Raw genomic sequence first — 72,089 nt, 5'->3', positions numbered from 1 at the left:
TTCTTCCTCCTAACCTTATTTAAAATATTTTCACATGTATCCCCCCTTAAAATTCTATCTTCTCTCTCTACAACCTTCTTAATGATACTAGCATTCTATTCTCCTGTTAAGCTCATTAATAATGAGGGTGAACAAGTAAAGGAAAAAGGACAAAGAGGAAGAAGAGGAGGGATTTTCAATAAGCTTAAATTTAAAGCTTATTTAGATTTACTACATGGCCTTACGTTTTACTTAGCACTTTATGTGACGAGACTTCCCTGGTGGCTCAGATGCATCTGTCTACAATGCGGGAGACCTGGGTTCCATCCCTGGATCGGGAAGACTTCCTGGAGAAGAAAATGGCAACCCTCTCCAGTACTCTTGCCTAAAAAATCCCATGGACAGAGGAGCTTGGTGCAGGCTACTGTCCATGGGGTTACAAAGAGTCGTGCATGACTGAACGACTTCACTTTCACTTTATGTGCATTACTATATTTAATCCTACTCAGTTCTCTGTTCTTTACCACTAAAACAGTTCATGGCTGTAAAGAAATCAAGCATATTAACTAGAGATTTTCAGCCCCCGGGATTTTCAGGCTCAATTCTGCTAGTAGTAGTGAACTAGGGGGAACCCTCCACTGTGAATCCCACTGATGCTGTTACTAAAGACAACGCTGTGCCATTTTCTGCCCGGACACATGTCAACAAAACAACTGTTCTGATATCAGCAGGGGGCTGATGTGGGATCAGCTGAGGAGAGAAGCCTGTTTAGGAACGTCATGTCTTCTTCCTTGTCTCTTTGTTGTAATATCATAAAGCAATTACTGATCTACAATCAATAGGAAGGACTCATCGATTCATTAATACGAATGAATCACTGGGTGACAATGATGTGGGCACAGGTGGAATCCCTCTTTCCTGGGTCAGGCACTGCAGCACATACTCACTTGCGTAAATACTTAGATTCTCTCTCGGAAATATACAAACACAAAAGAACTCACTGAGTGGTGGTAGAATTTCAGAAGTAAAAAGAAAATTCTTCATGTTATACATTAGAATGCATCAGAAGAATTAGTTCCTAAGATAACCTAGATGTTTAAAAATTCAGCAAAGTGTGAACTAATAGCTTGCATTTTATACTTTTGCAACTTTTACTACCTTCAAAAATCTCTGCATACACATAGGAATAACCAAGATTTTTAGGTCAGCTGCTCTGAGCAAAGACCACGTTACCAAAACCAGTGAATTATGATTTTTTTAATGAGATCATTTCTTCTGGTTGCTTAGAATGAAGACCTTAGTAAGTGGACACTCGTGTTACTGTACTCCTGGAATAATCCTCTGTATTATCTACTCCTGGAGCTTCGGAATATGAAAAATCTGTCAGAGGCTGTCATATCAAGTGCCATGGAGATTGAGAACATGTCAGAGAAACTTCAAGCATTCATTGAGAGTCAATTCAGGAAGGTGAGCATCCTGCAGAGGGCTTTCTTTCTTTGTTCATGAATGAAAGAGGTGACCACTGTAATGCATAAGGAGTTTGGAAATATCTCATTTTGTAAGAAAAAGATTCATGACTTCTATATGCTAGATGGCTACTACATAAAGCAGGAGCGTAGACATTCATAGTGATAGATTCTACCGTAAAGGAATCAGAATTTCACTGCAATTTTTGACATGTGCAGCCTTCCCTGCATTGCACACAGTTCCACCAACAGCTTGCCTCTTCCTGGGCACTGGTGGTTGTAATGTTTTCAAGAGTAGTAGTACTAGAGAACAGACTTTCCAAGATCAGCATTTTTCTAAAGTAACCCTGGACATCTGCTATTGAAGTTCCACTTGTCTTCTTTCTCTGTTCTCCTCAAATTAAAGGATGAGAGTGGGAACCCAGGAAGAAAAGAGAAAGTTAAAACTAAACTTGAGTTCCATATCTAGTTTTTAGATTTCTAGTAGTTTTCTCATAGGCTGGCTCCAAAATCCATGTCTGGAGAGTTTTCTATTCATATGTCTTCCTCATATCTTTATTTGATAATTAGAAGAAAAAAAGAGAAACAAGTACTAAGAGAATGCATGAGAAGTCATTATCATTTGGGTATTCAGATTATTGTTCCAGTCTTGAAGACGATACACGAGGTTAGCAACACCTGGTCAAGATTCTCATCCATGACGTTCAGCGATGAAGATAGGAGTATTTCTGAATATTATAACCTGCTCTACTGCCTGCGCAGGGATTCACGTAAAGTTGACATGTACATCAAGATCCTGACGTGCCGAACCCGCAAAACATGCTAAATCCACATCCATCCCATCCAGCTCTGAGATGGTCATAATCATCTATCCCATAGCGAGCTTCTTGAAATTTAGAGCTTTTTAATGCATGCTCTGTAATGGGTCTCCTCTTAAAAAAATAAACACAGATGCTTTAGAGATGTCAAAATCTAAGAGGGCAATTTGTTAACATTTCTTATCTTCATTTAAGAGTAAATCAAAAGAAAATCCACCCCTACAATTGAGAGAATGAAGCTCCTATTAAAATTAGTCACAAATAGCAAAAGCTGGCATTAGAAAGAAGACCATTAAGAGATTCCATAAGAATCACAGCCAGTGATTCTGGGTCAAGTTATTAGAATCAAAGAATTAGACAATTGTTCATGGTTCTGGTCATGCTACCAAGAAGGCTGGATTCTCAGGATTCTTTATGAAAGCCAGCCACGACTTTCAGCCAACTATCACAGTGTTACACCAGACAAGATAAATGCTTTGCACTTTTGTGTAAATAGCATGAGGTTTCCTGAACTGTCTAAAGATTGTTAGGGTGCTGTCTTAGTCCTTCTGGGATGTTATAACAAAATATCACAGGCTTAAAAACAATGGAAATGGATTTCCACAGCGGGGTCATGCAGGGTCCTTTCTGGTCACATAATTCCTACTGTATCCTCACACAGGGGAGGGCTCGGGAGCACTGTGTGTCTCTTGTATATAAAAGCACTCATCTCATTGAAGAGGGTCCATCCTTACAACTCCATCACCTCACAAAGACTGCACCTAGGGTTACCATAACCCTGGGAATCAGGATTTCATCATATGAAATTTCTGGGGGACACAAAGGCTGAGACTATAGCAGATACAAAGGTGAACCGGCTCCTCCTCCTGTAGGGGCTGTCGTCACCCACAGTCCACTGCATCCTCATTTCCAGCATCACCTTGCAGCCATTCCATACATTCTATCACTCTGGGTTTCACAAGTCCAGGTCAGTCAAGTGTCAGCTCCATCTCATATTCAGCCTATTCAATGTCTCCCTCTCCCCTGCTGAGGCCCAGGGGACCTACCAGAAAGTTCAGATGTGTCCATTTCTGCAACGTTCCTTCTCTCTCCCTCTCTGGATCTTCATTCCTTTGGCCATGTTGGAACTGGGAAGATGGTAATGAGATGGGAAAGTTCTGACATCACTGACTTACATGGTGCCCTTGTAGTCTTCTTTGGTCCAGACGGACTGATCTGAAATTGTCCCTAACAAGTATTTCTCTTGAGGGGTATCCTGGTGATTTTCCAGGACATTCACAAGTTGGGGATCCCCAAATTCATGGTTTCCTTTTTAATCAGGGGGAATGTTCTGGAACCACAGCTCCCCACCTGCAGTATTCTCCACAGCCTCTCTGTTTCCCTCACTCTGCAAGCACCATCTGCAGAAAATTAAGCAGCCCATAGTCGCTGCCTACTAACTGACCCACAGGAACCCCATGTATAATAAACACTCTGATCAATTGAATGGCAGAAATAGTGGTGTGCATCTGTCCACCACCTGAGGCCTCTGGGCAATTGTCCAACTGGTCACGTAGACACTGAGTAGATCAGAAAGCTGGATTCAAAAACACATTTATCTGAAAAGTGAGATATCATTCTGTCTTCCTTTTAGAGTAACTATCCTTGCCGTTAATTATTTGCCATGCAAACATGCCCTAGTAGGTCCCTGAATTATAAAATTCTCCAAATAGACTGAGTCTCTACTGAGGCTGGAGCAATGTGACTGGATTAGGGATGCTCAACTTGTTCAACAGCCTCCAAACAACCTGGGATGAGGGCCAATCACTTGATGGTCTCTCCTAAGAAGTCAGTACCTAGAAGTCAGTCACTTAGGGAGATAGTGGCTCTTCCTAAGAAGAGGCTGGTTTTGCAGCATCTTTAGGGCTTTAGCAGTAATTCCTGGTAAAGAAAATGGGAAAAAACAAAGTAGAAGGGAAAGGGGGATGAATAAGAGAGAAGCAGAGTAAGACAGAAGGAAGGAAAAGCAGCAAAGGGAAAGTGATTCTAAGACTTGGGTAGTGAAGGATGAAATGCTGTTAGAACACTTTATTTTGAAGGACCCAAATGTATATGCTTTTTTTTAATATCTCAAGAGCAAATATCTCATATTCCCTTTCCATGAAAAAACCTTGTAAGCACTTTCTAAGTCATTTACTGCCCTAAACATCTAATTCTATTTTGTTACTTGCTTAACTTTCTTTTGTTCAGTGTCTCGATATTTCCAGCAGAGAGGATGGTATTTATTAGAGGGAAAATTTGGCAGTAAGGGGGACAATGCCATTGGAGGAAATATACACACACCAATAGACCACACACATCCTCATGTATTTGTCTCTTATAAAATTTATTTCAAGCATAAATTTAGGACTTTAGATCAACAACAGAAGTGGTGACATTCAGAGCGCTCTCCTTGCTTGACTGTGACATATAAAGTGAATACTGTAGGTTTCAGACAATATTGAACAGAGCCATAGATATACTATAGAGTCAGTCAGGAATAGCCAAAGCAGGGATATTTGGACAGGATTTAAGAATCACTCCCTTGCCATCCAGAAAGCGTTGATTTTCCCAACTTTTACAGATTTCCACATAAAATTACATTTGAAGAAATGGCCCTATTATATCAAGAATAGTAGCCGTGGTTCCCGAAAAGAAACAAATGAAGAATCTTTGAAGTTCACTGACCTTATAGGTTAGTAAGTCACATGTCATGGATACAATGAGGACTTAAACTGAGGTTTAAAAAAATCTCTCTTGTCCCAAAGCAGGTCTGCAAGTTGTGAAGAAGGAGAGGGTGATATAAACACACAAACTGCTATATTGCATGGTAGCGTGAAAAAGAATAAGATGTGGAGCCACCACGGGGCTACAGTGGATTGAAGTAAAGCTAGGAGCCATCTGAGTGTGTCATAGGAGTGACTCAAATGGGATAGCTTTATGATGGAGTTTTGAGAAGTTGATGGGATATTGATGTGCAAAAGTAGGAAAACAGTATATCTGTCAATTCATGTATGATCATCTTATGAAGTAAGGATCTCTGACATCCTAGATCAAGGCAACTGAGATATTAATACACATAGCATTATAAGGTATCATTGAATAATCAAGTCTGACAAAAACACAAGAAATGTTCATTTTATACCATTCATGTTGTATCTCTCATGGTTATGCTCCCACGATATATTGCATATATTATTGTATGGTTAGAATGGGGAAATACTTGTATGGATTTTTATGCACTAGGGAGAATCATATATTGCAAAATGTAGAGTTTGTCTTTATTCTACAATGCAACAGGAAACCAAGAACATTCAGTCCAAGAGAGCACTATGTCCAGAATTAGATAAGAGAAAATTTAATGTGGATTGAGGAGTTATGTTTATGGGGCTGGCAGAGAAAAAGAGACCAGAAAGAGCTGGGAATATTATGACACTAAAAATCAAAGAGGGCTCTGCCAAGTAAAAAGTCGCAAAGCATGTGAGAGTTACAGGAAATGAAATAGACCTTGACCACATGCAAGGAATGAGGCAGACAGAAGAGCCAAAAAAGGCATCCAGCAACATGGGACTAGCTGAGTCAATAAGTGACTGAAAAGTCAGAGAGAAGGGAGGAGATAAATTAGGGTTTTATCCAAAAGCACCTGAGCTCTATTGTCCTGTATGTCATCAACTTAGTACCAGAAATCACCAAAAAATGTTAAGGTTCCGCAGCAAATGATAGAAATAAGTAGTCTAAGGTGCCTCTGCTAGAGCCTATGGAATCCCAGAACCAAAGCAGGACTACCCAGTGATAACAAGCAGTGAGTCACTAGTCGCTTTCAACACTTAAATAAGACATACATTGTAAAGCATAGAGGATGAATGGAAATCAAATGGAAACAACCCATACCTTTACAGACCCAGCCTGCTGCTGCTCCTGCTAAGTCACTTCAGTCCTGTCCGACTCTGTGTGACCCCATAGACAGCAGCCCACCAGGCTCTCCTGTCCCTGGGATTCTCCAGGCAAGAACACTGGAGTGGCTTGCCATTTCCTTCTCCAATGCATGAAAGTGAAAAGTGAAAGTGAAGTGGTGCAGTCGTGTCCGAACCTCAGTGACCCCATGGACTGCAGCCTTCCAGGGTCCTCCGTCCATGGGATTTTCCAGGCAAGGGTACTGGAGTGGGTGCCATTGTCTTCTCCAAGAGCCAGCCTAAACAAAACCTGAAACCTACACCAAATAGAGGTAATGGTCTCCTTAATCATGTGTCCAATTTCTCCAAGAGTTTCTCATTCCTTTTGCCTGAATCCTCCGTTGTTTATTAATCCTTCATTGCCTTACTCTCAGCCGACAGTCAGCTAATCACTAATCAAATAAATAATTAACCAGTGTTCACTCCTGAGACATATTTGTATTGATGGACTCCTCAAATGAAAGGCTTTCTAATCCCCTGAAAGTAAAATGCTAATGCTGGAAGGACTCCTTCCCAGCCTCTTTCCAAAATGTACACTGGGCAGCAATTGCAAGACTAGCTACTTAGACTATTCTGCCATAATTATAACCTCTTTGGATAATGAAGACAGGAGACAGATGAAGCACTGAAAGATGTGGAGAAAGAAATGCATGTTTGCCAAAACCCAGTATGAAGTTCCTCTCTATGTATTTGCCCATTTCTCTATTATCTAAGAGGTTTTTTTTTTTAACATTTTTCATATATTTTACACATTTACATACGTATGTGTCCTTTTCACGTTATGTGTATTGCAAAATATCATCTCCCAGCTTCTTAACTTGCCTTTTCTTTTTTTTTTTTTTTTTTGAAGTTTTATTTTATTTTTATTTATTTATTTATTTTTTAATTTTATTTTATTTTTAAACTTTACATAATTGTATTAGTTTTGCCAAATATCAAAATGAATCTGCCACAGGTATACATGTGTTACCCATCCTGAACCCTCCTCCCTCCTGCCTCCCCATACCATCCCTCTGGGTCGTCCCAGTGCACTAGCCCCAAGCATCCAGTATGGTGCATCGAACCTGGACTGGCACCTCATTTCTTACATGATATTTTACATGTTTCAATGTCATTCTCCCAAATCTTCCCACCCTCTCCCTCTCCCACTCCCACAGAGTCCATAAGACTGTTCTATACATCAGTGTCTCTTTTGCTGTCTCGTAAAGATGGGGACCAAGCAAAACTCTCATATCCTGCTGGTGTGTGTGTAATTTGGTAAAAACCACTTTGGAAAACTGTTTAGCATATCAATAAAAGTAGAATAGATTTATACCCAAGGAGCCAGCAACTTCACTTCTTAAAAGATTAAATTGATAGATACCTACTAGGAAGACTGATTAAGAAAATACACTAGCCATTATTATAATGAAAAAGGAGACATCACTAAAGATATTCCAGAAATTGAAATTAGGATCCAGAATATTTAAAAAAGAATTTATGCCAAAAAATGAAAATTGAAGGAAAAATGGACAATTTTCTATAACAAGACAACTTTTCAAAACTCGTATTAAGAAGAAATAAAAAATCAGAATAGTCCTGTAATTACTAAAGATATTAAATCTGTAGTTAAAAACTTCCACTCAAACAAAAGTCTATGTCTGTATGGCACCACCATTGAATTCTACCAAACATTTATCTTAAACAATGAATAAAATTGAGGAAACCACTTGACCTTACACAATGCTAGTAGATTCTTGTTTCAGGCAAATGACACTGTGAGCTTTGAACAAGGGAGAAGGAATTTGGTCCTAGAATAAAAAATAATTTTACAACCATGAAAAAAAAAAAAAAAAGAAATGCACGGACAAGTGGAAAAGATACCATAAGCCTTAAACACCGATCTATGCCTGCACACCATACCATTGTGATGGGAGCCAGGTGGGCCTAATGAGGGATGGATTTTTCAAGACAGCTCTATATGAGTTGGCACTGAGAAGTTTGATTCAACTCAACTGTTTCAACATGATTCTTTGATTCTAATACTCAGCGCCACTGTCTCATTTCACTGCATTAAGTCAAAAAGGGAATATACTTATTGCCTAATTGAACACTGCCAAGAGATCGTAAATGTTTTCATCACAAGGAGAAAATTGTAACTATTTCTTATGAGGGATGTTCACCAGACTTATTGCAGAGATTATTTCGCAATATATATCAAATTACTATATTGTACACCTGAAACCAAATACCATTATATGTCAATATTATCTACATACAATGATACCTAAAACTGAAATAGCATATTTGTCAATGTGACTTATATAATGACTTATATAATATAATGATCATATAATCATTATATCTATGTATAATGATACCTGAAACTGAAATAGCATATTTGTCAATGTGACTTATAATGACTTATATGATATAATGATCATATAATCATTATATTATGGACATAGCACATATGCATGCCTTCGATTTACTTCAGTCACTCAGTCATATCCAACTGTTTGAGACCTCACGGACTCAGATCAGGCTCCCCTGTCCTCCACCATCTCCTGGAGCTTGCTCAAACTCATGCCCATCGAGTCAGTGATGCCATGTAACCATCTCATCCTCTGCCATCACCTTCTCCTTCTGCCATCATGTTTCCCAGTACCAGGGTCTTTTCCAATAAGTCAATTCTTTGCATCAGGTGGCCAAAGTATTGGAGCTTCCGCTTCAGTATCAGTCCTTTCAATGAATATTCAGGGCTGATTTCCTTATTATGGGCCGGTTTGATCCTGCAGTCCTAGGGACTCTCAAGAGTCTTCTCCAACACTGCAGTTCAAAAGCACTAACGCATATATATGGAATTTAGAAAGATGGTAACAATAACCTGGTGTACGAGACAGCAAAAGAGACACTGATGTATAGAACAGTCTTATGGACTCTGTGGGAGAGGGAGAGGGTGGGAAGATTTGGGAGAGTGACACTGAAACATGTAGAATATCATGTAAGAAACGAGTTGCCAGTCCAGGTTCGATGCGCGATACTGGATGCTTGGGGCTGGTGCACTGGGACGACCCAGAGGGATGGTGTGGGGAGGGAGGAGGGAGGAGGGTTCAGGATGGGGAACACATGTATGCCTGTGGCGGATTCATTTTGATATTTGGCAAAACTAATACAATTATGTAAAGTTTAAAAATAAAATAAAATTAAAAAAAAAAATATTTCACACCAAAAAAAAATAAAAAATAAAAAGCATCAATTCCTTGGTGCTCAGTTTCTTTATGGTCCAGCTATCACATCCATAGTGACTACTGGGAAAACCATAACTTTGAATAGATGGAATTTTATTTATATATATAAACGTATAGGTACACACACCTATGTAAGGAAAAGGTTTTGAAAAGGAATATAATTATATCTTGGATAAAGAAAACAAACTAGTATAATTTTTTTTCAAATGTGCATTTTTGCTATCATGTTTGATTTAAAACTTTCTCTTTAAATATAGTTTATGTTTATGCTGATAATAGATACAGAAACATGTCTTAACCTTGTAACATTAACTGTAGAACAGTTTATTTACAATAGCTAATTAAAGTCACAAAATTTTGAAACCTATACGCCTGCCCAGTACTCTGCTATTGGTCATTTAACCAATTTATTATTGACTTAATTCCTCCTTGACTCAGAAACTCTTATAGGTGCTTTGTTTACATCAATACACAAAGTGGTAGACACTTATCCTCATGGAACTGATATTCTAGCTGGGGGAAGACAGATAATCTGCAATAAACATGAATCCAGGTACATTTTATTGTATGTTAACAGGTGATCTGTACTATTGGAAAAGAACTAGTAAAGCAGAGGACGGGATTTAGGGAATAAAGGTGAAGAAAGGGAGGTGATTTAAAGAAAAACAACTTAGACCACACTGAGGGGAGCAAACCTGCTCTTGCATTCAGGATTGACGTTTTCCCCTGTCCAGTCAGGTCTCTTGGTGTTCCTCTGCTGCTGCTGCTAAGTCGCTTCAGTCGTGTCCGACTCTGTGTGACCCCATAGAAGGCAGCCCACCAGGCTCCCCCATCCCTGGGATTCTCCAGGTAAGAATACTGTAGTGGGTTGCCATTTCCTTCTCCAATGCACGAATGTGAAAATTGAAAGTGAAGTCACTCAGTCGCGTCCGACTCTTAGCAACCCCATGGACTACCCAACTTCAAAAATTTTTCCGTCTTTGAGTCTCTATGCAAACTCATGCAAATATGCGTGTTCTGAACATTCTGCCTCTCTTCAGTTGAACTGGTTTCATAAAAAATTGTTGGTAAACTCCCCCAAATTAAGTAACATTTTATGCAGCACATTTGATAATTTTCTGATTCCTGAAGAACTAATCTCCAAAGTATTTCCATTTTTCAACAGACTGTCAGTGACATAATTATATTATGTAAAAGTATTTTATATGCATTGGTATTCTAATATATTATGACATTAATAAAATATACACAAAATATAAACTAAATGACACTGAGATAAATAGAAATAGAAATGGAAATAGTAACATTTTCTTCCAGGGGATGAGGACACTCATTTTTATGGTTACTGGACTAATAGATTCGGAATGTACACACATAATTATAACAGTTATTTAACTATCATGATAAAGTAATTTCTTTTACATATAGTTTCAATCAAAATTCTCAGAATACCACAAGGGGCCAGGAATACAATTGTATGTGAATAACTCTCTTCATATGCATATATAAAATTGTGTGAACTCAATTAAGTAATCATCTTTAGTTCTTTTGTTAATCCATCAATTCATCTACTGTCAAATAATCCAAACTCTACAATAGATATCTTTTTTTCAGGGTTTAAATTTCAAGTCATAATAAAAGCGGAGCAATGGCCTAGAAGGATGAATAAAATGTCATATGGATATCACTATATATATGCATTTGTAAAGAAAATTATGAAAAAATACAGACTTACAGTTTTCTGAAACATAAAGTGTACTCACTTAGGGCCTGAATAATGGAAGAGCAACACAGCAGCACCTAAGAGAAGACAAGCCAGGCCCAGCATTCCTGACCTCCAACCTAGTGTCAGAAGGCAGCCTGAGTAGGGCTGTTCCTCCCAAAGAATAAATGTGAAGGAACATCAGGTGGTGGTTTAGTTGCTAAGCTGTGCCTGACTCTGTGTGACCCATGGAATAGAGGCCACCAGGTTCCTCTGTCCACAGAATTCCCCAGGCAAGATTATGGATTCGCATGTCTTCCTCCAGGGGATCTTCCCAGCCCAGGGGTTGAATCCAGGTCTTCACAAGGCAAGTGGATTCCTTACTGTCTGAGCCACCAGGAAAGCCCAAGAAACTAAATAATCGCATGGATATTTGGAAAATAAAAGGATAAAAGCATATGTTATTATTAGATAAAGTAGAGTTGAGAGCAAAGAAAATTTCCAAAGACAAAGGAATATAAGGACATTACATAAAAAATAAAGAGATGAAGATCTCCTGGAGGAGGGCATGGCAATCCACCTTAACATTCTTTCCTGGATAATCCCCATGGACAGAAGAGCCTGGCAGGCTATATAGTCCATGAGGTCACAAAGAGTTGGAGATGACTGAAGTCACTTAGCACACATGTAAGATAGTAAAACTTAAAAGTCCTCACCAAAAAGATCTTGAAAGGTAAATATGTGAGGTGATATTAATAGATATGTTAATTAAATCAATGAGGGAATCCATTAATAATGTATACCTATTTAAATTGCCATGTATTCTTTAAATATCTTGCCATTTTATCTGGAAAATATATTTTAAAAAATTAGCTTCCAATTAAAATAAATAAATTTGAATTTAATAAAAAAAAACTGAAAAAAAAATAGCAAGAATTTCAATGCTTTTTATATAATTTATTTCAGATATTACACTTGGTATGTAAAGGGTTTTTTTTTTTTTTCCCCCAGATAATAATCAGTGGGATTCATTGGATATTCAGAAAAGTAAGAAACCTTGGACATTATCTAGGCAATCCTCCCATATTAAGAATATATAAGTAAATCCAAGAATGATTATGTCACTTATCTAAACTTATAAAACTCGATCCAAAAGTAGCAATAGAAACCAGGTTTCCTAGGTTTAAGTGAATCTTTACCGAATTACCCCGGCAAATGGAAATATCTCCTTGCTCTGCAAAGCTTGATTCTTATGTCTTTCACAGAACTGATCATATTCTACCTTGTATTCATTGTCCTGTTAGGGTTAAGTTTTACCAAGCAAATTAAATTCCTTGAAGGTTCAGTCCTGGCATGTCAGTTCTTCTCACTCTATATTCTCACATATGGCTAAAGCTCTTTATAAATGCCTTCTTCTCCCTGGAACACCCTCTCTCTCTTACATGATTACCTCCTCGACATCTTTCAGATCTCAGTAAAAACCAGTTCCTCCAAACAGCGTTTCCTGACTCTGACACAGCTCAGGTCTCCTTGTTATGTGGACATAGGGCATTCTGTGCTTTTCCCTCTGGACACGTGTCCCAGTTGTGGTGCAACATTTAACTTTGAAATTCACCTCATTCCTGTTTTTTTGTTAAAATTTACGTCCTAATTCATAAAGTCCACATGTGTGCCCTTCACTGCTGTCCATTCTTTGCATCCAACAGGCCTTCATTAGGTGTTTGTTCAATGAAACACTTTTATTCATGCAGCATAAAATTTCAATGAATTTTTGATGCTGGTCTCACAGCATACAGTGAACTAAAACCTGTTCAGTCTTTCATTCCACATACACTATCCCTCACTGTTTCATGTCCTAAGATAATGTGATAATCTACCACTGACAAAAAGGTTGAAAAGGACAGAATCTTAACTGCTCTTTCAGATAAAAGTTCCTTTTGTGTTATTTTTTGTTTGTTTCAGAAAGAACTTGGATTCTAGATTGCTTTCAGGTGAATATAAACGGGACTGATATGTTAACTGAAAAAAAAAAAAAACCCTGTTGCAATAAACAAAAGTAGACAAATCACGCATCTTCTGTATATGTCCAGACTCATTTTATTGGGAGCTGTTGGCTCACACAGTAGAGTCCCCCTGCAGTACAGGAGACCTGGATTTCATCCCTAGTCAGGAAGATTCCTGGAAGAAGGCACGTCAAACCACTCTAGTATTCTTGCCTAGAGAATCCCTATGGACTGAGGAGCCTGGTGGGTCATCAGACCATGGAGTCGTAAAGTGTTGGACTTGACTGAGCAACTCCACATAGAAAAATTCCTCAAGGTGACATACTGACATTTAGAAACAATTTCTCTCACTAGTGTGCTTAACTACAAGTCCAGCTTTTCAATGAAAGACCAAAGATAAAAGTAATATTTCATAACAATCAAGTAATTATTTCTATCAAGGAATTTTCCTTAAGGCTAGCTAGAGAAATACACCGTGAGATAGAGCAGATAATGCGAAGTAGAAGAGATCCAAACATGGAAGCTTCATGACCAATCGATAATTTTCTTTTCACGAAAAAGGATAAAACCTCAGTTTGGGATCATGTTTTATACAGAGATATGCATATTCTTTTGAAATGTAAGAAAATTTCTACTCTAATCTCCTTGTTTAGTTGAGAAAACCAAGGCCTAGAGAAGTGAAGATAAGTTTTCTAAGTCAAAGAGCAATTAAGTTAGGATTCTATGACAGTCCAGTGACAGGCCTTAGGGTCCAGTTGCTTCATCCTTAGGCAGATGGGCTGGTGATTGGGGTACCAGTAATGGTGCAGTCTTCAGGCTGAATTGCTTTTACTTTGGGAAAGCTCTATCTTTGCTCTTAACACCCTCAACTGATCCCATAAAATCCAAAATCTAATAGTTTAAATCTTAATTACATCTAAGAAAATATCTTCCCAGATGAGCATGTTAAAGAACTACAATTTGAAAGAAATTTACAATTCTATGGAGTATGTTATCACGTGACACTGGAATTGAATATCTATGCTACCCTTTCCACATTTATGACCTAGGAAGGGAAAACAAGATTGACAACATTTTATTTTTTTTCCCACTTAATCATGTCTAGTGTTTTAGTGCATGCAGGATGCTATTACAAAATGCCAGAGGCTGGGTGGTTTATAAACGATGTTACTTATCACAGTTCTGGAGGCTAGAAGCCCAACATCAGGGAGCCAGCATGGTTGAGTGAGTGAGGGCCTCTTCCAGGACATATCCCTAAATAGAAGGGATGAGCAAGTATTTCAGGCCTCTTTCACAAGAGCCCTAATCCCATTCATGTGGGCTCTGCCTTCATGTGGGTTCTGAACTCATGACCTAATTATTTTCTAATGGTCCCACCATCTAAAATTGTCACTTTGGGGATTAGATTTTCAACATATGAATTTTGGGAGAACATAAGCATTAGACCATGGCACTCAACAAGGAGACTGACTTGTCTAAGGTAACCCAAAACCTCATCCGTACTGAATGCTCTGTGGTGCTGATATGAAGCCAAGGACTAAGGAATTATAGATTTCTCCTAGCATATACCCAGGGGATTGCAGAGTCTTGAAAGATACAGATAAAAAACTGCCCAGATTAAAAATTGTTTTATTTAGAGGAAAAATTGTCTATTCTGGAAAAAATAGCATGCATTTTGTATACTGTATTTGAATATATAAAACTCAGTTACCTATCCACACACCAAAACACATTACAGAAATACAAATAATCACATTTACAATTGCATCAAAAAACAAAATACTTAAATAAATTAAAGCAAGGTGTTGAAAGATATATGTATGAAAACATTCAAGAAACTCATGAAGGAAATGTTTAAAACAGACAAAAGGAGCATACTTCATATTTATTGACTGGAAGAATTAATATTGTTAATACATCCATTCTACCCACAGCTATCTACATATCACTGCAGTCTCTTTCAAAATTTCAAAACTTTTCACAAAACAAACAAAAAAATTCTACAACTTGTATAAAACTGTTGTTGTTGTTCATGTCTGACTCTTACTGACTCCATAGACTGCAGAGTGCCAGACTTCCCTGTCCCTTACCATCTTCTAGAATTTGCCCAAGTTCATGCCCATTGAATTGGTGATGCTATTCAACCATCTCATCCTCTATCAGCCTCTTTTTCTTCTGCCTTCAATCTTTCCCAGCATCAGGGTCTTTTCCAATAAGTCAGCTATTCACATTAGGTGGCCAATGTATTGGAGCTTCAGCTTCAGCCTCAGTCCTTCCGAAGGGTACATGGGGTTGATTTCCTTTAAGATTGACTGGTTTCGAACTCCTTGGTGCCCCAGGGACTCTCAAGAGTCTTCTACACCAGCACAGTTCGAAAACATCAGTTCTTCAGCACTCTGTCTTCTTTATTGTCTGTCCAGCTCTTACATGTGTACATGACTACTGGAAAGAGCACAGCCTTGACTATACAGACCTCTGTCGGCAAAGTGATGTCTTTGCTTTTAACACACTGTCTAGGTTTGTCACAGCTTTCCAGCCAAGAAGCAATCGTCTTCTAATTTCGTGGCTGCAGTCACCATCCACAGTGACTTTAGAGCCCAGGAAGAGGAAATCTGTCACTGCTTCCACCTTTTTTCCCTTCTATTTGCATGTAAATGATGGGACGAGATGCTATGGTCTTAGCTTTTTTGATATTGAGTTTTAAGCCAGCTTTTTCACTCTCCTCTTTCACTCTCATCGGAGGTTCTTTAGTTCCTCTTTGCTTTCTGCCATTAACGTGGTATCATTCACATATCTGAGGTTGTTGATATTTCTCCCAGCAATCTCGATTCCAGCCTTTAGGACTCATCCAGTCCAGCATTTCGCATGACATGCTCTGAATACAAGTTAAATCAGCAGGGTGACAATATTCAGCCTTGACGGATGCCTTCATCAATTTTGAACCAGTTTATTTTTCCTTGTCTGCTTCTAACTGTTGCTTTTTGAACTGCATACAAGTTTCTCAGAAGACAGGTAAGGTTCGTCTGGTATTCCCATCTCATTAAGAATTTTCCACTGTGTTATGATCCACACAGTTTGGTGAGATCAATGAAGCAGATGATTTTCTGGAATTCCTTTGCTTTCTCTATGTTCCAGCAAATGTTGCCAATTTGATCTCTGGTTCGTCTCCCTTTTCTACACCCAGCTTGAACATCTGGAAGTTCTAGGTTCACATAATGCTGAAGCCTAGCCTGGAAGATTTTGATCATAACCTTACTAGCCCTGGAGATGAGTGCACCTGTTCAGTGGCTTGAACATTCTTTAACAATGTCTTTCTTGGGAACTGGGATGAGGATTGACCTTTTCCAGTCCTCTGGTCACTGCTGGCTCTTCCAAATTTTCTGAGATATTAAGTGGACCACTTTAATAGCACCATCTTTCAGGATTTTAAATAGCTTTGTTGGAATTCTATCACCTCCACTAGCTTTGTTGGCAGCAATGCTTTTTAAGACCCACTGGAGTTCACATTCCAGAATTTCTGGCTCTGAGTGAGAAACTACACCATTGTGATTATCTGGGTCATTAAGATATTTTTTTGTATAGTTCTTCTGTGTACTTTTTCCATCTCTTCTTGGTCTATTCTGCTGTATTAAGTCACAAAGCACCAAAGATAAAAGTGTTCTTGAAAAAGAAGAACAAAGTTCAAGACTAGGGTTGTTGATTTCAAATTGTATTAGAAAGCTATAGTAATCAAAACAGAATGATTTGCTTCTGGCACAAACACAGACACATAGATCAACAGAGCAGAACAGCGAAGCCGGAAAGAAACGCACACCCGTATATTGTCGGTTAGCTTATGAAAACGGAACCAAGACTATCCAGTGGGGAAAGGACAAGCTTGTCAAAAATGGCACTGGGAAAACTGGATAGTCTTATGAAAAAATGGAACTGTACCCCTGTCTTTTACCATGCACAAAAATCAAATTAAAATGGATTAAAAATTTGAACATAAGACTTTAAGCGATTAAACTCTTAGAGGAAGACATTGAGGAAATGTTCTTGCCATCGGTCTTTGCAACTGTTTTTTGGGTTTCACACCAAAAGGAAAGGCAACAACTGCAAAAACAAACTAGTGGGACCACATCAAACTCCAAACAAAGGAACATCAGCAAAATCAAATGGCAACATACAGATTGACAGAAGACATTCTAAATCATATATTTGGTATGGGCTTAACATCCAAAAATGCATGAGACATTCAACTCAAGAGCAAAAAAAACCCCAAATAATCCAAAAATTTAATGGAGCATAATAAAAGTAAGAGTTTCAATAAACCTGAAGATTAGACTGTAGATGAGAGACAAGCAAGGTTTTCCTTCTAGATCAACAAAAGCCTGTGCATTCCTGGCATTACTTTCCTCATCTCCACTCACTTGTTTGACAATTACAGTTCACAGTGTACATTCTTCAATCAATAGCAATCACCACACAGTGAGCTATAATGTGTACTAAGAACAGCCCCACTGGGAAAAAAAAAACACCCTAATATTTGTATTCTTACTAATGAGGCATATCAAAAGGAAAGTAATTTCCAGAGTTTACCATTTCATTGTTTTCTATATTTCATTTCAAAGTTGAGCCACCTAGTAAGGAAAATGAGTTAAGAGCTCAATAATACATAGATAGAACATCAGTTTTAAATGGGAGCATTAATGGATTATAATTTGGGGGTAATTTATTATTATTGCTGTAACTCTATTCCTTTTGATTCTCTACTGCATCAGGTTAATAATTTATCATAAGTATTAATACCAATAGGAAAACCTACTGTTAAGTTTATAGTGAGTAGAGAAAGAATGAATATATTAGGCAAGAAGTGAAAGTATGGGAAGTCAACATTGGCAGTAAAGTAAAGGTCAGTATGGCCTTGAGAGGAAGGAAGATTCTGAAAGTTTCTTGAAACACCAACAAGAGTCAGATGTGAGGAACTAGCTTAATTTGTTAACCAGAAACTCTACCAGAAGAAATTTAAGTTCATAAAAATATTATGATGCTTAAACCCAAAACTTAGACAGAGAATAGGGTAGACATTCAAAATTCTCCATTGCTTAGTGCATCAGGCACTCAAGGGCCACCCTCACTGAAGTCTTTCTCTATTGCTCATCCTACAGGTACCAGCATGGAGAAAGAGATAGCTCTACTCCATAGGCAGTTGAACCCTACTTTTATGGCCTCATGGCTTTCCTTAAGAAGCATTCCATGCAGCACATTTCCTCCACCCCATCCCATCAGGCTGACTCCCCTTGGTCAACAGGAGTCCTCACCCTGGGATCATTCTGCAATCCCCATGGCTCCAGCTCCCAGCTTCCGTGGACACCGGTGGACTTACAACCCTGTCCGAGGTATGAAAGGCTGCAGCATGGCTTGTCTATGTGGTTCTCACTCTGTTCAGACTGTCACAGATTAGTTAGCTCACTCCCCAACTGCTTCAACTGCCTCCCCCGTCCCAGTGGACGGCCATGGATGTGGGGATCTCTCCCCTGCACTTCAGCTCCCTCTCCCCCAGGTGCAGGCTGGTCCCACTTGCTCTCCTTCTTTCACCTTCCTCCTTGTTCCTTCTTTCCTTTGTCCTACTGAGTTCTGTATGGATCCAGATATTCCTGGTCTTCTGTGAGAACTGCTGTGTCTTTAGACGTTCTTGATGCATCAGTGGAGAGAGGTGTACCCCACTTCCACCTATCCCTCCATCATCTTGTCCACCCCATTTGTGCATGGATTAGAAACGAGTTTCCCTTTCTATTAAGTAACATTGCCATCACCACCCATGTTTAACTTCTGCTTTTTGAAGAGAACACAGGAAAGTTCCACTCTTTTCAGTTGAGTCAGTCATCCAGGCGTGGCTGACTCTTTGAGACCCCATGGACTGCAACATGCTAGGCTTCCCTGTCCATCCCCAACTCCCAGAGCTTACTCAAACTCATGTCAATCGAGTCAGTGATACCACTTGATAATATCCACTCTCTCAGACAATTTAAAAATACAACACAATCTTATTAGTTGCAGTAACCATGCTATACATCAGATCCTCAGTTCAGTTCAGTTGCTCATTCATTTCCGACTCTTTGTGGCCCCCTGGACTGCAGCAGCACAGGCTTCCCTATCCATAATCAACTCCTAGAGCTTGCTCAAACTCATGATTAGATCTCATGATTAGATGATGAAGCTAAAATTTAGATCTTCAGACATTATTAATTTTTTATATATGAAAGTGTGTAACCTTTAAAAATCTCTCCCTATTTCCCCTATCCTTCAGTCTTTAGCAATCATTTTTCTACTCTGAGTTCCATCTTTTTTTCTTTTTTTGAGATTCCTTATGATTGATATCATATGGTATTTGTCTTTCTATGACTGAGTCCACTTAACGTAATGCCCTCCAGTTACATCCACGTTGCCACAAATGTGAGGATTTCTTTCTTTTTCTAATGGCTAAATAATATTAACCTATATATGTCACATCACATTGTCTTAATCCATTCACCTGTTGAAAGATTGTTGTTTCTATAACAAGGCTACTGTGAATAATGCTGCAATGAACATGGGAATACAGATCTCTCTTTGAGACAATGACTTCATTTCCTTTGACTATATATCCAGAAGTGAGATAATGCATCACATAACAGTTCTCTTAAACTTCTTGAGGAACCTCCACAGTATGTTTCCATGGGAGTTGCACCAGTATACATCCTTACCAACAGTGCATAAGCACTCCTTTTTCTCCTCAGCCTCAATAACATTTGTCATTTCTTACATTTTGGTACTAGCCTTTCAAACAGGTAAGAGGTGATATCTGTTGTGCTTTTGATCTGCATTTCCTTTGATTATTAGTGATGTTGAGCATCTTGTCATATACCTCTTGATCATCTATATGTCTTATTTGTGGGAAAATGTCTATTCTTAAAAGATGGAGCATACATTATGTTTACTATATTCCAATATACGAAACTCAGTTGCCTACCTATATATCAACAACAAGCTATCAGAAAGTGGAATAAAGAAAACAATCCCATTTGCTATTGCATCTAAAAAAGATAAAACACTTAGAAATAAACTTAAGCAAGGTGTTGAAAGATTTTATGCAAAACCTTTAAGACATTGATAAGAGAAATTTTAAAAGAGCTAAAGATATGTAAAGTTAGATTGTCAATTCAAGGTGATTCTTGAGGTAGGATTTGTATTTCTATAAACCTCCCTCTTAGAACTGCTTTTGTTGCATCCTCTAGGTTTTAGATCATCATGTTTTCATTGTTCCTTGTTTCTAGGTATGTTTTGATTTCCCTTATTTCTTCAGTAACCTGTTCATTATTTGGAAATGTTTTGCTTAATGTCCATGTGGTTGTGTTCTTTACAGTTTTTTTCCCCATATAATCGATATCTAGTCTCATAGTGTTGTGGTCAGAGAAAATGGTTAATATAATTTCAATTTCCTTAAATTTACTGAGGTTTGATTTGTGACCCAAGATGAGGAAAATGTTCCATGTGCACTTGAGAAGAAAGTGTATTCTTCTGCATTTGGATGGAATGTGCTGAGATATCAATTAGGTCTGTTGGCTCTAATATTTCCTTTTAGGCTTATGTTTCCTTATTAATTTTCTGTTTTGATTATCTGTCCATTGGTATAGGTGCAGTGAAAACATGCCTACTATTATTGTGTTACTGTCAATTTCCCCTTTTATGTCAGTTCGTGTTTACCTTATGTATTGAGGTGCTCTATTGTGGGTAAATGATATTTAAAATTGCTATGTCTTTTCTTGCATCAATCCCTTAATCATTTGTTAGTGTCCTTCTTTAACTCTTATAATAGTTTTCAATTAAGGTCTATTTTCTCTGATATGAGAATTGCCAATCTGGCTTTCTTTTGATTTGCATTTGCATGGAATATCTTTTTCTATCCTCTCACTTTCAGTCTGTATGTGTCATTTAAAACTGGGAGCATTACTGGATTATAATTTGGGGGACTGTATTATTCCTAATACTATTGTAATTTTATTCCCTTTAATTCTATGTTATACTAGGTTGATGTTGACTTAAAATAGTAATACCAACATAGAGGCACATGGTACTCAAGTTAAAGTAGATTGAGAAAGACAAAGCTTATGAGGCAGGAAGGGAAATCACAGAAAATTAGCAATGGTATCACAACAAGGGGCCTTATCCTAGAAAGAAAGCAGAGTTCTCTAATTTTTTGGAGACAACACAAACAAGCTAGATGTGAGCCAACCAGCTTAAGCTGTATACCAGAAACTGCACCAGAAGGAAAATGAAGTTCATAAAACTATGCTGATGCTAAATGACAACATTCAGACAGTAAGAAAATAGGGTAGGGTTTATGTAGATGCTGAATACTACTCAGAGAGGTAGACATGGAAGCAAATACACTAAAGAGCATCAGAAAAATCAAAGCACAAAAGGGTCTGAAAAATAAATCATAAAGAGACTTGGTAGTCTGGTCAAAAGAATAAGAGAAGCAAATTAAAAAAACAAAATATAAAGACTTGTGCACGTGATAGACCCAGAGAATGCTCAGCAGAGAAAATTTCAGCCTTAGTGACCAGCGAACAGAAGCCTCCAGCATCAGGAACAAAAACCCTGGGCAGGACTCACGACTGTGCGCTTCTGGAAACAGCCTCAGTTTCAAAGTTTGGACACTACACCACCTAAAAGCGAAGGCAGACAAGGATTATAGCTTGCTATGACACTGAGTCGGAGAAGGCAATGGCGCCCCACTCCAGTACTCTTGGCTGGAAAATCCCATGGATGGAGGAGCCTAGTAGGCTGCAGTCCATGGGGTCGCTAAGAGTCAGACACGGCTGAGCGACTTCACTTTCACTTTTCACTTTCATGCATTGGAAAAGGAAATGGCAACCTGCTCCAGTGTTCTTGCCTGGAGAATCCCAGGGACGGTGGAGCCTGATTGGCTGCTGTCTATGGGGTCGCACAGAGTCGGACACGACTGAAGCGGCAGCAGCAGCAGCATTCAACTATAAAGTTAATGAATCACTAACCAATGATAATTGACACCATCAGTTTCCAGTCAGACCCTCTTTAGTCATACAATGGATATCTGAACCTGTTATATGATCCCCAATAACAGTTTTTATAATTGAATTTATTGATGTTTAATCGAAGGGTATTTGCTTTACAATACTGTACTGCTTTCGGCCAAACATCAACATGAATCAGCCATAGGTATACCTATATCCCCTCGCTCTTGAACCTCCTCCCCACCATCCTTCCAGTCTCACCTCTTGAAGTTATAGAAAAATATGGAAGGCTTCACAAATTTGTGTGTCATCCTTGGCAGAGGCCATGCTAATCTTCTCAGTATTATTCCAGTTTTTTAATATATGTGCTACCAAAGCAAACACATGAATAAAAATTTAACAGAAAAAAAAATCATATAGTTAGTCATCTACCAATAAATGATCGATTACATTAGAAATTAGGGTATTCTGCTATATTTACCGCCTCTTATAAAATCAAATTTTATAAGGTCCAAAGTTCCATGAAGGAATTAAGCATATATTTATGCAAAACATATGTATACATGCACAGAAATATATGCACACAAATACGTCTATGTTATTCAAGGTATTATTGTCCTTTCCTGTCACAACAAGCTCTTTAGCTGATGAGTGAAGTGAAGTGAAGTCGCTCAGTCGTGTCCGACTCTTTGCGACCCCATGGACTGTAGCCTACCAGGCTCCATCCATGAGATTTTCCAGGCAAGAATACTGGAGTGGGTTGCCATTTCCTTCTCCAGCGGATCTTCCTGATCGAGGGAACGAACCTGGGTCTCCCGCATTGCAGGCAGACGCTTTACCGTCTGAGCCACCAGGGAAGCCTTCTCCAACTTATATGTCTTCCTTTTGAGAACCACTTCTTTTATTTTCCTTTTTTTTTGCAATTTTATTTTATTTTTTTGCAGTCTTTTCTCCCCATACTTTGAACTTATTATTTTGTATTGGGGTACAGCTGATTAACAATATTGTGATAGTTTCAGGTAAATGGTGAAGGGACTCAGCTATACATAAATATGTATCCATTCTTCCACAAATTCCCCTCCTATCCAGGCTGCCACATAATTGAACAGAGTTCCATATGCTATACAATAGGTCCTTGTTGTTATCCATTTTAAATGTATCAGTGTGCACATGACCATCCCAAACTACCTAACTATCCCTTCCCTCAAGCAGCCATAAGTTCGTTTTTTACTCTGTGAGTCTCCTTCTGCTTTGCAAGTTAAGTTCATTTGTATCATTTCTTTTCAGATACCACCTGTAAGGAATATTGTATGATATTTCTCCTTCTCTGTCTGACTTAGTCTACTCAGCATGACTCTCTAGGTCCATCTATGGTCCTAGCATATGCAGCAATCTATGTTGCTGCAAATGGCATTATTTCATTCTTTTCAATGAATGAGTAGTACTCTGCTGTATACATGTACCACATCTTCTTTTTTGTTGTTTATATGTATCTATTTATTAATATTTACCACTTAATAGAGACACCATTTCCTTCCTGCATCGTTGTTGTTGTTGTTGTTGTTTTTTTTGCTGTATCAATTTATTTATTTTTTTAATATAAATTTATTTATTTTAATTGGAGGCTAATTACTTTACAATATTGTATTAGTTTTGCCATACATCAACATGAATCTGCCACAGGTGTACATGTGTTTCCTATCCTGAACCCCTCTCCCACCTCCCTCACCATCCCATCCCTCTAGGTCATCTCAGTGCACCAGCCCCAAGCATCCTGCATCATGCATGGAACCTGGACCAGCGATTCATTTCACATATGATATTATACATGTTTCAATGCCATTCGCCCAAATCATCCCACCCTCATCCTCTCCCATAGAGTCCAAAAGACTGTTCTATACATCTGTGTCTCTTTTGCTGTCTCACATACAGGGTTATCGTTACCATCTTTCTAAATTCCATACATATGCATTAGGATACTGTATTGGTGTTTTTCTTTCTGGCTTACTTCACTCTGTATAATAGGATCCAGTTTCATCCACCTCGTTAGAACTGATTCAAATGTATCCTTTTTAATGGCTGAGTAATACTCCATTGTGTATATGTACCACTGCTTTCTTGTCCACTCATTGCTGATGGACATCTAGGTTGCTTCCATGTCCTGGCTATTATAAACAGTGCTGTGATGAACATTGGGGTACATGTGTTTCTTTCAATTCTGGTTTCCTCGGTGTGTATGCCCACAGTGGGATTGCTGGGTCATATGGCAGTTCTATTTCCAGTTTTTTAAGGAATCTCCACACTGTTCTCCATAGTGGCTGTACTAGTTTGCATTCTCACCAACAGTGTAAGAGGGTTCCCTTTTCTCCACACCCTCTCCAGCATTTATTGCTTGTAGACTTTTGGATAGCAGCCATTCTGACTGGCGTGAAATGGTACCTCAGAGTGGTTTTGATTTGCATTTCTCTGATAATGAGTAATGTTGAACATCTTTTCATGTGTTTGTTAGCCATCTGTATGTCTTCTTTGGAAAAATGTCAGTTTAGTTCTTTGGCACATTTTTTGATTGGGTCATTTATTTTTCTGGAATTGAGCTGTAGGAGATGCTTGTATATTTTTGAGATTAGTTATTTGTCCGTTGCTTCATTTGCTATTATTTTCTCCCACTCAGAAGGCTATCTACTCACCTTGCTTATAGTTTCCTTTGTTGTGCAGAAGCTTTTAATTTTAATTAGGTCCCATTTGTTTATTTTTGCTTTTATTTCCAATATTCTGGGAGGTGGGTCATAGAGGATCCTGCTGTGATTTATGTTGGAGAGTGTTTTGCCTATGTTCTCCTCTAGGAGTTTTGTAGTTTCTGGTCTTATGTTTAGATCTTTAATCCATCCTGAGTTTATTTGTGTGTATGGTGTTAGAAAGTGTATTTCCATCACCTAATTTTAAATAACCATTTTATTCTTAGATACCATTCCCCTTTAAACTAACTAAGAGCAGAGAAAACCTAGTAAATGCTGATATCTTATCCTTAATTAAATTACCACTCTTCTGGTAAATTGGAAAAAGAATCATGTTCAGATCTCATTCACTAGGATAAAATCTCTATTTTATCAGTTCTGTTGTCCAAACTCAAGTCTTGCTAACTTCAGTCTTAAAATCTGCTTACTTACAAAGAATGGACAGGAAAAGTAATATTAAAATCACGCTTGCAAGGGTCTATGCTTCTGTTGCCCAAAGGTAGGGCCAGGAATAATTTCTGAAATATTACAATACATCATGGAAGCATGAAGGTCTAGTTCTAGTATCAAAGAGGAGATGTTTGGAGATGGTTCAAAAACTAAGCTCCATGGGATGTCATCTGAGTTAAATTCACCCATTCCAGTCCGTTTTAGTTCGCTGATTCCTAGAATGTCAACATTCACTCTTGCCGTCTCCTGTTTGACCATATCCAATTTGCTTTGATTCACAGACCTGACATTCCAGGGTCCTATGCAATATTGCTCTTTACAGCATCAGACCTTGCTTCTATCACCAGTCACGTCCACAACTGGGTATTGTTTTTGCTTTGGCTCCATCCCTTCATTCTTTCTGGAGTTATTTCTCCACTGATCTCCAGTAGCATATTGGGCCCCTACTGACATGGGGAGTTCCTCTTTCAGTATCCTATCATTTTGCCTTTTCAAACTGTTCATGGGGTTCTCAAGGCAAGAATACTGAAGTGGTTTGCCATTCCCTCCTCCAGTGGACCACATTCTGTCAGACCTCTCCAAGATGACCCACCCATCTTGGGTTGCCCCACGGGCATGGCTTAGTTTCATTGAGTTAGACAAGGCTGTGGTCCTAGTGTGATTAGATTGACCAGTTTTCTGTGAGTATGGTTTCAGTGTGTCTGCCCTCTGATGCCCTCTTGCAACACCTACCATCTTACTTGGGTTTCTCTTACCTTGGACATGGGGTATCTCTTCACGAATGCTCCAGCAAACTGCAGTTGCTGCTCCTTACCTTGGACATGGGGTATTTCCTCACTGCTGCCCCTTCTGACCTTGAACATGGAATAGCTCCTCTAGGCCCTCCTGCACCTGCGTAGCCATCACTTCTTTTACCCTCCAAGCTCACTGTACTCGTTGCATGACAGGCCAATGAATCCAAGACAAGGTGTTGAGGCAAGGAATATTTATTCTTAATATTAACTTTATTCGAAGAGCCAACAGATCAAGAAGGCATTTTCCCTGGATCATGAACTTCCAGATGTTTTAGCTGGTTTTAGAAAAGGCAGAGGAACCAGAGACCAAATTGCCAACATCTGCTGGATCATCGAAAAAGCAAGAAAGTTCCAGAAAAATATCTATTTCTAGTTTACTGATAATGCCAAAGTCTTTGACTGTGTGGATCACAATAAACTGTGGAAAATTCTGAAAGAGTTGGAAATACCAGACCACCTGACTTGCCTCTTGAGAAATTTGTATCCAGGTCAGGAAGCAACAGTTAGAACTGGACATGGAACAGACTGGTTCCAAATAGGAAAAGGAGGACGTCAAGGCTGTATATTGTCACCCTGCTTATTTAATTTATATGCAGAGTACATCATGAGAAAATCTGGGCTGGATGAAGCACAAGGTGGAATCAAGATTGCTGGGAGTAATATCAATAACCTCCGATATGCAGATGACACCACCCTTATGGCAGAAAGTGAAGAGGAACTAAAAAGCCTCTTGATGAAGGTGAAAGAGAAGAGTGAAAAAGTGGGCTTAAAACTCAAAATTCAGAAAACAAAGATCATGGCATCTGGTCCCATCACTTCATGGGAAAAAGATGAGGAAACAGTGGAAACAGTGTCAGATTTCATTTTTGGGGCTCCAAAATCACTGTGGATGGTGACTGCAGCCATGAAATTAAAAGATGCTTACTCCTTGGAAAGAAAGTTATGAGCAACCTAAATAGCATATTCAAAAGCAGAGACATTACTTTGCCAACAAAGGTCCGTCTAGTCAAGGCTATGGTTTTTCCAGTGGTCATGTATGGATGTGAGAGTTGGACTGTGAAGAAGGCTGAACGCCGAGGAATTGATGCTTTTGAACTGTGGTGTTGGAGAAGACTCTTGAGAGTCCCTTGGACTGCAAGGAGATCCAACCAGTCCATTCTGAAGGAGATCAGCCCTGGGATTTCTTTGGAAGGAATGATGCTAAAGCTGAAACTCCAGTACTTTGGCCACCTCATGCAAAGAGTTGATTGATTGGAAAAGACTCTGATGCTGTGAGGGATTGGGGGCAGGAGGAGAAGGGGACGACAGAGGATGAGATGGCTGGATGTCATCACTGACTCGACGGACGTGAGTCTGAGTGGACTCCAGGAGATGGTGATGGACAGGGAGGCCTGGCATGCTGTGATTCATGGGGTCACAAAGAGTCGGACACGACTGAGCGACTGAACTGAACTGATGGGATGTCAGGAGGTACTCCGAACCACACAGGTAAATTTGGTCCCTAAAAAGTCAAATTCAGGAAAAGGCAGGCCTTGTTCGCAGAGCTGATGACATTGTCTTGGGAGCTGACCAGGTAATATTCTTGTATTACCATTTGGATATTTATTTGCTATTTTATAAAAAAAAAAATGTAACCAGAGGATTAAAGATGCATAAAAGTAGACGAGTTGTCAAGGTGCCTAGAAGAAAAGTTGCCAGGAGAACCAGGCCCCCACACTGATAATTGTCAAAGACTTTAACAGTGAGTGTTTTATAGACAGAGCAGAACAAGTGGATAAAACCAATGTTCTAGGGTCACTGCTGTTTTGCAGTCAAAAACAAAATATTTTTCTCTTTAAGCAGAGTCATCATAGCTCCTGATGTGTTCCTGGTTACACACATGCAGACCGAGGGCCACAGGCATGTGTGATGTGACATCAGGAAGTGAACAGATGACTGTTTTGGTGCCCAGTGACCTGCATTTGCTAATAATGGGACGTGGGGAAAATTACTTGCCCTCTCCAAGTCATTGCGTCTTTATTACCATAACTTGATGATCTTAGTGAAAATTAAGGCTATCTCACAGGGTTCCTGTGAAACACAAATTTTAAGATGTTTTAAAGCTTCTGGGAAAGTATCAGAGACATGCATGGGGTTACTAAGGAGAGTGAGCAGATCCAAGGTACAGTATCTTTTTCTCTTAGTATTCTCTCTATACTCAACAGTAGCAATCAGTCAGTCATGTGTTTACTCTTACCCCAGTGTGATGGTAAACCACACAGATCGACTGGACTTTTCTTGTCGTTTCAGTGTCTAAAATTCAAGCATTAGTCAATGTAGAGTGAAAAAATTACAAACTCCTTGAGGGCCACCCTGTCCGAGTCTGCAGAGTCCCAACATTCAGATCACACCAGATCAGTCGCTCAGTGGTGTCCGACTATTTGCGACCCCATGAATCGCAGCGCGCCAGGCCTCCCTGTCCATCACCACTCCCGGAGTTGCTTTTTCCATGATCCAGCGGATGTTGGCAATTTGACCTCTGGTTCCTTTGCCTTTTCTAAAACCAGCTTGAACATCTGGAAGTTCACGGTTCACATATTGCTGAAGCCTGGCTTGGAGAATTTTGAGCATTACTTTACTAGCCTGTGAGATGAGTGCAATTGTGCGGTAGTTAGAACATTCTTTGGCATTGCCTTTCTTTGGGATTGGAATGAAAACTGACCTTTTCCAGTCCTGTGGCCACTGCTGAGCTTTCCAAATTTGCTGGCATATTGAGTGCAGCACTTTCACAGCATCATCTTTCAGGATTTGGAATAGCTCAACTGGAATTCCATCACCTCCACTAGCTTTGTTTGTAGTGATGCGTTCTAAGGCCTACTTGACTTCACATTCCAGGATGTCTGGCTCTAGGTCAGTGATCACACTATTGTGATTATCTGGGTCGTGAAGATCTTTTTTGTACAGTTCTTCTGTGTATTATTGCCATCTCTTCTTAATATCTTCTGCTTCTGTTAGGTCCATACCATTTCTGTCCTTTATCGAGCTCATCTTTGCATGAAATTTTCCTTTGGTATCTCTGATTTTCTTGAAGAGATCCCTAGTCTTTCCCGTTCTGTTGTTTTCCTCTATTTCTTTGCATTGATCGCTGAAGAAGGCTTTCTTATCTCTTTTTGCTATTCTTTGGAACTCTGCATTCAGATGTTTATATCTTTCCTTTTCTCCTTTGCTTTTCACTTCTCTTCTTTTCACAGCTATTTGTAAGCCCTCCCCAGACAGCCATTTTGCTCTTTTGCATTTCTTTTCTATGGGAATGGTCTTGATCCCTGTCTCCTGTACAATGTCACGAACCTCATTCCATAGTTCATCAGGCACTCTGTCTATCAGATCTAGGCCCTTAAATCTATTTCTCACTTCCACTGTATAATCATAAGGGATTTGATTTAGGTCATACCTGAATGGTCTAGTGGTTTTCCCTACCTTCTTCCATTTAAGTCTGAATTGGCAATAAGGAGTTCATGGTCTGAGCCACAGTCAGCTCCTGGTCTTGTTTTTGCTGACTGTATAGAGCTTCTCCATCTTTGGCTGCAAAGAATATAATCAGTCTGATTTTGGTGTTGCCCATCTGGTGATGTCCATGTATAGAGTCTTCTCTTGTTTTGTTGAAAGAGGGTGTTTGTTATGACCAGTGCATTTTCTTGGCAAAACTCTATTAGTCTTTGCCCTGCTTCATTCCGTATTCCAAGGCCAAATTTGCCTGTTACTCCAGGTGTTTCTTGACTTCCTACTTTTGCATTCCAGTCCCCTATAATGAAAAGGACATCTCTTTTGGGTGTTAGTTCTAAAAGGTCTTGTAGGTCTTCATAGAACCGTTCAACTTCAGCTTCTTCAGTGTTACTGGTTGGGGCATAGACTTGGATTACTGTGATATTTAATGGTTTGCCTTGGAAATGAAAAGAGATCATTCTGTTGTTTTTGAGATTGCATCCAAGTACTGCATTTCGAACTCTTTTGTTGACCATGATGGCTACTCCATTTCTTCTAAGGGATTCCTGCCTGCAGAAGTAGATATAATGCTCATCTGAGTTAAATTCATCCATTCCAGTCCCAACATTAAACTGTCTTTAAAAAATGGCCTAAGCACTCTGGCTCAGAATTAAGTTCCAAATGTTTGTAGAGCACAGAAGTTCTTCTGGGAGCAATAGAAAAACGCAGGGAGTAACTACTTCTCCAACTATCTATTTGTGCAAATATCATCATCCATTTAAATTTTCACAGAAGGTGCTCATTCTTCCTCACCACAGCTAATACAGCAACAACTGCTCAGAATTCAAAAATACATGGAATAACCTACTTCTCCAACTCTCTATCTATGCAAATATCATCAACCATCTAAACTTACACTGAAGGCACTTCTTCTTCCCCACCCCAGCTTCTACAGCAAGAACTCCTGATCAGAGCAACAGGGAAAGAAAAGGCTTCCCTCCACAGGGATGGATTTGATAACCTCAGGTGACTAGATCATCTCAGAATGGCTCATGTTTTTATTTAAACAGGGTCCTGCCTGCTGCTGCTGCTGGTCATGTCAAATCTGCTCCTGTGCCAAGGCAACTCATGCCTGTCCTGCTGTCCTGATGTGTTTGACATCCCCCTGGAATCCCTTACAGGCCTGTTTCTCAATGCCACCAGGCTGTCCCATGACATTTTTGGCCTTTCCTGGATAATGTTCACCGAGTTTGTAAGTACTGTGGTGGTGGTGGTTTAGTTCGTAAGTCATATCTGGCTATTACAACCCCATGGACTGTAGCCGGCTAGGCTTCTGGATGGAAACTTTGCGTAAGTGACTGGGCTACACTGTCCTTTCAACAGAAGGCTGCATCAGCCAAACTTCAAATAACACAGTCTCTAGGTCAAAGATGCCATCAGCTCATAAGATGTGGAAATCAAAGAAAGGATCAGTGTTGTGAAATCCCTAAGATTCCTAAGAAGTTCAGTAAGTTTTTCAATTTTTTTTCATTCATTTTCTTTTTTAAATCTCCAAAATAAATGATTTTGTATTTGTCATCCAAGAATGCCATAAAAGAATACAATAGACTCAGTGGAATAAACAACAGAAATTTATTTCCTCACAGTTCTGGGGGCTAGAAGTCTCAGATCAGGGTGCCAGCAGGGTGAGGTTCTGCTAAGAATTCTTTCCTCTCAGGCTGCATTCTCCATTTATCCTCACACAACGTGGGGGGTTGGGAAGAGGGATAGAAGTAAAGACACAGAGACACAGAGACACAGAGGTAATTCTCTGGTGTTTTGCTTCATGAAGACACTAAACCTATTGGATCGATGTTCCACCCTAAGAGCTCATTTAACCTTAATGGGCTTTGCTGGTGGCTAAGATGATAAAGAATCTGCCCGCAATGTGAGAGACCTGGGTTCTATCCCTGGGTCTGGAAGATTCCCTGGAGAAGAAAATGGCAAGCCACTCCATTATTTTTGCCTGAGAAATCCCATGGACACAGGATTTTGGTGGGCTATAGACCATAGAGCTACAGTAGAATGGAAGTTTACAATTGGAAACAATTATTCTCTTTCTGATGAAGGTATTTGAAAGTTGTATGTTAATTTTTTTAGGTCAATAAAGGAGCACACAGTAGAGCAGACAGCTAATAAAAAGCGGTGCTAAAAGTTTCTATTAAATTCACGTTGTTCTTTTTACTCACTAGTTTTTGTTTCAACCTCCATTTTTGACTACCCATTTTTTCCAAATCTTCCAAGTAATCTCTTTAAGTGTTCATAACTTTTGCAAAAGATTAGTTTTTCTCTGTCAATGTGTTAGCTAGATTTCTCTACTCTTATTATTCTCAGTCCATGCTTAGTATTTCCTATAACTTTATGCCATGTTTTTCTGCTGTACCATTTTGTCACCATAAACAACATTGTATTCTGCACCTGGGATGAACACTAAGCTTTTTTGTGTGCGGATCAGGGATAAGTCAACGTCATAACCGTATAACACCTTATAAGGGAATAATTGGCTCTAACCCACAGTAAACAAGAGATTAAATGGTTAAATATAGGTGCATGCATGCATTCTAAGTCACTTCAGTTGTGTCCAACTCTTTGCAACCCTATTGACTGTAGCCCAACAGGCTTCACTCCTCTATCGCATTCGCCAGGCAAGAATACTTCAGTATGCTGCCGTACCCCCTTGCAAGGGATGCTCCTCACCTAGGGATCAAACCTGAGTCCTCTTATATCTCCTGCATTGGCAGGAATGTTCTTTATCACTACCGTCACCTGGGAAGCACCAAATATTGGTATATATGTGCTATATTTGGGTCAAGTACTAAAAAATAAAAATAATAATAATAATATAACAGAGAAGGAAAAGGTTAAACTTAGAAAAGTTAGATGTTAAATAAATTTGATAGAGACAATGTATAGAAAAAATAGGAAAGGAAATACTTTCAAATATTGTGATGCCTCCCCCAATAAAAAAATTATACATCTATCAACATGTTAATGTTCTGGTGATGGGCTCATCTGCTGAATGCTCAACAACCATAACTAATTGTCTGATCACTTTCAGGATGAACAGTATGCCCAGGGCAAATTTTACCATATCAATGCCTCCAACTAGTGCCACACCAATTCTCTCCATACCCCTGAAGATAAAGAATACATCCAACACATGCACGTGAGTCTTTTACCTGGGTTTTTTTTCCAGATCAAATGAGACAGTATGCAGGTTATCAGGCTTCAGATTATTAGAGGTAATGGTAACTGTACATGCAGGAAAAGGTTGAGGCCTGTAAACAATTGAAGAGAAATTATATTATGCAGTTGATGAAGCATGAGCGAAATCAAGGGATGACTAAAAATCTTGTAGTAGCAATATAAATAACAGATCTATAAGTTGTCCATGCAGACAAGTTTAGTTCAACCAATGCATTAGACACAGGATTGCAGCTATTATACTGTACGAGAACAGGAAATGAGTGGGAATGTCCATGTGTAAAATAAAAGATGCAAAATTCATGAATATGTAAGAAACATACCCCAGTTTTTAGATCTCCCTGTTACTAGTGACTCCTATGTGGAAGTCCTGTACTGCACCACTCGAGCCATTTCGTCTGCCTTTCAAGGCTCTCCTGATTCAGCTTCTAGAGGAAATAAAAAGCCTCTTGATGAGAGTGAAAGATGAGAGTGAAAAAGTTGACTTAAAGCTCAACATTCAGAAAATGAAGATCATGGCTTCTGGTCCCATCACTTCATGGGAAATAGATGGGGAAACAGTGGAAACAGTGTCAGACTTTACTTTTTTGGGCTCCAAAATCACTGCAGATGGTGACTTGCAGCCATGAAATTAAAAGATGCTTACTCCTTGGAAGGAAAGTTTGACCAACCTAGATAGCATATTAAAAAGCAGAGATAATACTTTGCCAACAAAGGTCCATCTAGTCAAGGCTATGGTTTTTCCAGTGGTCATGTATGGATGTGAGAGTTGGACTGTGAAGAAAGCTGAGCACCGAAGAATTGATGCTTTTGAACTGTGGTGTTGGAGAAGACTCTTGAGAGTCCCTTGGACTGTAAGGAGATCCAACCAGTCCATTGTTAAAGGAGATCAGTCTTGGGCATTCATTGGAAGGACTGATGCTAAAGCTGAAACTCCGATACTTTGGCCACCTCATGGGAAGAGTTGACTGATTGGAAAAGACTCTGATGCTGGTAGCCATTCGGGGCAGGAGGAGAAAGGAATAACAGAGGATGAGATGGTTGGATGGCATTGCCAGCTCGATGGACATGAGTTTGAGTAAACTCTGGGAGTTGGTGATAATTAGGGAGGCCTGGCGTGCTCCGATTCATGGGGTCACAAAAAGTCAACATGAGTGAGCGAATGAACTGAACTGAACTGAAGAGATCATAAAAGTTCTCAGTGCAAGAAGAGAATTGTAACTCTTTCTAGTGACAAATGTTCACCAGACTTATTGTAGTGATAATTTTGCGATATATTTGAGATAATTACATTGTACACCTGAAACAAAAATAACATTATATGTCAAAATTATCTATGTATAATGATACCTGAAACTGAAATAGCATATTTGTCAATGTGACCTAGTATGATGATCATATAATCATCATGTTATATACATGATACATGTGTATACCTTCAGTTAAGTTCAGTCACTCAGTCATATCCACTCTTTGAGATCCCATGGACTGCAGCACATCAGGCTACTCTGTCCTCCACCGTCTCCTGGAGCTTGCTCAAACTCATGCCCATCGAGTCGGTGATGCCATCCAACCATCTAATCCTCTGCCAGCTCCTTCTCCTCCTGCCCTCAATCTTTCCCAGCATCATGGTCTTTTCCAATGAGTAAGTTCTCTGCATCAGGTGGCTAAAGTATTGGAGCTTCAGCTTCAGTATCAGTGCCTTCAATGAATATTCAGGGCTGATTTCCTTAGTATTGACTGGTTTGATCTCCTTGTAGTCCAAGGGACTCTCAAGAGTCTTCTCCAACACTGCAGTTCAAAAGCATGAGTTCCTCAGTGCTCAGTTTCCTTATGGTCCAGCTCTCACATTCATACATGACTACTGGAAAAACCATAGCTTTGACTATATGGAATTTTATTTATATATATAAACATATATGTACATACACCTATGTAAGGAAAAGGTTTTGAAAAGGAATATAATTATATTTTGGATAAAGAAAACAAATAATCTAGAATAATTTGTTTTTTCAACTGTGCATTTTGGCTATCATGTTGGGTCTAAAACCTTTTTTTCAAATGTAGTTTATCTTTATGCTGGTAAAAGAAACAGAAATGTGTCTTAAACTTATAATATTAACTGTAGAACAGCTTATTTACAATAGCTAATGAATCACTAAATTTTGAAACCTATAGGCCTGCCCAGTACTCTGCTATTGGTAATTAACCAATTGATCATTGACTTAATTCCTCCTTGACTCAGAAACTCTTATAGGTGTTTGCTGCTGCTGCTGCTAAGTCGCTTCAGTCGTGTCCGACTCTGTGCGACCCCATAGATGGCAGCCCACCAGGCTCCGCCATCCCTGGGATTCTCCAGGCAAGAACACTGGAGTGGGTTGCCATTTCCTTCTCCGATGCATAAAAGTGAAAAGTGAAAGTGAAGTTGCTCAGTCGTGTCTGACTCTTAACGACCTCATGGACTGCAGCCTACCAGGCTCCTCTGTCCATGGGATTTTCCAGGCAAGAGTACTGGAGTGGAGTGCCATTGCCTTCTCCTAAAGGTGCTTAGTTTACATCAATAAACAAAGCAGGCAGACACTTGTCCTCATGGAACTGATATTCTACCTGGTGGAAGACAGATAATTTGCAATAAACATGAATCCAAGTACATTATATGGTATGTTAACAGGTGATCTGTACTATGGGAAAAGAACTAGTAAAGCAGAGGATGGGGTTTAGGGAATGAAGGTGAAGAAAGGGAGGTGATTTAAAGAAAAACAACTTAGACCACACTGAGGGGAGCAAACATGCTCTCTTGCATTCAAGATTCAAGTTTTCCCCTGTCCAATCAGGTCTCTTGGTCTTCTATAAAATTTCAAAAATGTTTCTGTCTCTGAGGCTCTATGCAAACTCATGCAAACATGGATGTTCTGAACATTCTGCTTCTCTTCAGTTGAACTGGTTTCATAAAAAATTGTTGGTAAACTCCGCCAAATTAAGTAACATTTTATGCAGCAAATTTTGATAATTTTCTGATTCCTGAAGAACTAATCTCCAAAGTATTTTCCATTTTTCAACACACTGTCAGTGACCTAATTATAATATGGAAAAATCTTATATATGCATTACTATTCTAATATATTATGACATTTAAAATATATACACAAAATGTAAATTAAATGACAGTGAGATAAAAATAAATGGAAATGCTAACATTTTCTTCCCCAGGGAATGAGGACACTCATCTTTATGGCCACTGGACTAATGGATTCTAACTGTACACACCTAATTATACCACTTGTTTACCTATCATAATAAAGTAATTTCTTTTATATATAGCTTCAATCAAAGTTCTCAGAATACCACAAGGGGCCAAGAATACAAATATATGTGAATAACTCTCTTCATATGCATATGTAAGATTTTCTGAGCTCAATTAAGTAATCATTTTTAGTTCTTTTGTTATTCCATCAATTCATCTACTGGGAAATAACCCAAACTCTACAATAGATTTGTTTTTTCAGGTTTAAATCTCAAATCATAATAAAGCAGAGCAATGGCCTTGGAAAAAATAGCCTAGTGAAAAAGTTGGCTTAAAGCTCAACATTCAGAAAACTAAGATCATGGCATCTGGTCCTATCACTTCATGGCAAATAGATGGGGAAACAGTGGAAACAGTGGCTGACTTTATTTTGGGGGGCTCCAAAATCACTGCAGATGGTGACTGCAGCCACGGAATTAAAAGACGCTTACTCCTTGGAAGGAATGTTATGACCAACGTAGACAGCATATTAAAAAGCAGAGACATTACTTTGTCAACAAAGGTGCGTCTAGCTAAGGCTATGGTTTTTTCAGTAGTCATGTGTGGATGTGAGAGTTGGACTATAAAGAAAGCTGAGTGCCGAAGAATTGATGCCTTCAAACTGTGGTGTTGGAGAAGACTCTTGAGAGTCCCTTGGACTGCAAGGAGATCCAACCAGTCCATCCTAAAAGAGATCAGTCCTGGGTGTTCATTGGGGGACTGATAATGAAGATGAAACTCCAATATTTTGGCCACCTGATGCAAAGAGCTGACTCATTTGAAAAAACCCTGATACTGGGAAAAATTGAGGGCAGGAGGAGAACGGGATGACAGAGGATAAGATGGTTGGAAGACATCACGAACTCAATGAACATGGGTTTGGGTGAACTCCGAGAGTTGGTGATGGACAGGGAGGCCTGGCGTGCTGCAGTTCATGCGGCCGCAAAGAGTTGGACACGACTGAGAGACTGAACTTAACTGAACTGAAATAGCCTAGAAGAATAAATAAAATGTCATATGGATATCATTATATATATGCATTTGTAAAGAAAATTAATGAAAACAATCAGAAGACTTACAGTTTGCTGAAACTGAAAGTGTACTCACTCAGAACTGAATATATATATAATCTAGAAAAAATACTTTCTCAGCTTCTGATAACTTCTAAAGAAGGGGATTCCAAGACCTTCATCTCCAGCCTGCTGTGGACTCCTTTCCACTTTCCTCCTCAAGTTCCCTCCATGAAATCTCTTCTCTAGGTTATTAAACACACCTTGGGCTTCTGGTTCAGACAAGATGACATTGATCCCTTTGTGCCCACTCCTTTGCTTGTTCTGGAAATAAGAAGAGACCATTAAAAGAGACCTTGTATAGTTGGCAAGAAGAAGGTGAACTAGATTAGGGCCTGAAGAATGGAAGAGCAACACAGCAGCACCTAAGAGAGGACAACCCAGGCCCAGCATTCCTAACCTCCAACCTAGCCTCAGAAGGCAGCCTGAGTAGGGCTGTTCCTCCCAAGGAATAAATGTGAAGGAACACCAGGTGGTGGTTTAGTTGCTAAGCTGTGCCTGACTCTTTGTGACCCCATGGACTGTAGCCCACCAGGTTCCTCTGTCCATGGAATTCTCCAGTCAAGAATACGGATTCCCATGTCCTCCTCCAGGGGATCTTTCCAACTCAGGGATTGAATCTGGGTCTTCACAAGGCAAGTGAATTCCTTACTGTCTGAGGCACCAGGAAAGCCCAAGAAACTCAATAATCACATGGATATTTGGAAAATAAAAGGATAAAAACAAATGTTAATATTAGATAAAGTAAAATTTAGAGCAATGGAAATATCTATGAACAAAGGAATACAAGGACTTTACATAAGTGAAAAAGAGTCAATTCAGCAGGAATTCATAATAATCCTAGCTATGTATAACCAAGCAACATAATCTCAAAATACTTGAAGCAAAAATAAATACATCCTCTGAATACTCCTATAAACTTTAATGAGATTGAAACTGCGACATAAAACTTTTGAAAAAGAAATCATCAATCCCAGATAGTTTGACCAGAGAATTCTAATAAATATTTAAAAAATTAAGATCAATTTGACATAATCTTTTCAAGAAAATGAAAGAGTAGGAAACCATTCCCAACTAATGAGATGGGGCCAATATTGATCTATATTAAAATCAAACAAAGGCAGTACAAAAAGGAAATTTCAGAGTAACGTTTCCACAAATTTGGAATTAAATTTTTCACTCTCACACATATAAATCAACCAAATGAATTCAACAATGTATAAAAACATCTCTTGATAATTCTGGTCCCTTCCTAAATCTGGTCCCATTACCTATCTCTTCAAAGGGTTTAAGTGAATCAAGGATACAGTCAGTTAGGGACCCAGTAATAATATTATGATACCAGAAATACAGTGACAAATACTCAAGTCTAGGTTAAATCAGAAACTGACTTCTGCCATTAAAGTTAATCCTACCCAGTCATCCTAAATGTCTAGCAAAATTAACTACAACTAGAATCATAAGATAAAGAAAACACAGCTACTACATAGAAATGGTGGGTGTGTTTGAATTCTTTATATGCCCCTTGGTAACACTGTTGATCATTTTCTATTATGTTATGAACCTTTGGAGGCTGAGAAGACCATACTTTATCCCTCTAGCTCTCCTGGCCTCTGACTTCTACTTGAGTTTGGCCAGGGGTGGACAAAAGAGATTGGTGAGTCAATGGAGAAAGAGATTAGTGGATTGATTCTTTCCTCTGACTCCTTTCTTGCTGCAAAGTGGCCAAGTTTCTCCACTGAAGCCCAGAGCTCTGGTCAGAGGCCCTTGCTTTTAGCTGCAGCTATGTACAAGACTCTTTAGAGCCTGCAATATCCATTCTCTTCCTTTGCCCTGTTGGCCTAAAAGTGTTTATGCATCCATGTTCTTGCCTGTATCTAAGAGTTTTGCTTTTCCTTTTAAGGTATCCTTAGCTCTGGTATGGCTTCCAAATCCTTAAAGTTCATTGTGTGTTAGTTGCTCAGGCATGTCTGACTTTTTGTGATCCCCATGGACTGTAGCCAACAAGGCTTCTCTGTCCAAAGGATTCTTCAGATAAGAATGCTGGATTGGGTAACCATTCCCTCCTACATGGATCTTCCCTGACTCAGGGGTGCCCAGGTCTCCTACATTGCAGGCAGATTCTCTACCATCTGAGCCACCAGGGAAGCCAGTTTTCTTTATTTTCCTTACCTGTGTAAATCATCTTGATTTCTGACAATGATAGGGGTGGCAATGGACCTGCTAGATAAAGATGGTCCCTCAAAGATGTAATGCTAAACTGCTTACAACAAGAGGGGGACATCATTCTTACTGACTCCAAAATCATAAATACAAGAACATGTAACATGTAACATGTAAAAATAAGTGCTGAGAAATCAATGATTTAAGAATGAATTTGGTCAAAGTTCACAAACTTTAAGCTGTAAGATGATGAATAAAGTCTGAGGATCTAATGTGTAACATGGTGACTAAGGTTTGTAAAGTATTATTGACATTTGTGGGGCTTCCCAGGTGGTGTTTGTGGTAAAGACCCCTCCTGCCAGTGCAGGATGCATAAGAGACGTGGGTTGAATCCCTGGGTCAGGAAGATCCCCTGGAAGAGGGGATGGCATCCCACTCTAGTGTTCTTTCCTGGAGAATCCCCATGGACAGAGGAGCTGGCAGTCTATATAGTCCATGGGGTCACAAAGAGTTGGACATGACTGAAGTCATTAGCACACATGTATCACTGACTCGATGGACGTGAGTCTGGGCGAATTCCGGGAGTTGGTGATGGACAGGGAGGCCTGGAGTGCTGCGATTCATGGGGTCGCAAAGAGTCGGACAGGACTGAGGGACTGTGAACTGAACTGTGCAGAGTAAAACTAAAAGGTCCTCACCAAAAAGATCTTGAAAAATAAATATGTGAGGTGATATTAATAGATATGTGAATTATATCAATGTGAGAATCCATTAATAATGTATACCTATTTAAATTGTCATGTATACTTTAAATATCTTGCCATTTTATCTGGAAATTATATTTTTCAAAAAATGAAAAAAGAAAAAAAGCAAGAATTTCAATGCTTTTTATATAATTTTGTAGATATTTCAGCTATTACTCTTGGTATGTAAAAGGGTTTTTTTATTCCAGATAATAACCAGTGGGATTCACTGGATATTTAGAAAACGAAGAAACCTTGGAAATTATCTAGAAAATCCTTTCATATAAGGACATATAAGGAAATTCAAGAATGATTATGTCACTTATCTAAATTTATAAAACTCGATGCAAAAGTAGCAATAGAAACCAGGTTTCCTAGGTTTAAGTGAATCTTTACCGAATTCCCAGGCAAATGGAAATATCTCCTATGCTCTGCAAAACTTGATTTTTATCTCTTTCACAGAACTGATCATATTCCATCTTGTATTCACTGTCTAGTTTGCATAAGTTTTACCAAGTAAATTGAGTTCCTTGAAGGTTCAATCCTGGCACGCCTGTTCTCCTCACTCTATATTCTCACATATGGCTAACTCTTTATCAATGCAATTCCTTCTCCCTGGAAGACTCTCTCTCTTTTACCTCATGACTTCCGCAACATCTTTCAGTTCTCACTGAAAAGACCACTTCCCCAAAGCAGCCGTTCCTGATTCTGACACAGCTCAGGGCTCCTTGTTATGTGCACAAATGGCATTCTGTGCTTTTCCCTCTTGACATGTGTCCCAATTGTGCTGCAACATGTAACTTTGAAATTTACCTCTTTCTGGTTTTCTATTAAAATTTAAGTCCTAATTCACAAAGTCCACATGTGTGCTCTTCCCTGCTGTCTATTCTTTTCATCCAGAAGGCCTTTCTTATGTGTTTGTTCAATGAAACACTTTTATTCGTGCAGAGTAAAATTCCAATGAATTTTTGATTCCGCTCACAGCATCCAGTGAACTAAAACCATTGAGGTCTTCTCTCCCCACCTAAACCCTCATACCCTGATTATTTGGATATAATTACAGAACTAGAACTGCGGGGGCTTCCTTTTGGCTCAGCTGGTGAAATATCTGCCTGCAGTGTGGGAGGTCTGGGTTTGATCCCTCTGTTCGGAAGATTCCCTGGAGAAGGGAAAGGCTACCCACTCCAGTTTTCTGGCCTGGAGAATTCCATGGACTGTTAGTCCATGGGGTCACAAAGATTTGGACATGACTGAGCAACTTTCACTTTCACAAAACTGTGGATGCATTTGCTTTTAATCATCACCTTATTAGATAGAAACCACTCGATTTACAGTCTGTTATTCCACATACACTAGCCCTCACAGTTCACATCTTAAGATAATGTGATAATTGAGTCACTGACAAAAAGGCTGAATAGGACAGAACTAGAGACAGTGCTCTGAACCTACCGCTTGAGTCTACTATTTACCATAGGATTCTCAGCTTCACTAGAGAAGTTCAATTTCTTAGCTGTACTCTCTGATGATGACAGATAAAAATACTTTAAGGAGAGCCTACAAATCAAATATTCCTGCATTGTACACAAGCACCTAATCTCTCTTGGAAGGTACAAAAGAAAGTCACCTCCTTGATGAATTGTTACCTACTTTTCCCAGATAGAAGTACCATCTTCCTCCTTATGGCTTCCTAATTTCATCCTCACCATTTTTACCTCCTTGACCACATTCTGACTTATATTATAGTTAATTATCTGCATAACACCAATTCCCACTCCTTTAATTCAGTTCCATTGGGTCTACAGGGTTACGCCAACTGCCCTGAAGTTAATATTTATTGAGTATCAAACATGGCAGAAACTGGCCAGCCATTTGTTCTTTCTGAGGTAAATATTATAATTTAAAGAAAATACCCAGCCTCTGGTATTTTGGACAAACTGACAACTGGACAAAATCTTAACTGCTATTCCAGATAAAAGTTCCTTTTGTGTGGATTTTTTTCTTTTAGCGAGAACTTGCATTCTAGATAGCATTCAGGTAAATAGAAATTGGACTGATACATTAGCTGGAAAAAACCCATTGTTGCAGGAAACAAAAGTAGACAAATCATGCATCTTCTGTGTACTTCAAGACCTATTTTATTAGGAGCTGGCAGCTCAGACAGTAAAGAGAGTTCCCGTGCATAGAGGAGATCTGGGTTCCATCCCTGGTCAGGAAGATCCCTGGAAGAGGGCATGTCAAACCACTCCAGTATTCTTGTGTAGAGAATCCCCATGGACAGAGGAGCCTGGCGGGCTGCAGTCCAAGGGATTGTGAGTCCAGGGGGTCGTAAAGTGTTTGACACGATGGAGCAACGACACACAGCAAACTTCTCAAGGTGACATCCTGACATTTAGAAACAGTTTCTCTCACTAGTGTGCTTAACTACAACTCCTGCTTTTCAGTGGAAGATCAAAGATAAAAGTAATATTCCATAACAGTCAATAACTATTTCTATCAAGGTATTTTCTGAAAGCTACGCTAGAGAAATACACTGTTGCATAGAACAGATAATGAGTAGTATAAGAGACCCAAACATGGAAGCTGCACAACCAATCGATAATTTTCTTTTTGGAAAAAGAATAAAACCTCAGTTTGGAATCATGTTTTACACAGAGATTTGCATAATCTTTGGAAATGTAAAGGATTTTCTACTCTAATTTTCCTTTTCCAGTTGAGAAAACCAAGCCCTAGAGAATTGAAGATAAGTTTTCCAAGTCAAAGAGCAGGTAAGTTAGGATTCTGATGACAGCCCAGTGACAGGCCTTAGGGTTCAGTTGCTTCATCTTTAGGCTGACAGGCTAGAGACTGGGGTACCAGTAATGGTGCCGTCTTCAGGCTGAATTGCTTTTATTTTGGGAAACGTCTATCTTTGCTCTTAACACCCTCAACTGATCCCATAAAATCTACAATCTATTGGTTTAAATGTTAATTACCTCTAAGAAAATATGTTCCCTGGTGAGCATGTCAAAGAACTACAATTTGAAAGAAGTGTACAGTTCTATGGAATACATCACCATGGGCCTCGGGAACTGATTATCCATGCTACCTGTTCCTCATTTATCACCTAGGAAGGGAAAACAAGAGTGACAGTATTTTTCCCCCCATTTAATCACGCTCAGTGTTTTAGTGCACGCAGGCTGCCTTTACAGAATGCCAGCGGCTGGGTGGTTTATAAACCACGTTATGTATCACAGTTCTGGAGGCTAGAAGTCCAAGATCAGGGTGCCAGCATGGTTGAGTGAGTGAGGGCCTCTTCCAGGACATATCCCTAAATAGAAGGGATGAGCAAGTATTTCAGGCCTCTTTCACAAGAGCCCTAATCCCCTTCATGTGGGCTCTGCCTCATGACCTAATCATTTTCCAATGGTCCCCTCTCCTAAAATCGTTACTTTGGGAATTAGGTTTTCAACATATGAATTTTGGGAGAACACAAGCATTTGGACCCAATGAGGAGACTGACTTGTCTAAGGAACCCAGTGCCTCATCCATACTGAATGCTCTGTGGTGCTGATAGGAAGCCAAGGACTAAGGAAGCTGAATCAGGACCAGCAGCCCCAGATGGAGGGTCTGAGATGGCAAACTCCTTGATGGATTTCACAACAATATAAGCGTGTTTCCAGGGTCTTCCTTGGTTATCAGTCATTGAGCAATCCCCCCGCCCCTCCTATACATGTTCTGATTTCAAATATGAGTTAATGACTGAGTTCTTAGACAAAGTACCTGTTGATCAACATGGAAACATAATGACTATGAATATGAAGGAAAGGGCCTTTGACAGATACAAATTTCAGTGTGGAAAGTCCTCAAGACTTTATTCACTTCAGATAGCAATTACAAGTTTGGGGATCTCCCAAGATCATTCTTGGGTTCCATAATCAGCTAGGACTCCAAGAGCTCACTAAAAGCTGCTATACATGGTTATGGTTTATTCCAGATCTTTGATTTATTTTTAATTCATTTTTTATTTTTAGTGCAGTATAATTGATTTGCAATGCTATAAATGTCAGTTTTTGTTGAACAGTGAATAAGTTATACATATACATATATACACTCTTTTTTAGATTCTTTTCTCATGAAGCACAGACGGGTCCAAATAGGAAAAGGAGTATGTCAAGGTTGTATATTGTTATCAGGCTTATTTAACTTACATGCACATTACATTATGAGAAACGCTGGGCTGGATGAAGCACAAGATGGAATCAAGATTGCCGGGAGAAATATTGATAACCATATACATGCAGATGACACCACCCTTATGGCAGAAAGTGAAGAAGAACTAAAGAGCCTCTTGATGAAAGTGAAAGAGGAGAGTGAAAAAGTTGCTTAAAGCTCAACTTTCAAAAAACTAAGATTATGGCATCCGGTCCCATCACTTCATGGCAAATAGATGGGGAAACTGGAAACAGTGGCTGACTTTATTTTTGGGGCTCCAAAATCACTGCAGATGGTGATTGCAGCCATGAATTAAAAGACGCTTACTCCTTGGAAGGAAAGTTATGACCAACGTAAACAGCATATTAAAAAGCAGAGACATTGTCAATGAAGGTCCGTCTATCCAAGGCTAAGGTTTTTTCAGTAGTTATTGTGGATGTGAGAGTTGCACTGTAAAGAAAGCTGAGCGCTGAAGAATTGATTCTTTTGATCTGTGGTGTTGGAGAAGACTCTTGAGAGTCCCTTGGACTGCAAGGAGATCCATCCAGTCCATTCTAAAGGAGATCAGTCTTGGGTGTTCTTTGGGAGGACTGATGCTAAAGCTGAAACTCCAATATTTGGCCTCCTCATGCAAAGAGTTGACTCACTGAAAAAGACCCTGATGCTGGGAGGGATTGGGGGCAGGAGGAGAAGTGGATGACAGAGGATGAGATGGCTGGATGGCAATACTGACTCGATGGACGTGAGTCTGAGTGAACTCCGGGAGTTGGTGATGGACAGGGAGGCCTGGCGTGCTGCGATTCATGGGGTCGCAAAGAGTCGGACACAACTGAGCGACTGAACTGATGGGACCAGATGACGTGATCTTAGCTTTTTTGATATTGAGTTTCAAGCCGGCTTTTTCATTCTCCTCTTTCACCCTCATCGGAGGCACTTAGTTCTTCTCACTTTCTGCCATTAGAGTTGTAACACTCACATATCTGAGGTTGTTGATATTTCTCCCAGCCATCTTGATTCCAGCTTTTAGGACTCATCCGGTCCTGCAATTTACATGACATGCTCTGCATATATCTTAAATCAGCAGGGTGACCATATTTAGGCCTGAAGGACTCCTTCACTAATTTTGAACCAGTTTATCATTCCTTGTCTGCTTCTAACTGCTGCTTTTTTTTTTATTTATTTTATTTTTTTTTAAACTTTACACAATTGTATTAGTTTTGCCAAATATCAAAATGAATCCACCATAGGTATACTGCTGCTTTTTGAACTGCATACAGGTTTCTCATAAGATGGGTAAGGTTGGTCTGGTATGCCCGTCTTCTTAAGAAGTTTCCACTTTGTTGTGATCCACACAGTCTGGTGAGGTCACTGAAACAGATGTTTTTCTGGAATTGCCTTGCTTTCTCTGTGTTCCAGCAAATGTTGTCAATTTGATTTCTGGTTCGACTGCCTTTGTAAACCCAGGTTGAGCATCTGGAAGTTCTAGGTTTGCATAATGCTGAAGCCTAGCCTGGAGGATTTTGAGCATAACCTTACTAGCACTGGAGATGATTGCAACTGTTCAGAAGCTTGAACATTCTTTAGTACTGCCCTTCTTGGGAATTGGGACAAGGTTGACCTCTTCCTGTCCTTTGGCCACTGCTGGCTTTTCCAAATTTTATGACATATTGAATGGAGCCCTTATTAGCATCATCTTTTAGGATTTTAAATAGCTTTGCTGGAATTCCATCACCTCCAATAGCTTTATGGCAGCAGTGCTTCTTAAGACCCACTTGACTTCACATTCTAGAATGTGGGGCTCAGAGTGAGAAACTACACCATTGTGATTATCTGGGTCATTAAGATATTTTTTGTATAGTTCTTCTGTGTACTTTTCCCATCTCTTCTTGGTCTATTCTGCTTTATTAAATCACAAAATACCAAAGAGTTAAAGTGATCTTGAGAAAGAAGAACAAAGTTTGAGACCATGGTTGCTGATTTCAAATTATATTAGAAAGCTGTAGTAATCAAAACAGAATGCTTTGCTTCTGGCATGAAAACAGACACATAGATCAACAGAGCAGAACAGCGAAGCCAGAAAGAAATGCACACCCGTATATTGTTGGTTAGCTTATGAAAAAGGAGCCAACAATATCCAGTGGGGAAGGACAAGCTTTTCAAAATGGCACTGGGAAAACTGGATAGTCCTATGAAAAAATGAAACCGTACCCCTGTCTTTTACCATACACAAAAGTCAACTAAAAAGGGATTAAAAAGTTGAACATAAGACTTTAAGTGATTAAACACCTAGAAGAAGACACTGAGGTCATCTTCTTGCCATCGGTCTTTGCAATGAGTTTTGGGTTTCACACCAAAAGCAAAGGCAACAACTGCAAAACAAACAAGTGGAGCCACATCAGACTCCAAAGAAGGGAACATCAACAAAATCAATGGCAATTCACAGATTGACAGAAGATATTCCAAATCATATATTTGACAAGGGCTTAATATCCAAAAATACAGACATACAATTCAAGGGCAAAAATCCCCAAATAATCCAAATTTTTAACGGAGTGTAAGGAAAGTAAGAATTTCAATATATCTGAAGATTAGACTGTAGATGAGAAACACAACAAAGTTTTCCTTCTAGAAGAATAAAAGCCTGTGCCTTCCTGGCATGACTTTCTTCATCTCCACTCACTTGTTTGACAATCACAGTTCAATGTGTACATTCTTCAGTCAATAGCAATCACCCCACAGTGAGCTATAATATGTACTAAGAACAGCCCCACCAGGGGAAAAAAAATCCTAATATTGCATCCTTACTAATGAAGCATATCAAAAGGAAGGCAATTTCCAGAGTTTACCACTACATTGTTTTCTAAATTTCATTTCAAAATTGAGCTACCTAGTAAGGAAAATGAGTTAAGAGACCTCAATAATATACAGATAGAAAACCATTTTTAAATGGGAGCATTAATGGATTAAAATTTAGGGGTTATTTATTACTACTGTTGTAACTGTAGTCCTTTTAGATCTCTACTGCATCCATTCATAATTTATGATAAATATTAATACCAACACAGGGACACAAACTACTAAACTTATAGCAAATAGAGAAAGACATAGAATATATTAGGCAAGAAGTGAAAGTATTGGAAGTCAGCAATGGTAGTAAAGTAAAGGGCAGTTTTGCCTTGAGAGGAAAGAAGGTTCTCAAAGTTTCTTGAAACACCAAGGTCGAGCCAGATGTGAGGGATTAGCTTAATTTGTAAACCAGAAACTCTACCAGAAGAAATTTAAGTTCATAAAAACATTACGATGCTCAAACCCAAAATTTAACAGAGAATGGTGTAGGGTCATGTATATAGACATTCAAAATTCTCCATTGCTTAGTGCATCAGGCACTCAAGGACCACCCTCACTGAAGTCTTTCTCTATTGCTCAACCTACAGGTACCAGCATGGAGAAAGAGACAGCTCTACTCCACAGGCAGTAGAAGCCTACCTTTACGCCTCATGGCTTTCCTTAAGAAGCATTCCATGCAGCAGATTCTCTCCATCCCATCCCATCTGGCTGACTCCCCACAGTCAACAGGAGTCCTCACCCTGGGATCATTCCTCAATCCCCATGGCTCCAGCTCCCAGCTTCCATGGACACCAGTGGACTTACAACCTTGTCCGAGGTATGAAAGGCTGCAGCATGGCTTGTCTGTGTGGTTCTCACTCCGTTCAGACAGTCACAGATTAGTGAGTTCTCTCCCCAAGCTTCAAATGACTCCCCCATCCCAGTGGATGGGCATGGACGTGGGGATCTCTCCCCTGCGCTTCAGCTCCCTCTCCCCCAGGTGCAGGCAGGTCCCACTTGCTCTCCTCCTTCTTTCCCCTTCCTCCTTGTCCCTTCTCTCCTTTGTCCTACCAAGTTCTGTGTAGATCCGGATGTTCCTTCTCAGTAGTCAGGGAGTCCTGCCAGGATTCACCTGGTCTTCTGTGAGAACTGCTGCGTCTTTAGACGTTCTTGATGCATCCGTGGAGAGAGGTGTACCCCACTTCCACCTACCCCTCCATCATCTTGTCCACCCCCATTTGTGCATGGATTAGAAACGAGTTTCCCTTTCTATTAAGTAACATTACCATCACCACACACATTTAACTTTTGCTTTTTGAGGAGAACACAGGTAAGTTCCACTCTCTTCAGTTCAGTCAGTCATTCAGTCGTGTCCCACTCTGTGTGACCCCAGGGACTGCAGCACGCCAGGCTTCCCTGTACATCCCGACTCCCAGAGCTTGTTCAATCTCATGATTAGATCATGAAGCTCAAACTTAGATCCTCACCTTATTAATTTTTTATACATAATATATGCAACCTTTAAAAAACTCTCCCAATTTTCCTATTCTCCAGTCTTTGGCGATCATTTTTCTACTCTGAGTTCCCTTTTTTTTTTGAAAGTCCTTATAGATGAGATCCTATGGTATTTGTCTTTCTCTGACTTACTTTATTTAGTGTAATGCCCTCCAGTTTCATCCATGTTGCCACAAATGGAAGGATTTCTTTCTAATTCTAATGGCTAAATAATATTTGCCTATATATATCACATCAAATAGTTTTAATCCATTCACCTGTTGAAAGATTGTTGTTTCTGTAACAAGGCTACTGTGCATAATACTGCAATGAACATGGGAATACAGGTCTCTCTTTGAGACAATGAATTCATTTCCTTTGACTATATATCCAGAAGTGGGATAATGCATCACGTAAACATTCTCTTTTAAATTTCTTGAATAACCTCCACAGTATGTGTTCATGGGAGTTTACCGGTATACATCCCTACCAACAGTGCATAAGCACTCCTTTTTCTCCTCATCCTCAATAACATTTGTCATTTCTTACATTTTTGGTACTAACCTTTCAAACAGGTATGAGGATATATCCCTTGTGCTTTCGATCTGCATTTCTTTTGATTACTAGTGATACTGAGCATCTTGTCATATACCTCTTGATCATCTAGATGTCTTATTTGTGAGAAAATGTCTATTCTTTAAAGATGTAGCATACATTATGTTTATTATATTCCAATATATGAAACTCAGTTGCCTACCTATATATCAACAACAAACTATCAGAAAGTGGAATAAAGAAAACAATCCCATTTGCTATTGCATCAAATAAAGATAAAACACTTAGAAATAAACAAGCAAGGTGCTGAAAGATTTTATGCAAAACCTTTAAGACATTGATAAGAGAAATTTAAAAAGAGTTACAGATACGTAAAGTTAGGTTGTCTATAGAATGTGTTTCTTGAGGTCGGATTTTTATTACTATGCACTTTCCTCTTAGAACTGCTTTTGTTGCATCCTCTAGGTTTTTGATCATCATGTTTTCATTGTTCTTTGTTTCTAGGAATGTGTTGATTTCCCTTATGTCTTCAGTAAACTGAAGAAACTCATTATTTAGAAATGTGTTGTTTAATCACCATGTGTTTGTGTTCTTTAAAGTTTTTTTCCCTATAACTGATATCTCATATCACAGTGCTCTTGCCTTGAAAATCCCATGGATGTAGGACCTGGTAGGCTGCAGTCCATGGGGTTGCTAAGAGTCAGACATGACTGAGCGACTTCATTTTCACAATTCACTTTCATGCATTAGAGAAGGAAATGGCAACCCACTCCAGTGTTCTTGCCTGGAGAATCCCAGGGACGGGGAGCCTGGTGGGCTGCCGCCTATGGGCTCGCACAGACTCGGACACGACTGAAGCGACTTAGCAGCAGTAGCAGTAGCAGTATCATAGTGTTGTGGTCAGAGAAAATTCTTGATATAATCTCAGTTTCCTTAAATTTATTGAGGTTTGATTTGGGACCCAAGATGAGGAGAATGTTTCATGTGCACTTGAGAAAAAAGTGTATTCTTCTGCATTTGGATGGAATGTGTTGAAGATATCATTTAGGTCTGTTTGCTCTAATATTTTCTTTTAGGCTTAAGTTTCCTTATTAATTTTCTGTTCTGTTAATCTGTCCATTGTTATAGGTGTGGTGTCAACATACCCTACTATTATTCTGTTACGGTCAATTTCTCCTTTTTTGTCAGTTAATGCTTTCCTTATGTATTGAGGTGCTCTCATGTAGGGTACATAAATAGTTAAAATTGTTATCTGTTTTTCTTGGACTGATCCTTTGATCATTTGGTAGGGTCCTTCTTTATCTCTTATAATAGTTTTGATTTTAAGGTCTATTTTTTTCTGATATGAAGATCATCAATCTGGCTTTTTTTTTTTTTATTTCCATTTGCATGGAATATCTTTTTCCATCCACTCACTTTCAGTCTGTATGTGTCTCTAGGACTGAAGTGGGTCTCTTGTAGACAGCATATATATGGGTCTTGTTTTTGTATCCATTCAGCCAGTCTGTGTCTTTTGGTAAGAATGGAAGAAGATAATAGCAAATAAAGCAACTGATAGAAGATTGCTTTCCAAAATACAAGCAGCTCAAAAAACTCAGTCATCAAAAGCAAAGGCAAGAACTGCAAAAATAAACTAGTGAAAGCACATCAAACTCAAAACCTCCTGCATAGTAAAAGAAGCCATCAGTAAAATGAAATGACAACCTATGGAATGAAAAAAAAAATTGCAAATCACATATTTGGTAAGGGCTTTGTATCCAGGTATATATAAGAGACTTATGCAACTCAGTATGAAAAGAAATCAAACAACCCAAATTATTAAATGAGCAAAGGAAGAGTAAGTGTTTTGAAAAATCTGAAGAGTAGACTGTAGATGATAGACCCTGTAAGTTTTTCTTTCCAGAACAAAAACCTGTGTCTTCCTGGCATTGCTCTCTTTAACTCCAATCACCTGTTTGGTGATGCAGTTCACAGTACACATCCTTTACTCAATAGCTCACCCAACACTGACTATATGTGCTCAGAATAGCCTTATTAACTATAACAAACTAATAATTACATACTTAATCTTGAGGCATCTAAAATCTAAGGTGATTTTCAGAATTTTCCACTCCACTGTTTTCTACATTCTTTTTCAAAACTGAAACACCTAGTATGGAAAAATGAGTAGGGAACCTCAGTAATACATGCATAGAAAGTCATTTAAAACTGGGAGCATTACTGGATTACATTTTTGGGGAATGTATTATTACTAATACTATTGCAATTATATTGCCTTTAATTCTCTGCTATACTAGTGGATATTGATTTAAAAGAGTAATAACAACATACAGTACATAGTGCTCAGGGTACAGTAGATTGAGAAAGACAAAGCTTCTGAGGCTGGAAGGGAAATCACAGAAAATTAGCAACGGTATCAAAATGAAGCACAGTATTGCCTAGAAAGAAAACAGAGTTCTCTAATTGTTTGGAGACAACACGGACAAGCAAGATGTGAGCCAACCAGCTTAAACTGTGTACCAGAAACTGCACCAGAAGGAAAGTGAAGTTCATAAAAATATGCTTATGCTAAATGCCAAAATCCAGACAGTAAGAGAATAGGGTAGGGTTTATGTAGATGCTGAAAACTACTCAGAGAGGTAGACATGGAAGCAAATACACTAATGAGCATCAGAAAGATCAAAGCACAAAAGGGTCTGAAAAATAAATCATCAAGGGACTTGGTAGTGTGATCAAAAGAATAAGAGAATCAAATTAGAAAACCAAAATATAAAGACTTGTGCACATGATAGACCAGAGAATGCTCAGCAGAGAAAATTTCGGCCTTAGTGACCAGCGAACAGAAGCCTCCAGCATCAGGAACAAAATCCCTGGGCAGGACTCACGACTGTGAGTTTCTGGGAACAGCCTCAGTTTCAAAGTTTGGTCACCATACAACCTAAAAGCGAACGCAGACTAGGATTATAGCTTGCTATGACACTGAATCACAGACAGTAGTGTTTGTTAGTTTACTTTTCTCATTTAACTATAAAGTTAATGAATCACTATTCAATGATAATTGACATCATCAGTTTCCAGTCAGATCCTCTTTAGTCATACAATGGATATCTGAACCTGTTATATGATCCCCAATAACAGTTTTTAGAATTGAATTTCTTGATGTTTAAGTGAAGGGGAATTGCTTTACAATACTGTACTGTTTTCGGCCAAAACATCAGCATGAATCAGCCATAGGTATACCTATGTCCCCCCACTCTTGAACCTCCTTGCCACCTTCCTTCCCATCCCACCCCTTGAAGCTGTTACAGAAAAATATGGAAGGCTTCACAAATTTGTGTTTCATCCTTGGGCAGGGGCCATGCTAATCTTCTCAGTATTATTCCAATTTTTCATTATATGTGCTACCAAAGCAAACACACAAATAACAATTGGGGGAATGTCATGGAAACATGTATAATATCATATAGGAAATGAATCGCCAGTCCAGGTTCAATAAGGACCCTTGGGGCTGGTGCACTGGGATGACCTGAAGGGATGGTACGGGGAGGGAGGTGGGAGGGGGGTTCAGGATGGGGAACACATGTTCGCCCGTGGCAGATTCATGTTGATGTGTGGCAGAACCAATATAATATTGTACAGTAATTAGCCTCCAATTAAAATAAATAAATTTAAATTAAAAAATAAAAAAATAAATATTTGAGATAAAATATTAAAAAAAAACAATTTAACAGAAAGAAAAATCATATAGTTAGTCATCTACCAATAGATGATCAATTACATTAGGAATTAGGGTATTCTGCTATATTTACCACCTCTTATAAAATTGAATTTTATAAGGTCAAAGTTTCATGAAGGAATTAAGCATATATTTATGCATAGCACATGAATACATGCAGAGAAATATATGCACACAAATATGTTTATGTTATATAAGCTATTATCCTCCTTGCCTGTCGCAATAAGCTCTTTAGTTGATAAGAGCGATAGTCCCAAATTTCTCCAACTTATATGTCTCCTTTTTGAGAACCACTTCTTTTATTTTCATCCCCTAATTTTAAATATTAATTTTATTCTTAGATACCATGCCATTTAAACTAACTAAGAGTAGAGAAAACCTACTAAATGCTGATATCTTATCCTTCATTAAATTATCACTCTTCTGGTAATTTGGAAAAAGAATCATATTCAGATCTCATTCAGGAGGATAAAATCTCTATTTTATCAGTTCTCTTGTCCAAATTCAATTTTTGCTCACTTCAGTCTTAAATTCTGCTTACTTACAAAGGACGCACAGGAAAAGTAATATTAAAATCATGCTTGCAAGGGTCTATGATTTTATGCTTCTGTTGGCCAAAGGTAGGGCCAGGAATAATTTCTGAAATATTACAATACATCATGGAAGCATGAAGGTCTAGTTCTACTGTCAAAGAGATGTTTGGAGATGGTTCAAAAACTAAGCCTCATGGGTTGTCAGGATGTACTCCCAACCAGGCAGGTAAATTTTGTCCTTAAAAAGTCAAAGTCAAGAAGAGGCAGGCCTTGTTTGCAGAGCCGATGATGTTGTCTTGGGTGCTGACCAGGTATTATTCTTGTATTACCATTTGGAGATTTATTTGCTATTTTCTTGAAGAAACAAACATAATGAGAAGAATAAACATGGATAAGAGTAGAGGAGCTGCCAAGGTGCCTAGAAGAAGGGCTAGCCAGGAGAACCAGGCCCTCACATTGATAATCGTCAAAGACTGTAACAGTGAGTGTTTTATAGACAGAGCAGAACAAGTGCATATAAAAACAATGTTCTAGGGTCACTGCTGTTTTGCAGTCAAAGACAAAATACTTTTCTCTTTAAGCAGAGTCATCATAGCTCCTGATGTAATCCTGGTTACACACATGCAGACCGAGGGCCACAGGCATGTGTGATGTGACATCAGGAAGTGAACAGATGAGTGTATTGGTGCCCAGTCACCTCCATCTGCTTCTAATGGGACCTGGGGAAAGTTACTTGTCCTCTCCAAGTCATCACATCTTCGTTAACATAACTTGATGATCATAGTGAAGATTAAGGCTATCTCACAGGGTTCCTGTGAAACACAAATTTTAAGATGTTTTAAAGCTTTTGTGAAAGTATCAAAGACATGCATGGGGTTACTAAGGTGAGTGAGCAGATCCAAGGTACAGTATCTTTTTCTCTTAGTATTCTCTCTGTACTCAATAGTGGTGATCAGTCAGTCACGTGTTTACTCTTACCCCAGCGTGATGGTAAACCACACAGATCGACTGGACTTTTCTTGTCGTTTCAGTGTCTAAAATTCAAGCATTAGTCGATGTAGAGTAAAAACATTGCAAACTCCTAGAGGGCCTTGCTGCTCAGAGTCTGCAGAGTCCCAACATTAAACTGTCTTAAAAGAATGGCCTAAACACTCTGGCTCAGAATTAAGTTCCAAATGTTTGCAGAGCACTGAAGTATTTCTGGCAGCAATTCAAAAATATAGGGAGTAACCTACTTCTCCAACTCTCTGTCTGTGCAAATACCATCATCCATCTAAATTTACACTGAAAGTGCTCCTTCTTCTCCACCCCAGCTTCTACAGCACCAACTCCTGCTCTGAGCAACAGGGAAAGAAAAGGCTTCCCTCCACAGGATGGATTTGATAACCTCAGCTGACTAAATCATCTCAGAATGGCTCATGTTTTTATTTAAACAGGGTCCTGCCTGCTGCTGCTGCTGCTCATGTCTAATCTGCTCCTATGCCAAGGCAACTCATGCCCGTCCTGCAGTCCTGACGTGTTTGTCTCCTTACGGAAATCCCTTACAGACTTGTTTATCAATGCCGCCAGCCTCTCCCATGACTTCCATAACCTTTCCACAATAATGTTCCATAAGTTTGTAAGTACTATCGTGGTGGTGGTTTAGTTGCTTAATCGTGTCCTACTCTTGTGACCCTGTGGACTGTAGTCACCAGGCTCCCAGAAGGAAACCTCGCCGAAGTGATGGGACTATACTATCCTTTAAACAAGAAGGCTGCAGTAACACCCTCTCTAGGTCAAAGAAGCTTTCAGTTCATAAGATGTTGAAATCGAAGAAAGGATCAGTTTTGTGAAATCTCAAATAAAAGAAGTGCAATAACTTTTTCAATTTCCTTTCATTCATTTTCTTTTTTAAATTTCCATATAAATTATTTTGTATTTGTCAGCTAGGAATGCCATAAAATAATACATTAGACTCAGTGGAATAAACAGAAAATTCTTTCCTCACAGTTCTGGGGGCTAGAAGTCCCAGATCAGGGTGCCAGCAAGGTGAGGTTCTGGTAAGAACTCTTTCTTCCCAGGCTGGTTTCTCCATGAGTCCTCACGAAGGGTGGTGCGTGTGGAAGAGAGATAGAGGAAAAGACACAGAGACACAGAAACATAGAGAAAATTCTCTGGTGTTTCGCTTCATGAAGACACTAAACCTATTGGATGAGTGTTCCATCTTAGGAGCTCAGTTAACGTTAATGGGCTTCACTGGTGGCTCAGATGGTAAAGAATCTGCCCACAATGTGAGAGACTTGGGTTCTATCCCTGGGTCTGGAAGATTCCCTGGAGAAGGGAATGGCAAGCCACTCCAGTATTCTTGCCTAAGAAATCCCATGGACAGAGAGATCTGGTGGGCTATAGACCATGGGATACCCAAAAGTCAGAACCCTTTTCAAAACACAGCACTTTGGCAGTTAGGGCTCTAACAACAACAACCCACTTCAGTAATCTTGTCTGGAAAGTCCCATGGATGGAGGAGCCTGGTCGGCTGCAGTCCATGAGGTCGCTAAGAGTCGGACACGACTGAGCGACTTCACTTTCACTTTTCACTTTCATGCATTGGAGAAGGAAATGGCAACCCACTCCAGTGTTCTTGCCTGGAGAATTCCAGGGACGGGGGAGCCTGGTGGGCTGGCATCTATGGGGTCGCACAGAGACGGACACAACTGAAGCGACTTAGCAGCAGCAGCAGCTCTGCAGTGAACTGGGTGGATGGAACATGTTAAATAAAGCTGAATCCCGGTCACAGAAATGAATACTTTGTAGTTTTTTTAATGGTACAAATTATTGTTCTAAGATTTGTAGGGAATAGGTTTTGAGCTACAATAGAAGGGGTGTTTACAATTGGAAACAATTATACTCTTTCTGAGGAAGTTATTTGAAAGTTGTGTGTTAATTCTTTTAGGTCAATCAAGGAGCACACAGTGGAAGAGACAGCTAATAAAAGGCGGTGCTAAAGGTTTCTATTAAATTCACGTAGTTCTTTTTACTCACTAGGTTTTCTTTTATCCTCCATTTTGACTGTCCTTTTTTTTCCAACTCTTCCAAGTAAACAAAAGATTAAATTGTTAAATATAGGTGCATGCATGCACTCTAAGTCACTTCAGTTGTGTCCAACTCTTGGCAACCCTACTGACTAGCCAAACAGGCTCCTCTGTCCATAGGATTGGCCAGGCAAGAATACTGGAGTATGCTGATGTACACTGTTGCAAGGGATGCTCCTCACCTAGGGATCAAACCTGAGTCTTGTTATATCTCCTGCATTGGCAGGAATGTTCTTTACCATTAGTGTCCCCTGGGAAGCATCAAATATTGGTACATATGTGCTATATTTGGTTCAAATAGTAAAAATAATGATAATAATAAAAAAAACAGAGAAGGGAAAAGGTTAAACTTAGAAAAGTTATATGTAAAATCATTTTTATAGAGACAATGTATAGAAAAGTAGGAAAAGAATGACTTTCAAATTTTGTGATTGCCCCCCCCATTAAAAAAAATACACGTCTATCAAACATGTTAGTGTTCTGGTAATGGGTTCATCTACTCAATGCCCAACAACCCTAACTAATTGCCTGATCACTTTCAGGATGAAAAATATGCCCAGGGCAAACAGTACTATATCAATGCCACCAAGAGCTGCCACACCAATTCCTTCCATACTCCCGAAGAAAGAGATAAAGCCCAGCAGACGAACGTGAGTCTTTCACCTGGGTTTTTCACCGGGTCAAACGAGACAGCATGTAGGTTACCAGACTTCAGATTATTAGAGGTTATGGTAACTGTACATGCAGAAAAAGGTGGAGGAACTGTAAGCAGTTGAAGACAATTATATTATGCACTTCATGAAGCATGAGGGAAATCAAGGAATGACTAAAGATCTGTAGTAGCAAGATAAATAACAGATCTATAAATTGTCTATGCGGACAACTTTAGTTCAACCAATGCATTAGACACAGGATCGCAGCTATTATTCTGTATGAAAATGGGGAATGAATGGGAACTTCCATGGGTAAAATATAAGATTGCAAAATTATGAATATGTAAGAAATACACCCATTTTGAGTACTCCCTGTTAGTAGTGACTCCTACTTGGGAGTCCTATACTGCACCATCTGAGGCCTCGCATCTGCCTTTCAAGGCTCTCCTGATTCTGCTTCTACTTCTCTGATACCTTCATTCTTCATTCTCAATGACTCCTCCGTCGCCTTTTATTCTTAATTTGTAAGTCTCCCCTACAAGGCCTATAAACATTGCCTTGCTTCTCATGGCCGCAACACTTGCCTCTGTTCTGAGGACAACACAGTTTACATATCAAGCCTCAATCCTTTATGGCAACTCCAAATTTTCACTGTTATAATCTCTCCTTTCTTATTTCCTGCATTATCCTTCTTCCTAACATTATTTAAAATGTTTCCACATGCATCCTACTTAAAATTCTATCTTCTCTCTCTACAACCTTCTTAATGATACCAGCATTCTTTTCCCCTGTTAAGCTCATTAATAATGAGGGTGAACAAGGAAAAAGGACAAAGAGGGAGAAGAGGAGGGATTTTCAATAAGCTTAAATTTAAAGTTTATTGAGAGTTACTACACGGCCTTACATTTTACTCAGCACTTTATGTGCATGACTATATTTAATCCTATTCAGTTCTCTGTTCTTTACCAGTAAAACAGTTCATGGCTATAAAGAAATCAAGCATATTAACTAGAGATCTTCAGCCCCTGGGATTTTCAGGCTCAATTCTGCTAGTAGTAGTGAACTAGGGGGGACCCTCCACTGTGAATCCCACTGATGCTGTTACTAAAGACAACGCTGTGCCATTTTTTGCCCGGACACTTGTCAACAAAACAGACTCTTCTGATGTCAGCAGGGGGCTGGTGTGGGATCAGCTGAGGAGAGAAGCCTGTTTAGGAATGTCATGTCTTTTCATTGTCTCTTTGATGTACTATCATAAAACAATTACCAATCAAAAATCAATACAAGTGACTCATCTGATTCATTAATATGAATGAATCACTGGGTGACAATGATGTGGGCACAGGTGGAATCCCTCTTTCCTGGGTCAGGCACTGCAGCACATACTGACTTGCGTAAATACTTAGATTCTCTCACGGAAATATACAAACACAAAAGAACTCACTGAATGGTGGTAGAATTTCAGAGGAAAAAAGAAAATTCTTTATGTTATAAATTAGAACACACCAGAAGAATCAGTTCCTAAATTAAGCTAGATTTTTAATATTTCAGCAAAGTGTGAACTAACAGCTTACATTTTATCCTTTTGCAACTTTTACTACCTTCAAAAATCTCTGCATGCACATAGGAATAACCAAAAGTTTTTTAGGTCAGCTGCTCTGAGCAAAGATCACATGTTACCAAATCCACTGCATTAGCATTATTTTAATGAGACCTTTTCTTATGGTTGCTTAGAATGAAGACCTTAGTAAGTGGACACTCGTGTTACTGTACTCCTGGAATAATCCTCTGTACCATCTAGTCACGGAGCTGCAGAGTATGAAAGAAGTGTCAGAGGCTTTCCTATCAAGCGCCATAAAGATTGAGAACATGTCAGACAAACTTCAGTCATTCATAGAGAGTCAATTCAGCAAGGTGAGCGTCCTGTAGAGGGCTTTCTTGTTTTCTTCATGAATGAAAGAGGTGACCTCTGTAATGCGTAAGGAGTTTGGAAATATCTCATTTTGTAAGAAAAAGGTTCATCACTACTTTATGTTAGACTACTACTACATAAAGCAGGAGCCTAGTCATTCATAATGATAGATTCTACTGTAAAGGAATCAGAATTTCACTGCAATTTTTGACATGTGCAGCCTTCCCTGCATTGCACATAATTCCACCAAAAGCTTGCCTCTTCCTGGGCACTGGTGATTGAAATATTTTCAAAAGTAATAGTACTAGAGAAAAGAATTTCCAAGATCAGCATTTTTCTTCAAAGTATCCCAGCACATCTGCTATTGAAGTTCCACTTGACTTCTTTCTCTGTTCTCCTCAAATCAACGGATAAGAGAGGGAAGGAAGAAAAGAGAAAGTTAAAACTAAACTTGAGTTCCATTTATACTTTTTAGATTTCTAATTGTTTTCTTATAGGCTGGCTCCAAAATTGGTATCTAGAGAGTTTTATATTCATATGTCTTCCCCAAATCTTTATTTGATAATTAGAAGAAAAAAAGAGAAGCATATATTAATAAAATGCACAAGAAGTCATTATCATTTGGGTATTCAGATTATTGTTCCAGTCTTGAAGATGATCCACGAGGCTCCCAGTAGCTGGTCAGGACTCCCATCCCTGACGTCCAGCGATGAAGACAGGCGTCTTTCTGAATTTTATAACCTGTTCTACTGCCTGCACAGGGATTCACGTAAAGTTGACACGTACATCAAGATCCTGACGTGCCGAACCCGCAAAACGTGCTAAATCCACATCCATCCCATCCAGCTCTGAGATGGTCATAACGATCTATCCCACAGCAAGCTACTTTGAAATTTAGAGCTTTTTAATGCATGCTCTGTAATGGGTCTCCTCTTAAAAAAATAAACACAGACACTTTAGAGATGTGAAAATCTAAAAGGGCAATTTGTTAACATTTCTTATCTCCATTTAAGAGTAAATCAAAAGAAAATCCACCCCTACAATAGAGAGAATGAAGCGCCTACTAAAATTAGTCACAAATAGCAGGAGCTGGCATTACAAAGAAGACCATTAAGAGATAATGTAAGAATCACAGCCAATTATTCTGGGTCAAGTTATTAGAATCAAAGAATTAGACAATTGTTCATGGTTCTGGTCATGCTACCAAGAAGACTGAATTCTCAGGATTCTTTATGAAAGCCAGCCACGACTTTCAGCCAAATATCACAGTGTTACACCAGACAAGACAAGTGCTTTGCACTTTTGTGTAAATAGCATGAGGTTTACTAAACTGTGTAAAGATTGTTAGGATGCTGTCTTAGTCCTTCTGGGATGTTGTCTTAGTCCTTCTGGGATGTTATAACAAAATATCACAGGCTTAAAAACAATGGTAATGGATTTTCACAGTGGGGTCATGCAGGGTCCATTCTGGTCACACACTTCCTACTGTATCCTCACACGGGGGAGGGCTCGGGAACACTGAGTGTCTCTTATATATAAAAGCACTCATCTCATTGAAGAGGCTTCATCCTTACAACTCCATCACCTCACAAAGACTGCACCTAGGGTTACCATAACCATGGGAATCAGGATTTCAAATTTCTAGGGGACACAAAGGCTGAGACCATAGCAGATAGAAAGGTGAACTGGCTCATCCTCCTCCAGTGGCTGTCCTCACCCACACTCCATTGCATCCTCATTTCCTGCATCACCTTGCAGCCATTCCATACATTCTATCACTCTGGGTTTCACAAGTCCATGTCAGTCAAGTGTCAGCTCCATCTCATATTCAGCCTATTCAATGTCTCCTTCTCCCCTGCTGAGGTCCAGGGAACCTACCAGGAAGTGCAGATGTGTCCATTTCTGCAACCTTCCTTCTCTCTCCCTCTCTGGATTTTCATTTTTTGGATCATGTTGGAGCAGGGGAGACGGTGACGAGAAGGGAAAGTTCTGACATCATTGACTTACATGGTAGTGTTCTAGCATTTTCTTGGTCCAGATGGACTGAACTGAAATTCCTCCTGACTAACAAGTATTTCCCTTGTGGGGTATCCATGTGATTTTCTAGGACATTCACAAGTTGGGGATCCCCAACTTCATAGTTTCCTTTTTAATCAGGGGAAATATTCTGGAACCACAGCTCCCCACTTGCAGTATTCTCCACAGCCTCTCTGTTTCCCTCACTCTGCAAGCACCATCTGGAGAAAATTAAGCAGCCCACAGTCAGCTGCCTACTAACTGACCCACAGGAACCCCATGTATCATAAACACTCTGATCAATTGAATGGCAGATATACTGGTGTGTATCTGTCCCCCGCCTGGGGATTCTGGACAATTGTCCAACTGGTCACATAGACACTGAGTAGATCAGAAAGCTGGATTCAAAAACACATTTATCTGAGAAGTGAGATGCCATTCTCTCTTCCTTTTAGATTACCTATCTTTGTCATTAATTATTTGGCCTTACAAACATGGCCTAGTAAGTCCCTGAGTTATAAAATCCTCCAAATAGACTGAGTCTCTACTGAGACTGGAGCAATGTGACTGGATTAGGGATGCTCAGCTTGTTCAACAGCCTCCAAACAACCTGGGATGAGGGCCGATCTCTGACTGTCTCTCCTAAGAATTCAGTGATGTACCTGGGCTGGTTTTACAGCATCTTTAGGGCTTTAGCAGTAATTCCTGATAAAGAAAATGGGAAATCAAAAGGTAGAAGGGAAAGGGGGATGAATAAGAGGGAAGGAAGAGAAAGACAGAGGAAGGAAAAACAGCAAAGGGAAAGTGAGTCTAGGACTTGGGTAGTGAAGGATGAAATGTTGTTAGAACACTTTATTTTTAAGGACCCAAATATATATGCTTTTCTTAATATCCTAAGAGCAAATATCTCATATTCCCTTTCCATGAAAAAAACCCTGTAAGCACTTTCTAAGTCATTTACTGCCCAAAACATCTAATTCTATTTTGTTACTTGCTTAACTTTCTTTCATGCAGATATTTCCAGCAGAGAGGATGGCATTTATTACAGGGAAATTTTGTCAATAAGGGGGCAATGCAATTGGAGGAAATATACACACACCAATAGACCACACACATCTTCATGTATTTGTCTCTCATAAAATTTATTTCAAGCATATATTTAGGACTTTAGATCAACAACAGAGGTGGTGACATTAAAGCTCTCTCCCTGCTTGACTGTGACATAAAAAGTGAATATTGCAGATTTCAGAAAATATTGAACAGAGCCATAGATATACTATAGAGTCAGTCAGGAATAGCCAAAGTGGGGATATTTGGACAGCATTTAACAATCACTCCCTTGCCATCCAGAAAGTGTTGATTTTCCCCTCTTTTACAGATTTCCATGTAAGATTACTTTTGCAGAAATGGCCCTATTATATCAAGAATAGTAACAGTGGTTACTGAAAGGAAACAAACAAATGAAGAACCTTTGAAGTTCACTGACCTTATAGATTAGTAAATCACATGTCATGGATACAATGAGGACTTAAACTGAGGTTTAAAAAAATCTCTGTTTTCCCAAAGCAGGCCCTCAATTTGTGGAAAAGGAGAGGGTGATATAAACACACAAACTGCTATATTGCATGGTAGCATGAAGAAGAATAAGATGTGATGCCACCACAGAGCTACAGTAGATTGAAGTAAAGCTAGGAGCCATCTGAGTGTGTTACAGGAGTGATGCAAATGGGATGGCTTTATGATGGAGTTTTGAAAAGTTGATGGGATATTGATCATGGCAAAGGCACTGAGGGGCAGTGGGATGGCACATCGCTCACTGGGTGACTTTAGAACAGTGATGGATATGGTGGGGAAAATTATAGTGTCTCTCTCATCAATTCTTATGAAGATTTAATGAATCAATGTATAAAGTTCTTTGAACAGGTAATACATACAAAGAACAGAAGAAAAAAAATAGAAAAACAGTATATCTGTCAATTCATTTAGGATCATCTTAGGAAGTAACGATCTCTGACATCCTAGATCAAGGAAACTGAGATATAAATACATATAGCATTATAAGGTATCAGTGAATAATCAAGTCTGACCAAAACACAAGAAATGTTCATTTCTTACCATTCATGTTGTATCTCTCATGATTATGCTCCCATGATATACTGTATATATTATTGTAGGGTTAGAATGGAGAAATACTTGCATGGATTTTTATGCAATAGGGAGAATCATATATTGCAAAATGGAGAGTTTGTCTTTATTCTTCAATGCAACAAGAAACCAAGAATATTCAGTCCAAGAGAGCAGAATGTCCAGAATTAGAAAAGAGAAACTTCAATGTGGATAGAGGAGTTGTGGCTGCTGGGGCTGGTAGAGATAAAGAAAGAGATGAGAAAAAGCTGGGAATATTATGACACTAAAAATCAAAGAGGGCTCTGCCAAGTGAAAAGATGCAAAGCATGTGAGAGATACAGGAAATGAAATAGACCTTGACCACAGGCAAGGAATGAGGCAGTCAGAAGAGCCAAAAAAGGCATCCAGCAATATGGGGCTAGTTGAGTCAGTAAATGTATCAAAAGTCAGAGAGAAGAGGGGAAATAAATTAGGGTTTTATCCAAAAGCACCTGGGCTCTATTTTCCTGTATTTCATCATCTTAGTAGCAGAAATTACCAAAAAATGTTAAGGTTCTGCAGAAAATGATAGAAATAAGTACTCTAAGGTGCCTCTGCTAGACCCTATGGAATACCAGAACCAAAGCAGGACTACCCAGTGATAACAAGCAGTAAGTCACTAGTCACTTTCAACAAGTAAATAAGACATACACTGTAAAGCATAGAGGATGAATGGAAATCAAATGGAAACAACCCATAACTTTACAGAGTCAGTCTAAACAAAACCTAAAACCTAAACCAAATAGAGGTAATGGTCTCCTTAAGCATGTGTCCACTTTTCCCAGAGTTTCTCATTCCTTTTGCCTGAATTCTCCCTAGTTTACTAACGCTTCGTTGCATTACTCTCAGCAGACGGTCAGCTAATCACTAATCAAGTAAATAATTAAACAGTGCTCACTCCCGAGATATATTTGTATTGATGGACTCTTCAAACTGAAAAGCTTCCTAATCCCCTGAAAGTAAAATGCTAATACTGGAAGGACTCCTTCCCAGCCTCTTTCCAAAATGCCCAGTGGGCAGCAATTGCGAGTCTAGCTACTTAGATGTCTTCTGCCATAATTATAACCTCTTTGGATAGTGAAGACATGAGATGGATGAAGCACTGAAAGATGTCGAGAAAGAAATTCATGGACAATTGGAAAATATAGCATAAGGCTTAAACACTGATCTATGCCTGCACACCATACCATGTGTGATGGGACCCAGGTGGGCCTAATGAAGGATGGATTTTTCAAGACAGCTCTATATGAGTTGGCACTGAGAAGTTTGATTCAACTCAACTGTTTCAACATGATTCTTTGATTCTACAACTGAGCACCACTTGTCTCATTTAACTGCACTAAGTCTATTTGAATACTGCCAAGAGATCCTAAAAGTTTTCATCACAAGGAGAAAATTGTAACTATTTCTAATGAGGGATGTTCGCCAGAATTATTGTGGTGATCATTTTGCAATATATATCAAATAATGTACACCTGAAACCAAAATAACATTATATGTCAATATAATCTATGTATAATGATACCTGAAACTGAAATAGCATATATGTCAATGTGACCTATGTATGATGATCATATAATCATTATGTTATGTACATAACACATCATACCTTCAAGTAACTTCAGTCACTCAGTCATATCCAATTGTTTGAGACCCCATGGACTGCAGCACATCAGGCTCCCCTGTCTTCCACCATCTCCTGGAGCTTGCTCAAACTCATGCCCATCGAGTCGGTGATGCCATCCAACCATCTCATCCTCTGCCTTCTCCTTCTCCTCCTGTCATCAATCTTTCCCAGAACCAGGGTCTTTTCCAAAGAGTCAATTCTTTGCATCAGGTGGCCAAAGTATTGGAGCTTCAGCTTCAGTATGAGTCCTTTCAATGACTATTCAGGGCTGATTTCCTTTAATACGGACCGGTTTGATCTCCCTGCAGTTCAAGGGACTCTCAAGAGTCTTTTCCAACACCTCAGTTCAAAATCATCAGTTCCTCGGGGCTCAGTTTCCTTATGGTCCAGCTCTCACATCCACACTGACTACTGGGAAAAACATAGCTTTTACTAGATGGAATTTTATTTATATATATAAATGTATATGTACACACACCTATGTAAGGAAAAGTTTTTGAAAAGGAATATAATTATATTTTGGATAAAGAAAACAAATAAACTAGTATAATTTGTTTTTTCAACTGTGCATTTTGGTTATCATGTTTGGTCTAAAAACTTTCTTCAAATGTAGTTTATGCTTATGCTGATAATAGATACAGAAACGTGTCTTAACCTTGTAACATTAACTGCAGAACTGCTTTTTTACAATAGCTAATGAAAATCACAAATTTTGAAACCTATAGGCCTGCCCAGTACTTTGCTATTGGTCGTTTAACCAACTGATCATTGACTTAATTCCTCCTTGACTCAGAAACTCTTATAGGTGCTTAGTTTACATCAATAAACAAAGCAGACACTTATCTTCATGGAACTGATATTCTAGCTGTGGGAAGACAGATAATCTGCAATAAACATGAATCCAAGTATATTTTATGGTATGTTAACAGGTAATCTGTACTATTGGAAAAGAACTAGTAAAGCAGAGGATGGGGTTTATGGAATAAAGGTGAAGAAAGGGAGGTGATTTAAAGAAAAACAACTTAGACCACACTGAGGGGAGCAAACATGCTCTCTTGCATTCAAGATTCAGGTTTTCCCCTGTCCAGTCAGGTCTCTTGGTCTTCTATCCAACTGCAAAATTGTTTCCATCTCTGAGGCTCTATGCAAACTCATGCAAATATGAATGTTCTGAACATCTGCCTCTCTTCAGTTGAACTGGTTTCATAAAAAATTGTTGGTAAACTCCCCCAAATTAAGTAACATTTTATGCAGCAAATTTTGATAATTTTATGATTCCTGAAGAACTAATCTCCAAAGTATTGTCCATTTTTCAACACACTGTCAGTGACCTAATTATATTATGGGAAAGTATTATATATACATTGCTATTCTAATATATTATGACATTTAAAAAATATACACAAAATATAAACTAAATGACACTGAGATAAAAATAAATAGAAATGGAAATGGTAACATTTTCTTCCCCAGGGGATGAGGACACTGATTTTTATGGCCACTGGAATAATGGATTCTGAATGTACACACATAATTATACCAGTTATTTAACTATCATAATAAAGTAATTTCTTTACTTATAGTTTCAATCAAAGTTCTCAGAATACCACAAGGGGCCAAGAATACAATTATGTGTGAATAACTCTCTTCATCAGTTCAGTTCAGTTCAGTCACTCACTCGTGTTCGACTCTTTGTGACCCCATGAATCGCAGCATGCCAGGCCTCCCTGTCCATCACCAAATTCTGGAGTTCACTCAAACTCATGTCCACCGAGTCGGTGATGCCATCCAACCATCTCATCCTCTGTCATCCCTTTCTCCTCCTACCCCCAATCCCTCCCAGCATCAGAGTCTTTTCCAATTAGTCAACTCTTCTCATGAAGTGGCCAAAGTATTGAAGTTTCAGCTTTAGCATCATTCCTTCCAAAGTACACCCAAGGCTGATATCCTCTAGAATGGACTGGTTGGATCTCCTTGCAGTCCAAGGGACTATCAGGAGTCTTCTCCAGCACCACAATTCAAAAGCATCAATTCTTCGGTGCTCAGCTTTCTTCACAGTCCAAGTCTCATACCCATACATGACCACTGGAAAAACCATAGCCTTGACTAGATGGACCTTTGTTGGCAAAGTAGTGTCTCTGCTTTTCAATATGGTTGGTCATAACTTTTCTTCCAAGAAGTAAGCATCTTTTAATTTCTAGGCTGCAATCACCATCTGCAGTGATTTTGGAGCCCCCCCCCAAAAATAAAGTCTGACACTGTTTCCACTGTTTCCCCATCTACTTCCCATGAAGTGATGGGACCAGAAGCCATGATCTTAGCAAAGCTAGTGGAGGTGATGGAATTCCAATTGAGCTATTTCAAATCCTGAAAGATGATGCTGTGAAAGTGCTGCACTCATTGTCAGGAAATTTGAAAACTCAGCAGTGGCCACAGGACTGGAAAAGGTCAGTTTTCATTCCAATCCCAAAGAAAGGCAATGCCAAAGAATGCTCAAACTACCACATAATTGCACTCATCTCACATGCTAGTAAAGTAACTCTCTTCATATGCATATGTAAAATTTTGTGAGCTCAATTAAGTAATCATCTTTAGTTCTTTTGTTATTCCATCAATTCATCTACTGATAAATAATCCAAACACTACAACAGATATCTTTCAGAGTTGAAATCTCAAGTCATAATAAAAGCAGAGCAATGGCCTAGAAGAATGAATAAAATGTCATATGGATATCATTATATATATGCATTTGTAAACAAAATTAATGAAAAAATACAGACTTACAGTTTGCTGAAACAGAAAGTCTACTCATTCAGAGCTGAATATACACTTCACCTAGGAAAAATACTTTCTCAGCTTCTGCTGACTTCTAAAGAAAGGGACTTAAAGGATCCTGCTGTGATATATGTTAGGGAGTGTTTTGCCTATGTTCTCCTCTAGGAGTTTTATAGGTTCTGGTCTTATGTTTAGATCTTTAATCCATTTTGAGTTTATTTTTGTGTATGGTGCTAGAAAGTGCTCTAGTTTCAATCTTGTACAAGTGGTTGACCAACTTTCCCAGAACCACTTGTTAAAGAGATTGTCTTTAATCCATTGTATATTCTTGCCACCTTTGTCAAAGATAAGGTGTCCATAGGTGCATGGATTTATCTCTGGGCTTTCTATTTTGTTCCATGGATCTATATTTCTGTCTTTGTGCCAGTACCATACTGTCTTGATGACTGTGGCTTTGTAGTAGAGCCTGAAGTCAGGCAGGTTGATTCCTCCAGTTCCATTCTTCTTTCTCAAGATGGCTTTGGCTATTCGAGGTTTTTTGTATTTCCATACAAATTGTGAAATTATTTCTTCTAGCTCTGTGAAGAATACCTTTGGTAGCTTGATAGGGATTGCATTGAATCTATAAATTGCTTTGGGTAGTATACTCATTTTCACTATATTGATTCTTCCAATCCATGAACATGGTATATATCTCCGTCTGTTAGTGTCCTCTTTGATTTCTTTCACCAGTGTTTTATAGTTTTCTATATATAGGTCTTTAGTTTCTTTAGGTAGATATATTCCTAAGTATTTTATTCTTTTCGTGCAATGGTGAATGGAATTGTTTCCTTAATTTCTCTTTCTGTTTTCTCATTCTTAGTGTATAGGAATGCAAGGGATTTCTGTGTGTTGATTTTATATCCTGCAACTTTACTATAGTCATTGATTAGTTCTAGTAATTTTCTGGTGGAGTCTTTAGGGTTTTCTATGTAGAGGATCATGTCATCTGCAAATAGTGAGAGTTTTACTTCTTCTTTTCCAATTTGGATTCCTTTTATTTCTTTTTCTGCTCTGATTGCTGTGGCCAAAACTTTCAAAACTATGTTGAATGGTAATGGTGAAAGTGGGCACCCTTGTCTTGTTCCTGACTTTGGAGGAGATGCTTTCAATTTTTCACCATTGAGGATAATGTTTGCTGTGGGTTTGTCATATATAGCTTTTATTATATTGAGGTATGTTCCTTCTATTTCTGCTTTCTGGAGAATTTTTATCGTAAATGGATGTTGAATTTTGTCAAAGTCTTTCTCTGCATCAATTGAGATAATCATATGGTTTTTATTTTTCAATTTGTTAATGTGGTGTATTACATTGATTGATTTGCGGATATTGAAGAATCCTTGCATCTCTGGGATAAAGCCCACTTGATCATGGTGTATGATCTTTTTAATGTGTTGTTGGATTCTGATTGCTAGAATTTTGTTAAGGATTTTTGCATCTATGTTCATCAGTGATATTGGCCTGTAGTTTTCTTTTTTTGTGGCATCTTGTTCAGGTTTTGGTATTAGGGTGATGGTGGCCTCATAGAATGAGTTTGGAAGTTTACCTTCCTCTGCAATTTTCTGAAAGAGTTTGAGTAGGATAGGTGTTAGCTCTTCTCTAGGCAAAACACTCTCCGACATATATCACAGCAGGATCCTCTATGACCCACCTCCCAGAATATTGGAAATAAAAGCAAAAATAAACAAATGGGACCTAATTAAACTTAAAAGCTTCTGCACAACAAAGGAAACTATAAGCAAGGTGAAAAGACAGCCTTCAGAATGGGAGAAAATAATAGCAAATGAAGCAACTGACAAACAACTAATCTCAAAAATATACAAGCAACTCCTACAGTTCAATTCCAGAAAAATAAATGACCCAATCAAAAAATGGGCCAAAGAACTAAATAGACATTTCTCCAAAGAAGACATACAGATGGCTAACAAACACATGAAAAGATACTCAACATCACTCATTTTCAGAGAAATACATATCAAAACCACTATGAGGTACCATTTCACACCAGTCATAATGGCCACGATCCAAAAGTCTACAAGCAATAAATGCTGGAGAGGGTGTGGAGAAAAGGGAACCCTCTTACACTGTTGGTGGGAATGCAAACTAGTACAGCCACTATGGAGAACAGTGTGGAGATTCCTTAAAAAACTGGAAATAGAACTGCCTTATGATCCAGCAATCCCACTGATGGGCATACACACCAAGGAAACCAGAATTGAAAGAGACACTTTTACCCCAATGTTCATCGCAGCATTGTTTATAATAGCCAGGACATGGAAGCATCCTAGATGTCCATCAGCAGATGAATGGATAAGAAAGCTGTGGTACATATACACAATGGAGTATTACTCAGCCATCAAAAAGAATACATTTGAATCAGTTCTAATGAGGTGGATGAAACTGGATCCTATTATACAGAGTGAAGTAAGCCAGAAAGAAAAACACCAATACAGTATACTAATGCATATATATGGAATTTAGAAAGATGATAACAATAACCCTGTGTATGAGACAGCAAAAGAGACACTGATGTATAAAACAGTCTTTTGGACTCTGTGAGAGAGGGTGAGGGTGGGATGATTTGGGAGAATGGTATTGAAATATGTATAATATCATATATGAAATGAGTTGCCAGTCCAGGTTCGATGCACAATACTGGATGCTTGGGACTGTTGCACTGGGACGACCCAGAGGGATGGTGTGGGGAGGGAGGAGGGAGGAGGGTTCAGTATGGGGAAAACATGTATACCTGTGGCGGATTCATTTCGATATATGGCAAAACCAATACAATATTGTAAATGTAAAAACTAAAATAAAATAAAAAAAGGAAAAAAATAAAAATAAAATAAAATTCTTAGTAATTAAAAAAAAGAAGAAGAAGAAGAAAGGGACTCCACAAATTTCATTTCCAGCCATCTGTGGACTCCTTTACACTTTCCTCCTCAACTTCCTTCCATGAAATCTCTTCCCTAGGTTAAAAAACACACCTTGGGCTTCTTTCTGGTTCAGACAAGATGGTCTTGATCTCTTTGTGCCTACTCATCTATTTATTCTGGAAATAAGAAGAGACCACTAAAGGGAGCTTTTTATTTGGCAAGAAGAAGGTGAACTAGATTAGGGCCTGAAGAATGGAAGAGCAACACAGCAGCACCTAAGAGAGGACAACCCAGTCCCAGCATTCCTGACCTCCAACCTAGCATGAGAAGGCAGCCTGAGTAGGGCTGTTCCTCCCAAGGAATACATGTGAAGGAACATCAGGTGGTGGTTTAGTTGCTAAGCTGTGCCTGACTCTGTGTGACCCCATGGACTGTAGCCCACCAGGTTCCTCTGTCCATGGAATTCTCCAGGCAAGAATATGGATTCTGATGCCCTCCTCCAGGGGATCTTCCCAACCCAGGGGTTGAATCCAGGTCTCTACAAGGCAAGTGGATTCCTTATTGTCTGAGCCACCAGGAAAGCCCAAGAAACTCAATAATGGCATGGATATTTGGAAAATAAAAGGATAAAAGCATATGTTAATATTAGATAAAGTAGACTTTAGAGCAAAGAAAATTTCCAAAGACAAAGGAATACAAGGACATTACATAAAGAATAAAGAGTTGAATCCCTAAGTCAGGAAGATCCCCTGGAGGAGGGCATGGCAACCCACCTTAACATTCTTCCCTGGAGAATCCCCATGGACAGAGAAGCCTGGCAGGCTGTATAGTCCATGGGGTCACAAAGAGTTGGACATGACTGAAGTCACTTAGAACACATGTAAGAGACTAAAACTTAAAAGTCCTCACCAAAAAGATCTTGAAAGTTAATATGTGCTATGCTATGCTATTTTAAGTCACTTCAGTCGTGTCTGACTCTGTGCGACCCCATAGATGGCAGCCCACCAGGCTTCCCCGTCCCTGGGATTCTCCAGGCAAGAACACTGGAGTGCGTTGCCATTTCCTTCTCCAATGCATGAAAGTGAAAAGCGAAAGTGAAAAGGCTCAGTCGTGTCTGACCCTCAGCGACCCCATGGACTGCAGCCCTCCAGGCTCCTCCATCCATGGGATTTTCCAGGCAAGAGTACTGAAGTGGGGTGCCATTGCCTAAATATGTGAGGTGATATTAATAGATATGTTAATTAAATCAATGAGGAATCCATTAATAAAGTATACCTATTTAAATTGTCATGTATTCCTTAAATATCTTGCCATTTTATCTGGAAATTATATTTTTCAAAAACTGGAAAAAAGACAAATAGCAAGAATTTCCATGCTTTTTGTATAATTATGTAGGTGTTTCAGACATTACACTTGGTATGTAAAGGTTTTTTTTTTTTTTTTTTATTATTCCAAATAATAACCAATGGGATTCTTTGGATATTCAG

General features: G+C 39.1%; 2 protein-coding genes and 2 non-coding genes across 4 annotated transcripts in view; 2 read left to right on the top strand and 2 right to left on the bottom strand.

Annotated features, from left to right (window-relative positions):
- LOC139178903 (chorionic somatomammotropin hormone 2) overlaps positions 1-2,279 on the top strand; it is a 12,587-nt gene extending 10,308 nt beyond the window's left edge. Inside the window, exons 4-5 of the mRNA XM_070777713.1 lie at positions 1,267-1,446; positions 2,080-2,279. Coding sequence (XP_070633814.1) covers positions 1,267-1,446; positions 2,080-2,271 — 372 coding nt within the window. The 3' untranslated portion in view covers positions 2,272-2,279. The remainder of the gene's footprint in view (positions 1-1,266; positions 1,447-2,079) is intronic.
- A 16,216-nt stretch (positions 2,280-18,495) lies between these two features.
- On the top strand, positions 18,496-59,937 carry LOC109576773 (chorionic somatomammotropin hormone 2). Its single transcript, XM_070777712.1, has 5 exons — positions 18,496-18,550; positions 54,904-55,085; positions 57,081-57,188; positions 58,926-59,105; positions 59,737-59,937. Exons 1-5 carry the CDS (start codon positions 18,496-18,498, stop codon positions 59,926-59,928), a joined length of 717 nt encoding a protein of 238 aa, XP_070633813.1. The 3' UTR covers positions 59,929-59,937.
- LOC139179208 (U6 spliceosomal RNA) lies at positions 22,466-22,575 on the bottom strand. Its single transcript, XR_011563633.1, has one exon. It is a non-coding gene; the product is annotated as a U6 spliceosomal RNA (small nuclear RNA).
- Positions 52,507-52,615, bottom strand: LOC139179192 (U6 spliceosomal RNA). Its single transcript, XR_011563616.1, has one exon. It is a non-coding gene; the product is annotated as a U6 spliceosomal RNA (small nuclear RNA).
- Positions 59,938-72,089: the final 12,152 nt, after the last annotated feature.

This window comes from Bos indicus, chromosome 23 (genome assembly GCF_029378745.1).
Source record: "Bos indicus isolate NIAB-ARS_2022 breed Sahiwal x Tharparkar chromosome 23, NIAB-ARS_B.indTharparkar_mat_pri_1.0, whole genome shotgun sequence".
In the NCBI taxonomy this organism is placed as follows: domain Eukaryota; kingdom Metazoa; phylum Chordata; class Mammalia; order Artiodactyla; family Bovidae; genus Bos; species Bos indicus.
This window is presented reverse-complemented; position numbering and strand designations above follow the sequence as displayed.

Coding starts and splice junctions, on each gene's coding strand:
- LOC109576773 (XM_070777712.1), top strand. CDS start 18,496: ATGGCTCCAGCTCCCAGCTTCCGTGGACACCGGTGGACTTACAACCCT. Junction 18,551..54,903: donor GACTTACAACCCTGTCCGAG/GTATGAAAGGCT, acceptor TTATTTAAACAG/GGTCCTGCCTGCTGCTGCTG. Junction 59,106..59,736: donor TAGAGAGTCAATTCAGCAAG/GTGAGCGTCCTG, acceptor TTGGGTATTCAG/ATTATTGTTCCAGTCTTGAA.